The sequence below is a fragment of the Bufo bufo genome, chromosome 4 (genome assembly GCF_905171765.1).
Source record: "Bufo bufo chromosome 4, aBufBuf1.1, whole genome shotgun sequence".
NCBI classification, from domain to species: domain Eukaryota; kingdom Metazoa; phylum Chordata; class Amphibia; order Anura; family Bufonidae; genus Bufo; species Bufo bufo.
Window position 1 is genome coordinate 198,367,889 of NC_053392.1, and position 59,920 is coordinate 198,427,808.

General features: G+C 45.5%; 1 protein-coding gene and 1 non-coding gene across 2 annotated transcripts; both read left to right on the forward strand.

The window, feature by feature from the left end:
- The first annotated feature begins 9,891 nt into the window (after positions 1 to 9,891).
- Positions 9,892 to 9,964, forward strand: TRNAV-AAC. Its single transcript has one exon. It is a non-coding gene; the product is annotated as a tRNA-Val (tRNA).
- A 287-nt stretch (positions 9,965 to 10,251) lies between these two features.
- MYNN (myoneurin) lies at positions 10,252 to 57,707 on the forward strand. Its single transcript, XM_040428201.1, has 8 exons — positions 10,252 to 10,294; positions 16,134 to 16,418; positions 18,877 to 19,601; positions 35,351 to 35,510; positions 50,927 to 51,105; positions 51,347 to 51,430; positions 52,543 to 52,629; positions 55,543 to 57,707. The coding sequence occupies exons 2-8, from the start codon at positions 16,153 to 16,155 to the stop codon at positions 55,803 to 55,805; spliced, it is 1,764 nt and encodes a 587-aa protein (XP_040284135.1). The 5' UTR covers positions 10,252 to 10,294; positions 16,134 to 16,152; the 3' UTR covers positions 55,806 to 57,707.
- Positions 57,708 to 59,920: the final 2,213 nt, after the last annotated feature.

Below are 59,920 nucleotides of genomic sequence, written 5' to 3' on the forward strand. Positions count from 1 at the left end.
TGGGGGAGAATATAAAGGGAGGTAATGAGTCTGACTGCATGACAGCTGAGATAGCCTAACAAGGTGAGAAACAGAAACCAAAACAAAGAAACTCAAAGGGGAGGATCTGAACGACTCCTGTCAGAGCTTCTCAACTGTCTGGTTGTGACAGTACCCCTCCCTCTAGGAGTGGACTCCGGACACTCAGGGCCCACCTTCTCAGGATGGGACCTATGGAAAGCCCTGATGAGGCGAGAGGCCTTAATGTCCGTCACTGGGAGCCACATCCTCTCCTCAGGACCATAACCCTCCCAATGAACGAGGTACTGGAGGGAACCGCGGACAAGACGAGAATCCACAATCCTAGAGACCTGAAATTCAAGATTCCCATCAACCATAATCGGAGGAGGAGGCAAAGGTGAGGGTACAATAGGTTGAACATAAGGTTTCAATAAGGACTTATGGAAAACATTATGGATCTTCCAAGTCTGAGGAAGATCAAGACGGTAGGCAACAGGATTGATGACAGACAGGATCTTATAAGGCCCAATAAACCTAGGACCCAACTTCCAGGAGGGAACCTTCAATTTGATATTCTTGGTAGACAGCCACACCAAATCACCAACATTCAGGTCCGGACCAGGCATACGTCTCTTATCCGCCACACGCTTATATCTCTCACTCATATTCTTTAGATTATCCTGAATCTTTTGCCAAATAGATGACAAAGACGAGGAGAATCTGTCCTCATCAGGCAAACCAGAAGAGCCCTCTCCAGAGAAAGTCCCAAACTGCGGATGAAACCCATATGCACCAAAAAATGGTGACTTATCAGAGGACTCCTGACGACGGTTATTTAAAGCAAACTCAGCAAGGGACAAAAAAGAACACCAATCCTCCTGATTCTCCGCCACAAAACAGCGCAGATATGTCTCCAGATTCTGATTGACACGCTCTGTCTGGCCATTCGACTGCGGATGGAAAGCAGAAGAGAATGACAAGCGGACCCCCAAGCGAGAACAGAAAGCCTTCCAGAATCTGGAAACAAACTGTGTGCCCCTATCAGAGACTATGTCTGAAGGAATCCCATGCAATTTAACAATGTGGTCAACAAATGCCTGCGCCAGCGTCTTAGCATTGGGCAAACCGGGAAAAGGGATAAAGTGCACCATTTTGCTAAAACGGTCCACCACCACCAGAATCACAGACTTCCCCGAGGAACGAGGCAAGTCCGTTATGAAATCCATGGACAGATGTGTCCAAGGACGGGAAGGAATGGGCAAAGGAAGGAGAGGACCTGATGGCCGTGAGTGAGGGACCTTGGCACGAGCGCAAGTCTCGCAAGCTGCCACAAAACCCTCAACCGACTTACGAAGCGCAGGCCACCAGAATCTCCGAGCAATGAGATCCAGTGTGGCTCTTGTCCCCGGGTGCCCAGCAAGGACCGTATCATGGTGTTCTTTAAAAATCTTGTGTCTCAAAGCGAGAGGCACAAACAACCTCCCAGGAGGACAAAGATCAGGAGCTTCTGACTGGGCTGCCTGCACCTCTGCCTCCAATTCAGGAAAAAGAGCAGAGACCACCACACCTTCAGCTAAAATGGGACCCGGGTCTTCAAAATTCCCACCTCCCGGAAAACAACGTGACAGGGCATCTGCCTTCACATTCTTAACCCCAGGGCGGAACGTAACAACAAAGTTAAACCTTGAAAAGAACAAAGACCATCTGGCCTGTCTCGGGTTCAGACGCTTGGCTGACTCCAAGTAGGCCAGATTTTTATGGTCAGTAAACACGGTAATAGGGTGTCTGGCTCCCTCTAGCCAATGGCGCCATTCCTCAAAAGCCAACTTGATGGCCAACAATTCTCTATCTCCCACATCATAATTTCTCTCTGCGGAGGAGAGCTTCTTTGAGAAAAAGGCACACGGTTGCCACTTGGCAGGAGAGGAACCCTGAGACAAGACCGCACCCACCCCTACCTCAGAAGCATCAACCTCAACTATGAAGGGTAAGGAAACATCAGGTTGTACTAGGATGGGAGCGGAAGCAAAACTCTCCTTGATATTAGAAAAGGCCTTACGCGCCTCTACCGACCAGGAAGAAAAATCTACCCCCTTTCTGGTCATATCCGTGAGTGGTTTAACAACAGAGGAATAATTCAAAATTTCCTGTAATAATTAGCAAAGCCCAAAAAACGCATCAGCGCCTTCTGATTCTCAGGAAGCTCCCACTCAAGCACAGCGCGGACCTTCTCGGGGTCCATGCGAAAACCAGAAGCGGAGACAAGAAACCCCAGAAATTGGATCTCTGGAACCGCAAACACACATTTTTCCAGTTTCGCGTATAATTTATTCTCCCGCAGGATGAGTAAGACCTGACATAAGTGTTCCTTATGAGTCTTGAAATCAGGAGAAAAAATCAAAATGTCATCCAAATACACTAATACAAATTTTCCCATTAAATGATAAAAAATGCTGTTGACGAAATGTTGAAAAACGGCTGGGGCATTCATCAAACCAAAAGGCATAACTAAATTCTCAAAATGGCCCTCAGGGGTATTGAAAGCCGTCTTCCATTCGTCTCCTTCTCTGACCCTAACCAGGTTGTATGCCCCTCTTAGGTCTAATTTGGAAAAGACTTTAGCCCCAACAACCTGGTTAAACAAATCTGGGATTAAAGGAAGCGGATACGGATCACGAATAGTGATACTGTTCAGCTCCCTGAAATCCAGACAAGGTCTTAAAGAACCATCTTTTTTCTTAACAAAGAAAAAACCAGCGGCAACAGGTGACTTTGAGGGTCGTATGTGTCCTTTTCTCAGACTCTCAGAGATATAAGCACGCATCGCGACTCTCTCAGGTTGGGAAAGATTGTATAAACGAGATTTAGGCAGCTTGGCACCTGGGATGAGATCAATAGGGCAATCATACTCCCTGTGCGGAGGTAAATCCTGAACTCCACTCTCAGAGAAAACATCCAAAAATTCAGAGAGGAAAGGTGGTACGGTTTTAGTAGAAACCTCAGAAATAGATGTTATGAGGCAATTCTCTCTGCAAAAGTCATTTGCCTCGCTGGCCAATCAATGGTGGGGTTATGTTTAGTGAGCCAGGGTAGCCCCAACACTAGAGGAGTAGGCAAACCGCTAAGGACGAAACATGACACATCCTCAACATGAGTATCATTCACAATTAAACGGATATTGTGAACTATGCCCTTTAATGATTTCTGAGAAAGTGGAGCTGAATCAATAGAAAAAACAGGAATATTTTTTCGCAAAGTGCATACATGGAAACCATGAGTTATTGCAAATTGGTTATCAATGAGGTTGACAGCTGCTCCACTATCCACAAAAATCTCACAAAAAATGCTCTTGCTCTCTAGCGCCACCCTAGCAGGCAGGACAAAACGGGAACTACAAGCAAAAGACAATTCTTCAATTTCCGCCTCAACCCTGCCAATAGTAACAGACGGAATATTCTTAAAAGATTTCTTCCTTTTTGTCTCTTTATTACTCCCAGAAAACTGCCTGAATCTCCTAGAGGGACAAACATTTGCCAGATGATTTATACCTCCACAACAAAAGCAAACCCTGCCCTGCGGGCTGAATCCTCTATTATCAGAGGCAATCAACCCCAGCTGCATGGGCTCCTGCTCAGAAGGGGCTGACAGCGACTGAGACCCCTGTGCACAGAATGACACCGGTGCACTGTCCCGGGACTGAGCATGACAAGAAGGAGAAATCTCTCCTCTTTCTCTAAGACGCCTGTCAATACGAACAGCCTGAGACATAGCAGAATTCAAGGAGGTAGGTCTTTCATGAAAGGCAAATGCATCTTTTAATCCCTCAGAAAGACCATAGCAGAATTGACTTCGGAGTGCAGCATCATTCCAACCCGTATCTGCTGCCCATCTCCGAAATTCTGAGCAGTATATCTCTGCGGATTGTTTACCCTGGCATAACAGACGTAGTCTAGACTCAGCCAGAGCAATACGATCCGGATCATCATATATCTGACCCAGGGCTAAAAAGAATTCATCCACTGAACGGAGGAGTTGTGCCCCCTCCGGCAGCGAAAAGGCCCAGGACTGAGCATTACCCCTGAGCAGCGATATAATGATGCCCACCCTTCGTTCTTCATCACCGGAAGAATGGGGAAGAAGGCGAAAATGGAGTTTGCAAGCCTCCCTAAAACGTACAAAATTCTCACTACCCCCGGAAAACGTATCCGGGAGCGAAATCTTAGGCTCAGCACAAACTCCATGAACGCAAGCTGAACCGGTCACTTGAAACTGAGAAAAAGTCTTACGGAGATCAGCTACCTCCAATGAAAGACCCTGGAAGCGTTCAGCCAAAAGTGTAACCGGATCCATGCTTGAGACGGTTTTGGTGGCTGATAATGTCACGGATGGTGTACAGGAAACAATATGATACAAATAACAAACGATGACTAACTGGATCCACAACTAAGGAACAAAAAGGGAGACCCCTGCAATCGACCTGCCGCTCTCCCTTATTGCTCAGCCTATGCGACCACTCTAAAGGTGAATGGGCGCATATCCACGTACCTCGGCTATCTTAACCTGAAGGCCCTACAATAGTGAGGGGACACGACCACCGGCTCCCTACACAGACACGGAGGGAGTCAGGGTCACCTGGATCCAGACAACAGAAAATCATAAATACTAAAACAGCACTTATCTGCAGACGACTGTGAACTGCGAACTGGTAGCTGGAAGCTGGGAGCTGATCTGCAGACTACTATGAACTGAGAACTGGGAGCTGGGAGCAAAAGACAGCATGCACACTCAATCCAGGAAGTTGTATCAGCCACACCCAACTACCTTATGGGGGAGAATATAAAGGGAGGTAATGAGTCTGACTGCATGACAGCTGAGATAGCCTAACAAGGTGAGAAACAGAAACCAAAACAAAGAAACTCAAAGGGGAGGATCTGAACGACTCCTGTCAGAGCTTCTCAACTGTCTGGTTGTGACAGTAATATAAGAAATACTTTGCGCCCCATGGATCTCCTCCATTACCAGAATCTCAACGGAGGAACGTAGAAATCCGTGTCCGCCATCCATAAACAACGCCATTAGAGCATACAGGGAGTGCAAAATTATTAGGGAAGTTGTATTTTTGAGGATTAATTTTATTATTGAACAACAACCATGTTCTCAATGAACCCAAAAAACTCATTAATATCAAAGCTGAATATTTTTGGAAGTAGTTTTTAGTTTGTTTTTAGTTTTAGCTATTTTAGGGGGATATCTGTGTGTGTAGGTGACTATTACTGTGCATAATTATTAGGCAACTTAACAAAAAACAAATATATACCCATTTCAATTATTTATTTTTACCAGTGAAACCAATATAACATCTCAACATTCACAAATATACATTTCTGACATTCAAAAACAAAACAAACAAATCGGTGACCAATATAGCCACCTTTCTTTGCAAGGACACTCACTCAAAAGCCTGCCATCCATGGATTCTGTCAGTGTTTTGATCTGTTCACCATCAACATTGCGTGCAGCAGCAACCACAGCCTCCCAGACACTGTTCAGAGAGGTGTACTGTTTTCCCTCCTTGTAAATCTCACATTTGATGATGAACCACAGGTTCTCAATGGGGTTCAGATCAGGTGAACAAGGAGGCCATGTCATTAGATTTTCTTCTTTTATACCCTTTCTTGCCAGCCACGCTGTGGAGTACTTGGACGCGTGTGATGGAGCATTGTCCTGCATGAAAATCATGTTTTTCTTGAAGGATGCAGACTTCTTCCTGTACCACTGCTTGAAGAAGGTGTCTTCCAGAAACTGGCAGTAGGACTGGGAGTTGAGCTTAAATCCATCCTCAACCCGAAAAGGCCCCACAAGCTCATCTTTGATGATACCAGCCCAAACCAGTACTCCACCTCCACCTTGCTGGCGTCTGAGTCGGACTGGAGCTCTCTGCCCTTTACCAATCCAGCCACGGGCCCATCCATCTGGCCCATCAAGACTTACTCTCATTTCATCAGTCCATAAAACCTTAGAAAAATCAGTCTTGAGATATTTCTTGGCCCAGTCTTGATGTTTCAGCTTGTGTGTCTTGTTCAGTGGTGGTCGTCTTTCAGCCTTTCTTACCTTGGCCATGTCTCTGAGTATTGCACACCTTCTGCTTTTGGGCACTCCAGTGATGTTGCAGCTCTGAAATATGGCCAAACTGGTGGCAAGTGGCATCTTGGCAGCTGCACGCTTGACTTTTCTTAGTTCATGGGCAGTTATTTTGCGCCTTGGTTTTTCCACACGCTTCTTGCGACCCTGTTGACTATTTTGAATGAAACGCTTGATTGTTCGATGATCACGCTTCAGAAGCTTTGCAATTTTAAGAGTGCTGCATCCCTCTGCAAGATATCTCACTATTTTTGACTTTTCTGAGCCTGTCAAGTCCTTCTTTTGACCCATTTTGCCAAAGGAAAGGAAGTTGCCTAATAATTATGCACACCTAATATAGGGTGTTGATGTGATTAGACCACACCCCTTCTCATTACAGAGATGCACATCACCTAATATGCTTAATTGGTAGTAGGCTTTCGAGCCTATACAGCTTGGAGTAAGACAACATGCATAAAGAGGATGATGTGGTCAAAATACTCATTTGCCTAATAATTCTGCACTCCCTGTAGATAGATAGATGTTTGTTTCTCTGATTCTTTTTTTTATAATATTGTGCCCTGTGTTTCTCCCCCTCCCGTTCTATTCTGGCTGCGCCGGCCCTGTTTCTCTAGCTTGGGCCCGTCATTGCCTGCGGTGTTTGGCTTGTGGTTGCTGGGGCAACGACGCCAGTATTGCTGACGTCTGTGGCCGGGCGGCACTTGCCTCGACCCGCTGGCGTGACGGAGCACGACGCCTCCCCTGGACTGGTCACGTGATCGTCGCATCAGTCATGTGTTTGTTCGCATGTCCCTAGTGACGTCGCTGGGCTGCGTCTTTGTGGGTGACGTTGCTGGGATTCCGGGCATGCGCTTTCCGATTGTGAGGACGCGGACCTCTGGCGCCTCGGTCCATGCACCGCCATGTAAGCTTTTTAACTTAATTGGTTATGATTACTTTCAACACGGACACGCAGGTGATATCACATTGTAATGATGTGTCTTATTTTCACAAATGAATGCACAGTTATGTTTGAATTATGATTATTATCTTTGTACATGTATTATATTATGTAAATCACTATTGATGTAACTTCCACAATATTGAGACGCTTGATGTATTTTACACTGGTTTTTATCCAAATAATTTCTTTAATTGAATCATTGTCACTTGATTTGCTGCTATGTATTGTGGCTATATATACCCTTGTATGACACCATGTTGTATGCTTGAGAAAGACCGCATTGAGCGGTTGAAACGTTGCAGAGGGGAATAAAAGATCCACCATTTTTTCACTTTATGCTTGGAGTGCTGCCTCATCCTTTTGATGATATATATATATATATATATATATATATATATATAAATGCTCCCCTCCATAGTTCCAGTATGCTCATTCATCCCCTCTCTATAGTGCTAGTTCGATGATGTGATCACACGAGACCCAGCACAGGAGGTCACAGTTATGTCATCGCGACCTCTTGCACTGTTCTACTGCGGCTTAACAGCTGCAGATGTGACCCAGATTGGCCCCCCTCCCCTTGCAGGTAGCAAGGTGGCGCCCTTAGAGGGTACCTATACATCATCCCGGCCCTGCCCACCTTATAATAGTGTAGCCGCCTTACAGCACTAAAGCCTGTACTGTTAATAAAATTAAAAATTATGCTCACCTACTGCCGTTCCCCCTGCGAACGGAGCACATCATACTCTCTCCTGGGACCGTGGGACAGCTGTCAGATCCAAAACGATTTGGAGGTATTTTAGTGTGAGGGAGCACAAAGGGGACTGGGTGGGATTAGGTCTGTGTAAATAGGCATTGAGTGGAGTCAGAAGCCTGGTTTAGTGTAAAAAAAATAAAAAATAATTGCTATGGCGGGCTCTGCTCACTGCTGATATTGTATGCTACTGTAAAACCCTCACTTCACACAAATCCAAGGCTGCAAATCCATAGCACATGTGTCCTGTATGGACCTACCTATAATATGGCCATAGCACATGTGTCCTGTAGGGCAGCGGTCCCCAACCGCCGGGCCGCGGCGATCAGGGCAGTCTTTAACTCTGTACTAATGAAGCGCTTCCATTATGGAAGCGCTTCATTAGTACAGAAGGACCAGGAAGCGGTGAAGGATCTGTACTCACCACTTCCTGGTCCTCGGCTCGGCTATCGTCTGTGCATGGCTGCGCACAGCGTGAGGTCTCTCTGTGACCTCACGCTGTGCGCCGCTATACAAAGCCAGCCGACAGCAGAATGAAGAGGATTGCGATGGTGACCAGGAGCAGGAGAGGTAAGTGTTTTTTTTTATTTATTTGCACTGGGGGCTGATGACTGACATGAGGGACATGGGGCTGACATGAGGGGCTAATGGGGGCTTATGGCTGACATGAGGGGCTAATGGAGGGCTTATGGCTGACATGAGGGGCTAATGGGGGCTTATGGCTGACATGAGGGGCTAATGGGGGGGCTTATGGCTGACATGAGGGGCTAATGGGGGGCTTATGGCTGACATGAGGGGCTAATGGGGGCTTATGGCTGACATGAGGGGCTTATGGCTGACATGAGGGGCTAATGGGGGGCTTATGGCTGACATGAGGGGCTAATGGGGGCTTATGGCTGACATTGGGGGGGTTGTTCTGAGCCATTGGGGGTCTGATCTGAGGTCTGATTAACATTGGGGGTCTGATTGCTGGTCTGACCTGAGGTGTAATGAAAAATATCTTTTTCTTATTGTTCTCCTCTAAAACTAGGTGCATCTTATAGGGCGAAAAATACGGTACAGTGCAGCAGAGACCATAGTCAGTTTATATAGTCATTATATAGTGTTATATATTTTATAACCCCCGCCCAGAACCCCCGTCCCCTTCCCACCCCCCGGTCCCTGGGAAAATTGTCTTGCATGAAACCGGTCCTTGGTGCAAAAAAGGTTGGGGACCACTGCTGTAGGGACCTACCTATATTATGGCCATAGCACATGTCCTGTAGGGCCCTCCCTATATTATGGCCATAGCACATATATCCTGTGGGGACCTACCTATATTATGGCCTTAGCACATATGTCCTGTAGGGACCTCCCTATATTATGGCCATAGCACATGTCCTGAAGGGCCCTCCCTATATTATGGCCATAGCACATATGTCCTGTAGGGACCTACCTATATTATGGCCCTAGCACATATGTCCTGTGGGGACCTACCTATATTATGGCCCTAGCACATATGTCCTGTGGGGACCTACCTATATTATGGCCATAGCACATGTCCTGTAGGGCCCTCCCTATATTATGGCCATAGCACATATGTCCTGTGGGGACCTACCTATAGTATGGCCATAGCACATGTGTCCTGTAGGGACCTACCTATATTATGGCCATAGCACATATGTCCTGTAGGGACCTACCTATATTATGGCCCTAGCACATATGTCCTGTAGGGACCTACCTATATTATGGCCATAGCACATATGTCCTGTAGGGACCTACCTATATTATGGCCATAGCACATGTGTCCTGTAGGGACCTACCTATATTATGGCCATAGCACATATGTCCTGTAGGGACCTACCTATATTATGGCCATAGCACATATGTCCTGTAGGGACCTACCTATATTATGGCACTGTAGCCACCAGTGCACTGAACATGGTTGGGAAATGCTGTATGATTATGCTGAGAGGAAGCTGACATGACAGAGGCAGTTACAAATACATACCTGAAGAGGTCGCACTGGCGGTAGCTATGACTTGTCTACTATCTTGGAGCTTCCTCTGCTATGTGAGTTTCCGTAGTGTAGTGGTTATCACGTTCGCCTAACACGCGAAAGGTCCCCGGTTCGAAACCGGGCGGAAACACTTTTTTTTTCCTCTCTTCCATTTCTATAATTTATTCCTTTCCTGTTTATTTTTTCCCATTAACTATGTCCATAACCTGTCATTAAACCTCAGAGCACGGATATGACTGTATTCACAAAGTATAATGCTTATGCTGCCTCCTCCATACTCCCCGCGGCTCTGGCTAATGCGGCTCCTATTCCCATAAGTGGCCCTAAGAAATCCCGCACATATTGCCGAACAAGCGGCACCGTTCTCCTGCCGAGGACCCAAGGGTTAATGAGCTCTCGTGACGTCATCCCGGCCGCGGCTGACGACGTTCCGGCTACAACAATGGCTGAATAGAGAGAGGTGAGCGGTGTGGATGGTGGGGGTTATCCTGGCACTTATGCTGGATAGACGGGGGAAACAGAGTCTAATGTAGTGAGAAGTCTGCTCTGAGCCGGGGCTAACACATCCTTATTCCTTGTCACTCACTCCTGCAGTGTGTGAACACGTCTTACAGGGATGTGCTGTGCGATATTCAGTGTCTACATGACTGAGGGTGGCCATAGAGCGGTATACAGTGTGTACATGACTGAGGGTGGCCATAGAGCGATATTCAGTGTATACATGACTGAGGGTGGCCATAGAACGGTATACGGTGTATACATGACTGAGGGTGGCCATAGAACGGTATACGGTGTATACATGACTGAGGGTGGCCATAGAGCGGTATACAGTGTGTACATGACTGAGGGTGGCCATAGAGCGGTATACGGTGTATACATGACTGAGGGTGGCCATAGAGCGGTATACAGTGTGTACATGACTGAGGGTGGCCATAGAGCGGTATACAGCGTATACATGACTGAGGGTGGCCATAGAGCGGTATACAGCGTATACATGACTGAGGGTGGCCATAGAGCGGTATACGGTGTATACATGACTGAGGGTGGCCATAGAGCGGTATACAGTATATACATGACTGCGGGTGGCCATAGAGCGGTATACAGTATATACATGACTGCGGGTGGCCATAGAGCGGTATACAGTATATACATGACTGAGGGTGGCAATAGAGCAGTATAAGGTGTATACATGACTGAGGGTGGCCATAGAGCGGTATACAGTGTATACATGACTGAGGGTGGCCATAGAGCGGTATACAGTGTGTACATGACTGAGGGTGGCCATAGAGCGGTATACAGTGTGTACATGACTGAGGGTGGCCATAGAGTGGTATTCAGTGTATACATGACTGAGGGTGGCCATAGAGCGATATTCAGTGTATACATGACTGAGGGTGGCCATAGAGCGGTATACGGTGTATACATGACTGAGGGTGGCCATAGAGCGGTATACGGTGTATACATGACTGAGGGTGGCCATAGAGCGGTATACAGTGTGTACATGACTGAGGGTGGCCATAGAGCGGTATACAGCGTATACATGACTGAGGGTGGCCATAGAGCGGTATACAGCGTATACATGACTGAGGGTGGCCATAGAGCGGTATACAGCGTATACATGACTGAGGGTGGCCATAGAGCGGTATACAGCGTGTACATGACTGAGGGTGGCCATAGAGCGATATTCAGTGTATACATGACTGAGGGTGGCCATAGAACGGTATACGGTGTATACATGACTGAGGGTGGCCATAGAGCGGTATACAGTGTGTACATGACTGAGGGTGGCCATAGAGCGGTATACGGTGTATACATGACTGAGGGTGGCCATAGAGCGGTATACAGTGTGTACATGACTGAGGGTGGCCATAGAGCGGTATACAGCGTATACATGACTGAGGGTGGCCATAGAGCGGTATACAGCGTATACATGACTGAGGGTGGCCATAGAGCGGTATACAGCGTGTACATGACTGAGGGTGGCCATAGAGCGGTATACGGCAAGTACATGACTGAGGGTGGCCATAGAGCGGTATACAGCGTGTACATGACTGAGGGTGGCCATAGAGCGATATTCAGTGTATACATGACTGAGGGTGGCCATAGAACGGTATACGGTGTATACATGACTGAGGGTGGCCATAGAGCGGTATACAGTGTGTACATGACTGAGGGTGGCCATAGAGCGGTATACGGTGTATACATGACTGAGGGTGGCCATAGAGCGGTATACAGTGTGTACATGACTGAGGCTGGCCATAGAGCGGTATACGGCAAGTACATGACTGAGGGTGGCCATAGAGCGGTATACGGTGTATACATGACTGAGGGTGGCCATAGTGGGGTCAGTATTCGGATGTATACCACCACAGGTACCTTCACTTTACTGGGTCAGCTGGAATACCAAGGATCCGTGTCTGGCACTGCATGGAACTGGTTCAGCTTTACCTGACTTTACTCTGGTTTTGTTTTTTCCACCAGGCCAAAGTTGATCCGAGGAGGTTCCAAGTGAACCAAGTTGATTCCATGAAATCATGTGACCTCACTGCTGTCTAGTGATTGGTCCGAGACAATCTGCACTACACTGCCAGCTGCTACATTGAGGGGGCACCATAGCCACAGTGGGAAACAAACCACCTGGTACGTAGAGCTGGTACCATGGGAAGGTGGCAGCCCCCTGTCTGCTTCCAGTGTTTTCTCCATAGCACAATCTTCCAAGCTGTTCTGTCTGTGAAAAAGGCAGAAACCAATTGATAGAACGGAGTCCAGAGATGAATCCTTAGAACTCTATTTGAGGCATTCAAGTCAATGTGCCCATCACGGTGTATGCTGGATACCATGTGTTCAGACATATATCCCTGCTGAAAGCCCCGAGGTCAGCTAAAACGTAAGGTGAACCCGGCCTAATATTATCTGTCCTGGCATTATGCCCAGTAATAAAGACAACTTAGGCTACTTTCACACTGCCGTTTCTGGGTCCGCTTGTGAGATCCGTTTCATGGCTCTCACAAGCGTCCCAAAACGGATCAGTTCAGCCCCAATGCATTCTGAATGGATAAGGATCCGTTCAGAATGCATCAGTTTGCCTCCGTTCAGCCTCCATTCCGCTCTGGAGGCGGACACCAAAACGCTGCTTGCAGCATATTGATGTCCGCCTGACGATGCAGAGCCAAACGGATCCGTCCTGACACACAATGTAAGTCTATGGGGACGGATCCGTTTTCACTGACACAATATGGTGCAATTGAAAACGGATCCGCCTCCTATTGACTTTCAATGTAAGTCAAAACGGATCCGTTTGCATCATCATGTTCATGGTAATGCAAACGGATCCGTTCTGAACGGATACAAGCGTTTGCATTATAGGTCCGGATCTGTCTGTGCAGATACCAGATGGATCCGCACCTAACGCAGGTGTGAAAGTAGCTTTATAAATCTATGGAATTTGTTAGAATGGATCATAAAAGTTGTAAACTATTTGCCATAAGCGGGTATAATTAGGTGAAGGGCACTCAAATGTCTAGGTACATATATGAATGGATAAGTTGCATATAATAAATTATTTTTTAGAAATAAATATATATACCACAAAGGGTATATGCGAGTGGTTCCAGATGAGTGGCGTCAAGGTATTCTGATAAAGTATACCACAATACGCAATGTTCTCTTATAGAATAAAATGCAATATTCTGGTATATAGTAATAGATACTAGTACAGGTGATCAGTCAGTCTAGTATATCTCTCAAATATACGTCAGAGTGCACAGTGTGTGGTCCTGTGTGCACAACTGGCAATGACCTAGGTATCCGGATAGCCAATAAAATCAGATGGTATTAGAGTCCCTTGCTGTGTCCAAATAAATAAAGTCAGCTGTATATGGAGGCTGGAACAGTCTTACCCCATTCGTGGTGTGTCCCAAGTGGTGGCTATTGGCGTTGTATGCTGACGGTGGTCCGGTCCTGGGGAACGTTGGTGCTCGGCATCTCTCCGTTGCAGCGTCTCCTGCTTCCGGCGTCTCTGGTTGCGTCCCACCCCTTTGCCATAAGCGGCTGTTAAAGGGCTATTCCTGGGTATAGTCTGCAAGCTGTGCCCCAACCAGAACCCATACCTATACATATAACCAGAGCTTTAATTTACCCAGCACTCCATTTGTGTAGGTCTTGTGTGAGCCTGCAACTCACTGAGAGTATCATGGCGCCTGATCCTCTCTCACAAAACTTCAAAGACTACAATTCCCACAATTCCAGCCAATGTTTATTGATTGGCTGCCTGATATACCGTCCGGTCACACCCCCTCTACTCAGTAATCACAGCACACTAAGGCCCCTTTCACACGGGCGAGTATTCCGCGCGGATGCGATGCGTGAGGTGAACGCATTGCACCCGCACTGAATACCGACCCATTCATTTCTATGGGGCTGTTCAGATGAGCGGTGATTTTAACGCATCACTTATGCGTTGCATGAAAATCGAAGCATGCGCTATATTCTGCGTTTTTCACGTAACGCAGGCCCCATAGAAGTGAATGGGGTTGCGTGAAAATCGCAAGCAAGTGCGGATGCGATGCGATTTTCACGCATGGTTGCTACGCGACAGTCTATTTACTATATTATTTTCCCTTTATAACATGGTTATAAGGGAAAATAATAGCATTCTGAATACAGAATGCTTAGTAGGTGATAAATTGAGGGTTAAAAAAAAATAAAAAAATTAACTCACCTTCTCCTCTTGTTCGCGTAGTTCCCGGTCTCTTCTTTACTTCTTTAATGATGAACTACCGGCTAGGACCTGTGGTGACGTCAGATCACATGCTCCAATCACATGGTCCATCACCAACCCTCAATTGATCACCTACTAAGCATTCTGTATTCAGAATGCTATTATTTCCCCTTATAACCAGGTTATAAGGGAAAATAATACAATCTACAGAACACCGATCCCAAGCCCGAACTTCTGTGAAGAAGTTCGGGTTTAGGTACCAAACATGCGCGATTTTTCTCACACGAGTGCAAAACGCATTACAATGTTTTGCACTCGCGCAGAAAAATCGCGGGTGTTCCCGCAACGCCCGTGTGAAAGAGGCCTAAGGGTACTTTCACACTAGCCTGGACCCTGGGCCCTTCAGAAATATGGCCTGCCAGAATACTATATCTTAGCAGAATGCGCGCAGTGTGTCCCGGCCGGGTTCGCGCATGCGCATTAAGTGGGCACGCTTCTCCTGCTGCAGTGCTATAATTTTTACTTACAAGTTGACGTCTGCTTGCGCAGTGGTCACTTCCGGTGCTTCCGCCTCACTTCCGGGTATAGGAATCTGGCAGAACACCAGATCCGGCAAACCGCATGCAAACAGAAATCTGTTTTTTCCAGATCCGTTAGACGGATCCATTTAAATACCGGATCCGTCATCATCTGGAATAACTGATCCGGTTTAAAAAAAAATTCAAAGATCAAAAGTAAAAATAGCTCCTCCTAAGTCCCGGCACATGCGCAGACCAGAAAACCGGATCCGGCAACGCGGCAATTTCCGGAAAACTTGATACTGGATCCGGCATTAATGCATCTCTATGGAAATTAATACTGGCAAGTGGGGTAGCGTTCCGGGATTTTGGCCGGACAAAATACTGCATACTACCGTACAAGGGACGGAACAGAAAACATCCTGATGCATACTGAACGGATTGCTTCCCATTCAGAATGCATTAGAACAAAACTGATGCGTTTTTTTTCCGTTATTGAAACTCTTTACCGGATTTCAATACCAGAAAAGAATAACGCTAGTGTGACTGGACCCTAACACGCCCTTTGTTACACAAGACATTTAGCAGGAGAATTGATAGCAGCACACTGAGCATGCTCGACCTAACAAAGGCTCAGAACTACAGGTCGATGCCATGGGAATTCATGAGGAAACCCGGGGGGGGGGGGGGGGGGGCAGAGGAGGAAAACTACTTTTATAACTACTGAACGGTAAATATGTGACATTTACATCATATTAGGTAATTATTGATGATGAAGCAGTCTAGAACATAAGTTATTTATGTGTAGAGATGAGCAAATTGGCAAATAGTTTCAGACCTGATTCAGTTCAGGTTGAATGTATTCATTAAGTTCTGTGATTTGTCTGGAAAAAATCCTCCCCCCCCCCCCCCCCCCCACCTTGATTCTGCAGAATTTGGCACAAAATTTTTGTGTTCAGTAGGATCAGAACTTTTTGAAAAATTCAAGTAAAATTTCCAAATTTCCCAACTAGCAGATCTGTAGTTGTGTGTGGTCATCGTGGTCTGTGCTTTTCTTCTAGGTGAGACATCCCTGAGAACATGGCCCGTGTGGAGCACTGTAGACGCTTGCTGGACAAGTTACAGAGACAGCGAGAAGCGGCCTTCCTGTGTGACTGCGCTATTCTGATCGGCGACTTCCAGTACAAAGCTCATAGGAATGTGTTGGCTTCTTTCAGTGAATATTTTCGAGCCCTTTTCACGGACTCCTCGGACTGTAGTGTACTTCTTGACCAGACGCAAGTGACACCAGATGCATTCCACACAGTGCTGGATTTTATTTACAGCGGGGACTTGCATTTTGACAGGTGAGGTGCTTATATACTATGGGCATATTTGTTCACTCTGTCTGTGAGAGTGTAACAGTAAAACATATTAAAGGGTTATTCCCATCTATCCCACCAGGATATGCCCCCAATGGCTGATAGGTGCAGGTCCCACCTCTGGGAGCGGAGCCCACAAAGTCCCAGAGGGTGTACTGTGCATGCGCGGCCTCCTTCCATTCATTAATATGGGAGCGCCGAAAATAGCCAAGCAACACACTCTGCTATTTTTGGAAGTGCCATTGAAATAAATGGGAGGCACATCGCGCAAGCACGGCCACCTCTCCATTCGCTTCTATGGGGAGGATGGAAATATCCGAGCCAGCGCTCAGCTATTTTTAGCGCTATCATAGGAATGAATGGAGGGAGGCCAAGCATGCGCAGTGCGCCCTCTGGGACTTTGCGGGCTCTGTTCTAAGCAGAGGTGGGACCTGTACCTATCAAACATTGGAGGCATACCCTAACGATATGCCCCCAATGTCTGAGATGGGAATACCCCTTTAATTTATGTTTCACTTTTGGCTGCGCAGGAACAGTAAACAAGTGGATCTCTTTAAAGGGTATGTCCGAGTGTTCATACTGATGACCTATCTAATGGAAGTCAGTCCTCCTCCTGGCACCCCTGCTGAGCTGCAATAGCAAGCACAGTGCAGCTTGGTAAGCTGCGAGGAGGCTGCGATGCTCCAGTGAGCGCCACAGCCTCTTCAAACTGGTGATTGGCGGGGGTGCCAGAGTCAGACCCCTATTGATAGTCTGATCAGAGGGTAGGTCATCCGTATTAAACACTCATAAAACTCCTTTAAAACCCCTTTACTTGGGCCAATGACCAGTGGACTGAGCGATCACTCAACTGCTCATTCCTGATCATTGCGCCAGCACTCAGCTGACAAATGAGTAGACGCGGTCAGAACAAACGGTGGCCCATTGCAGATCTTCCCGTATAAACAGGATGTGCTGCCAAAATAAAGTGCAGTGTGAGAGAGGTGGGGGGTACGATTTAATGATCGCTCATTCACACCCCTCCAATCATTGTGGGGATGAGAGTACCATTTGACTTATATATATGTTAGTCAGCACTTGTTATGGCCAAAAAATCTGCCTGTGTAAAAGGGCAAGTGTGGTAGTTATTTTACAAATAGTGAAAATGTTAAAGGGCCAATTTTCAAAGAATACATAGAAGAATGGTGGCAGGAAAAGACCCCATGGTCCATGTGCCCATGTAATTTTCTCTTAGGGTAGATCTGTTATCCCAGGCAGGCTTCACTTCACTTACTGTAGATTTTCCAACCACATCTGATGGAAGTTTGTTCCAAGCATCTACTACTCTTTCCACAAAATAGTATTTTCTGACATTACTTCCGATTGTTCCTCCTTGTTCTTGTATTCAGTTTCTTATCAAAACACTTCCACCCTGAACCTTCTTTAACCCTTTAAGGTATTTAAAGGTTTAGATCATGCCCCTCCTTTCCAATATAGAGTAAGGATACAGCCACACGCGACGGGTCCACTGCAGACGGTTTGACAGGACGTTTTAGTATCATTCCAAATATGTACCTGTATGCACAAAGAGCGCGACTGTGTTACAATTCTGACACTGTACCAGGTCTGGTCTACCAAGCACCATGATTCATTCTAGGGTTAGGGCACGTTCAAACAGATGCCGCCCGCGTGCCTTCCGCAATTTGCGGCCCCTTTGAAATGAATGGTTCCGTATGCCGAACGCAGAAAATGGCCCGTATACGGAACGCAAAATACGTTCATGTAAACGAGCCCTTAAAGGGAGTTTTCCGAGATTATACCCCTTCCACTGATGATTGGAAAATGTGCTATGATGGCCACTACTAGAGAACTATGTTTTTGGGTGGTTTTCTGCTTTCACCAGTTAAAAATGTTATCTGGGAATTTGATATTGATAGCCTATCCTCAGGTAGGTCATCAATATCAGATCAACAGTGGCTGGACTTCCAGCACCCTCGGCGATCCACCATTTAAAGAGGTCTCTGTGCTCACCAGAGCGCCGGTGAACGGCTCAGCGCCGTACATTGTATAGCAGCTGCACCGAGGCCATTTGACCGATGTACGGTGACGTCCCTGGCCTAGGAAAAGGCCTAAGTGCTCACAGAATGCCAGGGCCTCTTCTAACAGCTGATCGGTGAGGGTGGCAGGAGTCAGAACCCTGCTGATCAAATATTGATGACCTGTCCTAAGGATAGGCCATCAGTATCAAATTCCCGGATAACCCCTCTAAACTCCTCTTGGTTGCTACGTAGTCATATGCAGTTTCTGTAGTGTGTCTTGTTCATAGTATTCGCATGCAAGTTCTCAGGATCCCGTGACGCCACCCTACAGTCTGCCTGCAGTGGATGGAGTCCATCTGCTGCCATTGGGGTGACAAGTTAGCATGAGGTTATTGGAGAAACTCATCGCTCTGTACTTCCCACAGGTGTCACTTACAAGAAGTCCTTACGGCCGCAGAATACTTGAGGCTAGAAGAGGTAGTTCTGACGTGTAGGACTAAACTGGACTGTGCTGCCACGGAGAGAGCCTGTAGTACAGAGCTGCCTCCTGCAGAGGATTCTCCTGATACCAAGAAATCACCAAAACGTCCAGAAAACATAAGACAAGATGTATGTCTGGCCAAGAGGGTTAAAGCCAGAAAAACTGCTCGGAGCAAAAGATGGAAAAGGAAACTACCCTGTACCCCAGAAACTTCAAGGAAGGGGGGAGATCAGCAGAAAACAGCGTCGGACCCCCACCTGCCTGTCAATAAACTGGAAGAATCTGTAGCAGAGCAGCTGACTCAGGTTAAAGATAGCGGTCTGCCACCAGTGTGTTCTGCGCTGAACCCTGGAAGCTTTTCACCAGACACTAACGTTGCATCAGTGAAGCAAAAACAAGTCAAGTCTCCACAAACCGGAGCCCTGAAGGAACACTGTATGGCCAGTATCACAAGTGCATCTAACATGTGCAAGATGGGGAAAGACGTGGATCAGAAATACTTGAAGAATAAACCTACGTGCAATACTTGTGGGAAGGTTTTCTCAGAAGCCAGCAGTCTTCGGCGACACATGCGGATCCACAAAGGTGTCAAACCTTATGTGTGTCATTTATGTGGAAAAGCTTTCACTCAGTGTAACCAGCTAAAAACGCATGTAAGGACCCATACAGGTACGACACGTTATCTTGCTTAACTGATTATTGACTGGAGTATTTTGGGCCTTAAAGCGGTTATACTGGGAAATATAATGATGACTTATCCTCAGGATAGGTCGTCATTATCACATTGGTGAGGGTATAATTCCGGCACCCCTGCCAATCAGCTGTTTCAGCTGCCCACCAGCTTTCCAAGGCCAGCGCCATACATAGCGGCAGTGCTTGGTATTACAGCTCGGCCCCATTGACTTGAATGAGGCTGAGCAGCTACTAGTCCATGTGACTCATGTATGGTGATCTCACTGGCCTGGGAAGAAGTGCCTGGCCTCTTCTAACAGCTGATCGGCAGGGGTCCCGGGTGTTGGACCCCCCACGGATCTTATATTAATGACCTATTCTGAGGATATTTTACTAGGTCTGATGGTTATGCAGCTATAATTCTTAAAGTTCACCTCTTGGCAAGCTGTGTTAAAGGGAGTCTGTCTTCAGGAATTTCACTGATAAACCAGGCACAATGCCTTGTAGGACTGATAACTTTCCCTTAGAGATTTGTTGCTTTATTCAGTTGAAAAGGTACTATTAATCAATATGCAAATGAGTAGTTCAGTGCACTGAGGGCGGGCACAAGTCACTCTGTGCACCCTTGATCCTCTCCTTCTTCTGCCAGCCCCTCCCTCTCCTTGATTGACAGGGCCAGGTTTCTAATCCTTGTCAATCAAGAAAGAGAAGCAGGAGGAGCAAGGCCCCTTTCACGCGGGCGAGTATTCCGCGCGATGCGTGAGTTGAACGCATTGCACCCGGACTGAATACCGACCCATTTATTTCTATGGGGCTGTACACATGAGCGGTGATTTTCACGCATCATTTGTGCGTGGCGTGAAAATCGCAGCATGCTCTATATTCTGCGTTTTTCACGCAACACAGGCCCCATAGAAGTGAATGGGGTTGCGTGAAAATCGCAAGCATCCGCAAGCAAGTGCGGATGCGGTGCGATTTTCACGCACGGTTGCTAGGAGACGATCGGGATGGAGACCCGATCATTATTATTTTCCCTTAACATGGTTATAAGGGAAAATAATAGCATTCTGAATACAGAATGCATAGTAAAATAGCGCTGGAGGGGTTAAAAAAATTAAAATAAAAAAATGTAACTCACCTTAGTCCACTTGATCGCGATGCCGGCATCTCCTTCTGTCTCCTTTGCTGAACAGGACCTGTGGTGAGCATTCATTACAGGTAAAGGACCTGTGGTGACGTCACTCCGGTCATCACATGATCTTTTACCATGGTGATGGATCATGTGATGACCGGAGTGACGTCACCACAGGTCCTTTACCTGTAATGAATGCTCACCACAGGTCCTGTTCAGCAAAGGAGACAGAACGAGATGCCAAGCAGCACGATCAAGTGGACTAAGGTGAGTTAAATTATTATTTATTTATTTTTTAACCCCTCCAGCGCTATTTTACTATGCATTCTGTATTCAGAATGTATTATTTTCCCTTATAACATGGTTTATAAGGGAAAATAATAGCAATCTATACAACCCCGATCCCAAGCCCGAACTTCTGTGAAGAAGTTTGGGTTTGGGTACCAAACATGCGCGATTTTTCTCACGCGAGTGCAAAACGCATTACAATCTTTTGCACTCGCGCGGAAAAATCGCGGGTGTTCCCGTAACGCACCCGCACCTTTTCCCGCAACGCCCGTCTGAAAGAGGCCCAAGAGTGTACAGAATGTCTTGTTCCGCCGTGTTTCTTGTATTAAAATTACTCTTTCTCCAGAATGCAGTAACGGATCTTAGTGAAAGTTATCATTAAAGTCAGCTAGTGAGCTAGTACAAGGCATTGTGCCTGGTTTATCAGTCAATTTCATGGTGACTCCCTTTAAATTTATATATTTACAAGAACCCTGTTGTGGAGGGGCAGCGTTGGAGATTACAATTGTAGCTTAGGCTGTATTTCAACAGCTAGATTACGCTGTTTCCCCCCCCCCCCCCACATTAATTGTTAAAATGTAACATTTATTATTAATCATTAATATCTAAACCATTATTCAATGAGAACCTATACTTTAAAACTTCCAGGGTGAGCGGTAGTCTGTCAGAGATTCTATACACTCTTAGATATCGTCTGTGGCTGCGCGCCCTCACAGACGCAGAATGGAGCGCAGTAAGTGAAATATCTTGAGTTCGGGCGCATGCGCGGGACTGTGCAGGAGAAAATGTGAAGTAAGCATCACTAAGGATTAACCAATAAGGTAGAAGAATAGAGAGATAATGGGAGAACGGCTAAGATATAGCCATGATTATTGGCCCACTATGAATGACCTCATAAACAGAGGGATTAAAAGACCTAGTCCTCACCAACTTAGACTCATAGACTGCCCAGACCCTGAAGACGCCGGTTATTCCGGCGAAACATGTCGGGGGGAGATTCTAAGTTATATTTTTAGCTCAGGTAGTAAGCGCTAGAGAATGAATATAGTCAACAGAGTTGAATAAGAGAAGCGTCTGTGAGGGCGCGCAGCCACAGACGATATCTAAGAGTGTATAGAATCTCTGACAGACTACCGCTCACCCTGGAAGTTTTAAAGTATAGGTTCTCATTGAATAATGGTTTAGATCAGTGGTTCTCAACCTTTCTAAAGCCGTGACCCCTTAACCACCTCAGCCCCCATAGCTTAAACACCCTGAAAGACCAGGCCACTTTTTACACTTCTGACCTACACTACTTTCACCGTTTATTGCTCGGTCATGCAACTTACCACCCAAATGAATTTTACCTCCTTTTCTTCTCACTAATAGAGCTTTCATTTGGTGGTATTTCATTGCTGCTGACATTTTTACTTTTTTTGTTATTAATCTAAATTTAACGATTTTTTTGCAAAAAAATGACATTTTTCACTTTCAGTTGTAAAATTTTGCAAAAAAAACGAGATCCATATAGAAATTTTGCTCTAAATTTATAGTTCTACATGTCTTTGATAAAAAAAAAATGTTTGGGTAAAAAAAAAATGGTTTGGGTAAAAGTTATAGCGTTTACAATGGTACAAAAATGTGAATTTCCGCTTTTTGAAGCAGCTCTGACTTTCTGAGCACCTGTCATGTTTCCTGAGGTTCTACAATGCCCAGACAGTACAAACACCCCACAAATGACCCCATTTCTGAAAGTAGACACCCTAAGGTATTCACTGATGGGCATAGTGAGTTCATAGAACTTTTTATTTTTTGTCACAAGTTAGCGGAAAATGATGATTTTTTTTTTTTTTTTTTTTTTTACAAAGTCTCATATTCCACTAACTTGTGACAAAAAATAAAAAGTTCTATGAACTCACTATGCCCATCAGCGAATACCTTGGGGTCTCTTCTTTCCAAAATGGGGTCACTTGTGGGGTAGTTATACTGCCCTGGCATTCTAGGGGCCCAAATGTGTGGTAAGGAGTTTGAAATCAAATTCTTGGTCAAATGACAACTTTGTATAAAAAAATGGGAAAAGTTGTCTTTTGCCAAGATATTTCTCTCACCCAGCATGGGTATATATAAAATGACACCCCAAAACACATTCCCCACCTTCTCCTGAGTACGGAGATACCAGATGTGTGACACTTTTTTGCAGCCTAGGTGGGCAAAGGGGCCCATATTCCAAAGAGCACCTTTCGGATTTCACAGGTCATTTTTTACAGAATTTGATTTCAAACTCCTTACCACACATTTGGGCCCCTAGAATGCCAGGGCAGTATAACTACCCCACAAGTGACCCCATTTTGGAAAGAAGAGACCCCAAGGTATTCGCTGATGGGCATAGTGAGTTCATGGAAATTTTTTTTTTTTGTCACAAGTTAGTGGAATAGGAGACTTTGTATGAAAAAAAAAAATCATCATTTTCCACTAACTTGTGACAAAAAATAAAAAATTCTAGGAACTTGCCATGCCCCTCACGGAATACCTTGGGGTGTCTTCTTTCCAAAATGGGGTCACTTGTGGGGTAGTTATACTGCCCTGGCATTTTCCAGGGGCCCTAATGTGTGGTAAGTAGGTAAATGACCTGTGAAATCCGAAAGGTGCTCTTTGGAATGTGGGCCCCTTTGCCCACCTAGGCTGCAAAAAAGTGTCACACATCTGGTATCTCCGTACTCAGGAGAAGGTGGGGAATGTGTTTTGGGGTGTCATTTTACATATACCCATGCTGGGTGAGAGAAATATCTTGGCAAAAGACAACTTTTCCCATTTTTTTTATACAAAGTTGGCATTTGACCAAGATATTTATCTCACCCAGCATGGGTATATGTAAAATGACACCCCAAAACATATTCCCCAACTTCTGCTGAATACGGAGATACCACATGTGTGACACTTTTTTGCAGCCTAGGTGGGCAAAGGGGCCCAAATTCCTTTTAGGAGGGCATTTTTAGACATTTGGATACCAGACTTCTTCTCACGCTTTGGGGCCCCTAAAATGCCAGGGCAGTATAAATACCCCACATGTGACCCCATTTTGGAAAGAAGACACCCCAAGGTATTTAATGAGGGGCATGGCGAGTTCATTGAAAAAAAAAAAATTTTGGCACAAGTTAGCGGAAATTGATTTTTTGGATTTTGTTCTCACAAAGTCTCCCTTTCCGCTAACTTGGGACAAAAATTTCAATCTTTCATGGACTCAATATGCCCCTCAGCGAATACCTTGGGTTGTCTTCTTTCCAAAATGGTGTTATTTGTGGGGTGTTTGTACTGCCCTGGCATTTGAGGGTCTCCGCAATCATTACATGTATGCCCAGCATTAGGAGTTTCTGCTATTCTCCTTATATTGAGCATACAGGTAATAAGATTTTTTTTTTCCGTTCAGCCTCTGGGCTGAAAGAAAAAAATGAACGGCACAGATTTCTTCATTCGCATCGATCAATGTGGATGAAAAAATCTCTGCCAAAAAAAGAAAAAGGAGGGGAAAGGCGTCTGCCAGGACATAGGAGCTCCGCCCAACATCCATACCCACTTCAGCTCGTATGCCCTGGCAAACCAGATTTCTCCATTCACATCAATCGATGTGGATGAATAAATCATTGCCGGGATTTTTTTTTTTATATATACAAAGTGTTTGCCAAAGTATATGAACACCGCCACCTCCTCAGCTCATATGCCTCGGCAAACATATCTTTTACTGCAGAGGAGAAATCTCGTCTTGCAGCGCCGCATACACCGACTTGCGTGTAATCTGACAGCAGCGCAATGCTTCTGTCCGAATGCACATCAGTGCTGCAGCTGGTCGATCGGTTGGTCCACCTGGAAGGTAAAAAAAACAAAACAAAAAAGAAAAAACCAGGCCGCAAAGCAATAACTTTATTAACTTTAGAACAGAACATATTAACTTTTTTAAACTTTTTTACTTACCGGTAATTTTTTTTTTGTTTAGTTTTTTTTACCTTTATAGAACAAACCTCTCCTTCCCCATGGGACAATGTGCAAAGCGCAAATCGCCCAAAGATGTGGCGAAGTACGTTATGCACTTTATCCCAGGTGAAAGGAGAGGTTTGCAGCAGCTGAGAGTAAAAGGGCCCTAATAGCCCTGTGTGCCTGTCCTGTGAGATGCAATCCCTATGCTAGGTGTACCTGTGTGTGGTACTTCCGGAAACACTCTCCATAGCATAGGGCAGGGTGGTCCGGACAGTCAGGACAGAAATAGCGGGTGTCACGCCTTATTCCACTCCTGCTACAGACACGACATCTTTTTCGGGGTGACGGTTGGGTTGAGGTACCAGGAACGACACTGGGGAAATGTCGCTCGTGTAGACGGCTAACTACACTGGTGGATGGGGCCACGGAACCTCCTGGGTAAAGGAGGTTCTCGATGATCTCTTCCTGGAATTTGAGGAAAGATCGTGTTCTCCCAGCCTTACTGTAGAGAACAAAACTATTGTAGAGCGCCAATTGAATTAAATATACAGACACCTTCTTATACCAGCGTCTGGTTCTGCGGGAAACTAAATACGGAGACAACATCTGGTCATTGAAGTCCACCCCTCCCATGAGCGCATTATAGTCGTGGACACAGAGGGGCTTTTCAATGACACGGGTTGCTCGCTCAATTTGGATTGTCGTGTCTGCGTGAATGGAGGAGAGCATGTAAACGTCACGCTTGTCTCTCCATTTCACCGCGAGCAGTTCTTCGTTACACAAGGCAGCCCTCTCCCCCCTTGCAAGACGGGTGGTTACAAGCCGTTGGGGGAAGCCCACGCGACTAGTTCGCGCGGTGCCACAGGCGCAAATCCGTTCTAGAAACAAATGCCTAAAGAGGGCCACACTTGTGTAAAAATTGTCTACATAAAGATGGTACCCCTTGCCGAATAAGGGTGACACCAAGTCCCAGACTGTCTTCCCACTGATCCCCAGGTAGTCAGGGCAACCGACCGGCTCCAGGGTCTGATCTTTTCCCTCATAGATCCGAAATTCGTGGGTATAGCCTGTGGCCCTTTCACAGAGCTTATACAATTTGACCCCATACCGGGCACGCTTGCTTGGGATGTACTGTTTGAAGCCAAGGCGCCCGGTAAAATGTATTAGGGACTCGTCTACGCAGATGTTTTGCTCGGGGGTATACAAATCTGCAAATTTCTGGTTGAAATGGTCTATGAGGGGCCGAATTTTGTGGAGCCGGTCAAAAGCTGGGTGGCCTCTGGGACGGGAGGTGGTGTTGTCGCTAAAATGCAGGAAACGGAGGATGGCCTCAAATCGTGCCCTGGACATAGCAGCAGAGAACATGGGCATGTGATGAATCGGGTGCGTTGACCAATATGACCGCAATTCATGCTTTTTTGTCAGGCCCATGTTGAGGAGAAGGCCCAAAAAAAATTTAATTTCGGAAACTTGGACTGGTTTCCACCGGAAAGGCTGGGCATAAAAGCTTCCCGGGTTGGCGGATATAAATTGTGTGGCATACTGGTTGGTCTCTGCCACGACTAAGTCCAAGAGCTCCGCAGTCAAGAACAGCTCAAAAAAATCCCAGGGCCGAACCGATTTGAGCCGTCTCAACCCGAACTCCAGACTGGGCGGTGAAAGGGGGAACTACAGGTGCGGCTGAAGTTGGTGACTGCCAATCAGGGTTTGCCAGCACCTCAGGGATTCTAGGGGCTCTACGGGCCTGTCTGCGCGGTGGCTGCGACGGGGTAACTACTGCACGTGCCACCGTACCAGCTTCAACTGCCCTTCTGGTGCTCGCCACGTCACCATGTTGTACGGCAGTGCTGGTACTAGGTCGAGGGAGGGCTGCGCTGCTGGTGTATGCCTCACCACGTGATCCGGCAGCGACAGCCCCACTCTGCTGCTCTTGCGGATCCTGCATAACCTGTGGTCTAGCGACACGGGGCCGGGTACGCCTGGTGCTGCCAGGGACCTCCACCTCCTCGTCCGAACTTTGGGTCAGAGAGCCACTGCTTTCCACAGGTTCATATTCTGACCCGCTAGATTCATCAGATGAGGGTTCCCACTCCTCATCCGACTGGGTCAGAATCCTGTAGGCCTCTTCAGAAGAATACCCCCTGTTTGACATTTTGGACTACTAAATTTAGGGGTATTCCCTGAGACTACCCAAGAAAAAAAGCAAGCCTGTCTTACAAAGGGGAGGCTAGCGAAGTACCGGAGGCCGCTGCGGTTGATAAAAAATATCAAAACTGATTTTTTTATCGCCGCAGTGCGTGTAAAATGAATGTGCAGTGATCAAAAAATATATATTTTTTGTCACTGCGGTGGGGCGGGCGTGGGTGAACGCACGTGTGGGCGACCGATCAGGCCTGATCGGGCAAACACTGCGTTTTGGGTGGAGGGCGAACTAAAGTGACACTAATACTATTATAGATCTGACCGTGATCAGTTTTGATCACTTACAGATACTATAAAAGTACAAATGCTGATTAGCGATACGCTATTCAGCGAATATAAGTGACTGCGGTGCGGTGGGGTGGGCGCTAACTGACGCTAACTACCTAACCAAGGGGCCTAAACTATCCCTAAAACCTAACAGCCAATACTAGTGAAAAAAAAAAAGTGACAGTTTACACTGATCACTTTTTTTCCTTTCACTGGTGATTGACAGGGGCGATCAAAGGGGTGATCAAAGGGTTAATTGGGGTGCAGGGGGGTGATCTGGGGCTACAGTGAAGTGTTTGGTGTACTCACAGTGATGTCTGCTTCTCTGCTGGATCCAACCGACGAAAAGGACCAGCAGAGGAGCAGAGAAGCCATATAACAGATCATATTTACTAATATGATCTGTTATATGGCTTGTGATTGGATTTTTTAAAAATCGCCAGCCTGCCAGCCAATGATCATTGCTGGCAGGCTGGTGACGAACTTGTTCTTTAACTTTTGCCGGCCCGCGATGCGCGTGCGCGGGCCGGCTTGGAGCGAAATCTCGCGTCTCGCGAGATGACGCGTATATGCGTGACTGTGCGCAGCGCTGCCACCTCCGGAACGCGAATCTGCGTACAGCGGTCCGGAGGTGGTTAATACAGTTCCTCATGTTGTGGTGACCCCCAACCATTACATTTTTTTCCTTGCTACGTCATAACTAATTTTGCTACTGTTATGAATTGTAATGTAAATATCTGATATGCAGGATGTATTTTTATTGCTACAAATTGAACATAATTAAAGCAGAGTAATTAATCACAAAGACATCCACAGATCCCCCCCCTAAACAGTGCCATCCACAGATCCCCCTCCCCTAAACAGTGCCATCCACAGATCCCCCTCCTCTAAACAGTGCCATCCACAGATCCCTCTCCCCTAAACAGTGCCATCCACAGATCTCCCCCCTAAACAGTGCCATCCACAGATCCCTCTCCCCTAAACAGTGCCATCCACAGATCCCTCTCCCTTTAACAGTGCCATCCACAGATCCCTCTCCCCTAAACAGTGCCATCCACAGATCCCTCTCCCCTAAACAGTGCCATCCACAGATCCCTCTCCCCTAAACAGTGCCATCCACAGATCCCCCTCCCCTAAACAGTGCCATCCACAGATCCCCTCTCCCCTAAACAGTGCCATCCACAGATCCCTCTCCCCTAAACAGTGCCATCCACAGATCCCCCTCCCCTAAACAGTGCCATCCACAGATCCCCCCTCCCCTAAACAGTGCCATCCACAGATCTCCCCCCTAAACAGTGCCATCCACAGATCCCCCCCCTAAACAGTGCCATCCACAGATCTCCCCCCTAAACAGTGCCATCCACAGATACCTCTCCCCTAAACAGTGCCATCCACAGATCCCCCTCCCCTAAACAGTGCCATCCACAGATCCCCCTCCTCTAAACAGTGCCATCCACAGATCCCTCTCCCCTAAACAGTGCCATCCACAGATCTCCCCCCTAAACAGTGCCATCCACAGATCCCTCTCCCCTAAACAGTGCCATCCACAGATCCCTCTCCCCTAAACAGTGCCATCCACAGATCCCTCTCCCCTAAACAGTGCCATCCACAGATCCCTCTCCCCTAAACAGTGCCATCCACAGATCCCCCTCCCCTAAACAGTGCCATCCACAGATCCCCCCTCCCCTAAACAGTGCCATCCACAGATCCCTCTCCCCTAAACAGTGCCATCCACAGATCCCCCTCCCCTAAACAGTGCCATCCACAGATCCCCCCTCCCCTAAACAGTGCCATCCACAGATCTCCCCCCTAAACAGTGCCATCCACAGATCCCCCCCCTAAACAGTGCCATCCACAGATCTCCCCCCTAAACAGTGCCATCCACAGATACCTCTCCCCTAAACAGTGCCATCCACAGATCCCCCTCCCCTAAACAGTGCCATCCACAGATCCCCCTCCTCTAAACAGTGCCATCCACAGATCCCTCTCCCCTAAACAGTGCCATCCACAGATCTCCCCCCTAAACAGTGCCATCCACAGATCCCCCCCCTAAACAGTGCCATCCACAGATCCCCCTCCTCTAAACAGTGCCATCCACAGATCCCCCCTCCCCTAAACAGTGCCATCCACAGATCTCCCCCCTAAACAGTGCCATCCACAGATCCCCCCCCTAAACAGTGCCATCCACAGATCTCCCCCCTAAACAGTGCCATCCACAGATACCTCTCCCCTAAACAGTGCCATCCACAGATCTCCCCCCCCCCCGACGCTCACAGCAGTATATTTATAAACTAATCAGTAACTACTTTAACTTTAATCATTGCTCATTGCTGAGCTCTTTACTTGGATTATAATTTATTTGGATATGGGATATCTTACTTTGTCTTAGCTCCGGTAATAGCAGGCAGTGCGGGGGGTGGCGCTCACTCACTGACGTCATGCGCCTACGCCGCCTAGTGGGAGGAGCAGGCGCGTGACGTCAGTGAGTGAGCGCCGCCCCCCGCACTGCCTGCTATTACCGGAGCTAAGACAAAGTAAGATATCCCATATCCAAATAAATTATAATCCAAGTAAAGAGCTCAGCAATGAGCAATGATTAAAGTTAAAGTAGTTACTGATTAGTTTAAAAATATACTGCTGTGAGCGGCGTGGCCCTGTATATTCTAACCCCCAGGCAAGCGTCCCTGTCACCATGGGAACGCCTGGGGGTTAGAATATACCATCGGATTTGAGTTTTTACGATCTCACTGAGCTCGTAAAACTCAGATCCGATGGTATATTCTAACCCCCAGGCAAGCGTCCCCGTCACCATGGGAACGCCTGGGGGTTAGAATATACCATTGGATCTTCTGAGTTACTCAGCCGCAAAACAAGCACCGGCTCTGCTTGGCCCCGGGCCAACCAGCTCGGGGCCCCAAGCAATTGTTTGTTTTGCCTGTCTGTTAGCGACGGGCCTGGACCCACAATAGGAAGCCTCAGGCGACCCCCCGGAAAGGGTCGATCGACCCCTAGGTTGAGAACCGCTGGTTTAGATATTAATGATTAATAATAAAGGTTACATTTTAACAATTAATGTGGGGGGGGGGAACAGTGTAATCTAGCTGTTGAAATACAGCCTAAGCTACAATTGTAATCTCCAACGCTGCCCCTCCACAACAGGGATCTTGGAAATATATAGTGTTAATAGGGACAATATCCCAATCTCAACCCACACTGTTACTGTGGTATATAGGGCATAATATTACAGCAAGATCATAAGTTGCTTGAGATATGGCAGGATTCCGGTCTAATCAACTATCCATACAAACACTTCTAGCGGAGGCTGGCAAGGTTTTCTCTACAGGGAGTCTTCCACAATCAATAAATTTGATATTGATCAGGCCTTTAGGGATATAGGTAGAACTTATAAACAGTATATCAGGTGTATTTGGGAGATCTCTAGCCTTGAGACATATTTACAACAAAAGATAGTCTATCGGGGGATAGCCTAAGCTACAATTGTAATCCCTTTAAATTTACCACAGTTTCATCACATCAATGCATTGCAGTTTCAGGGGAATAGGAGAGTTAAAGGGGTTGTGCAGGGACATAATATTGATGACCTATCCTCAGGATAGGTCATCAATATCAGCTCATCGGGGGTTTGACTCCCGGCACCCCTACTGATCAGTTGTTCGAAGGGTTTGTGGTGCTTGTCCAAGCACTGCATTCTCTTTACTGCTTACCTGCACACTGTCTTCCTTATAATGGCGGTGCTGTGTAATTACACCTTCCTCTCCCATTCAAATTCACTTGGTACAACTAAAAAGATTGGTACAGCGGTGTTAGGATCCTTGGAATAGTCAAGCAATAGACCATTTAAAATCCATAGTGGTTTTCCAATTTAAATCCTCAAAAGACAAGACATGATACAGATAGGAATTTCCCGCAGGATGCTTAAAAATGTGTCTGGGAGTCCTCCACTACCGCATCTGAAAAAGCATGCTAAGTATGTTAATTCACATAGTTTTACCACAATTAGTATGAAAGCGGGAAAAAACATCACAGTGATGACGGATCCCCATGTACAGTACTGATGTGGAGCTCAGCCTGTGGTGTCCCTACCTAATTAACAAACATTAGCTTGTTATCATTGCCTGCAATGGAACAGATACAGTAGAGCTGCATGCCGTCCCAGTCACTGTTTCTACAAGCCTTACCAGTTCACATTATACTGGATACAGTAGAGCTGCATGCTGCTCCCAGTCACTGTTTCTACAAACCTTACCAGTTCACATTATACTGGATACAGTAGAGCTGCATGCCGCTCCCAGTCACTGTTTCTACAAGCCTTACCAGTTCACATTATACTGGATACAGTAGAGCTGCATGCCGCTCCCAGTCACTGTTTCTACAAGCCTTACCAGTTCACATTATACTGGATACAGTAGAGCTGCATGCTGCTCCCAGTCACTGTTTCTACAAGCCTTACCAGTTCACATTATACTGGATACAGTAGAGCTGCATGCTGCTCCCAGTCACTGTTTCTACAAACCTTACCAGTTCACATTATACTGGATACAGTAGAGCTGCATGCCGCTCCCAGTCACTGTTTCTACAAGCCTTACCAGTTCACATTATACTGGATACAGTAGAGCTGCATGCCGCTCCCAGTCACTGTTTCTACAAGCATTACCAGTTCACATTATACTGGATACAGTAGAGCTGCATGCCGCTCCCAGTCACTGTTTCTACAAGCCTTACCAGTTCACATTATACTGGATACAGTAGAGCTGCATGCCGCTCCCAGTCACTGTTTCTACAAGCCTTACCAGTTCACATTATACTGGATACAGTAGAGCTGCATGCTGCTCCCAGTCACTGTTTCTACAAGCCTTACCAGTTCACATTATACTGGATACAGTAGAGCTGCATGCCGCTCCCAGTCACTGTTTCTACAAGCATTACCAGTTCACATTATACTGGATACAGTAGAGCTGCACGCCGCTCCCAGTCACTGTTTCTACAAGCCTTACCAGTTCACATTATACCGGATACAGTAGAGCTGCATGCCGCTCCCAGTCACTGTTTCTACAAGCCTTACCAGTTCACATTATACTGGATACAGTAGAGCTTCATGCTGGTCCCCGTCACTGTTTCTACAAGCTTTACCAGTTCACATTATACTGGATACAGTAGAGCTGCATGCCGGTCCCCGTCACTGTTTCTACAAGCCTTACCAGTTCACATTATACTGGATACAGTAGAGCTGCATGCCGCTCCCAGTCACTGTTTCTACAAGCCTTACCAGTTCACATTATACTGGATACAGTAGAGCTGCATGCTGCTCCCAGTCACTGTTTCTACAAGCCTTACCAGTTCACATTATACTGGATACAGTAGAGCTGCATGCCGCTCCCAGTCACTGTTTCTACAAACCTTACCAGTTCACATTATACTGGATACAGTAGAGCTGCATGCCGCTCCCAGTCACTGTTTCTACAAGCCTTACCAGTTCACATTATACTGGATACAGTAGAGCTGCATGCCGCTCCCAGTCACTGTTTCTACAAGCCTTACCAGTTCACATTATACTGGATACAGTAGAGCTGCATGCTGCTCCCAGTCACTGTTTCTACAAGCCTTACCAGTTCACATTATACTGGATACAGTAGAGCTGCATGCTGCTCCCAGTCACTGTTTCTACAAACCTTACCAGTTCACATTATACTGGATACAGTAGAGCTGCATGCCGCTCCCAGTCACTGTTTCTACAAGCCTTACCAGTTCACATTATACTGGATACAGTAGAGCTGCATGCCGCTCCCAGTCACTGTTTCTACAAGCATTACCAGTTCACATTATACTGGATACAGTAGAGCTGCATGCCGCTCCCAGTCACTGTTTCTACAAGCCTTACCAGTTCACATTATACTGGATACAGTAGAGCTGCATGCCGCTCCCAGTCACTGTTTCTACAAGCATTACCAGTTCACATTATACTGGATACAGTAGAGCTGCACGCCGCTCCCAGTCACTGTTTCTACAAGCCTTACCAGTTCACATTATACCGGATACAGTAGAGCTGCATGCCGCTCCCAGTCACTGTTTCTACAAGCCTTACCAGTTCACATTATACTGGATACAGTAGAGCTTCATGCTGGTCCCCGTCACTGTTTCTACAAGCTTTACCAGTTCACATTATACTGGATACAGTAGAGCTGCATGCCGGTCCCCGTCACTGTTTCTACAAGCCTTACCAGTTCACATTATACTGGATACAGTAGAGCTGCATGCCGCTCCCAGTCACTGTTTCTACAAGCCTTACCAGTTCACATTATACTGGATACAGTAGAGCTGCATGCTGCTCCCAGTCACTGTTTCTACAAGCCTTACCAGTTCACATTATACTGGATACAGTAGAGCTGCATGCTGCTCCCAGTCACTGTTTCTACAAACCTTACCAGTTCACATTATACTGGATACAGTAGAGCTGCATGCCGCTCCCAGTCACTGTTTCTACAAGCCTTACCAGTTCACATTATACTGGATACAGTAGAGCTGCATGCCGCTCCCAGTCACTGTTTCTACAAGCCTTACCAGTTCACATTATACCGGATACAGTAGAGCTGCATGCCGTCCCAGTCACGGTTTCTACAAGCATTACCAGTTCACATTATACTGGATACAGTAGAGCTGCATGCTGGTCCCAGTCACTGTTTCTACAAGCCTTACCAGTTCACATTATACTGGATACAGTAGAGCTGCATGCCGCTCCCAGTCACTGTTTCTACAAGCCTTACCAGTTCACATTATACTGGATACAGTAGAGCTGCATGCCGCTCCCAGTCACTGTTTCTACAAACCTTACCAGTTCACATTATACTGGATACAGTAGAGCTGCATGCTGCTCCCAGTCACTGTTTCTACAAGCCTTACCAGTTCACATTATACTGGATACAGTAGAGCTGCACGCCGCTCCCAGTCACTGTTTCTACAAGCCTTACCAGTTCACATTATACCGGATACAGTAGAGCTGCATGCCGCTCCCAGTCACTGTTTCTACAAGCCTTACCAGTTCACATTATACTGGATACAGTAGAGCTGCATGCTGGTCCCAGTCACTGTTTCTACAAGCATTACCAGTTCACATTATACTGGATACAGTAGAGCTGCATGCTGGTCCCAGTCACTGTTTCTACAAGCCTACCAGTTCACATTATACTGGATACAGTAGAGCTGCATGCCGCTCCCAGTCACTGTTTCTACAAGCATTACCAGTTCACATTATACTGGATACAGTAGAGCTGCATGCCGCTCCCAGTCACTGTTTCTACAAGCATTACCAGTTCACATTATACTGGATACAGTAGAGCTGCATGCTGGTCCCAGTCACTGTTTCTACAAGCCTTACCAGTTCACATTATACTGGATACAGTAGAGCTGCATGCCGCTCCCAGTCACTGTTTCTACAAGCCTTACCAGTTCACATTATACTGGATACAGTAGAGCTGCATGCCGCTCCCAGTCACTGTTTCTACAAGCTTTACCAGTTCACATTATACTGGATACAGTAGAGCTGCATGCTGGTCCCAGTCACTGTTTCTACAAGCCTTACCAGTTCACATTATACTGGATACAGTAGAGCTGCATGCCGTCCCAGTCACTGTTTCTACAAGCCTTACCAGTTCACATTATACTGGATACAGTAGAGCTGCATGCCGCTCCCAGTCACTGTTTCTACAAACCTTACCAGTTCACATTATACTGGACAGCTCTCCTCTGACTCTCCCTACACGTCATGTTTTAGTGACAGTGCTGCCATCATCACAGGTCTAAAAAAAAAATTGTTGTAACTGTAGATGCAAGTACAGCTTACACAAAACCCAGCAATGTGCATTCAGTCACCTTTTGTCTGATTTTTCAGGAGAAAAGCCATATCAGTGCAAGCTTTGTGATAAAGGTTTTGCTCAGAAATGCCAATTGGTCTTTCACAGTCGAATGCATCATGGAGAAGAGAAACCCTATAAATGTGATATGTGTAATTTACAGTTTGCCACTTCCAGCAATTTAAAGATTCATGTCAGGTTAGTAATGTAACAATATATCTACACACATATTTCCCTAATTTTCCCGACTTATATTTTTTTTCCACCAAAAAAAAAAGTTTTCTTCATTTCTAACAATCCCTGTTTTTGTATTTTGTCACTTTTTGTACAAGCTTTATTTGCACTTGTGCTGCTGGGAATACTGGTTATTGTATCTTTATCAATTTTGTTGTCTTTCCATGACGTGATCATAACACACATTCAGTTGTCAGCTGTGGGCAATGGAATCCTTAAAGAGGTTGTGCAAACAGGGGGCATACTTAAAAGGGGCTGTCACTTCAGCAAATGGCATTTATTATGTAGAGAAAGCTAATACAAGCCACCAGTGATGGCCAGTTCGCCTCGTTGGCCCCCGAACACATGCGGGCTGCCATCTTAAATCACAAGTCCGGCGATGCATCGGTAAGTCCTTATCTGTGCCTGTGCCGCGAGCCGGTCTGAAACAAATGCGGTCACCGGGAGCAGGCAGTTCCGAGAACAGCCCGATGAAGGCCCCCGGCTGCTGTTCTCGGAACTGCCTGCTCCCGGTGACCGCATTTGTTTCAGACCGGCTCGTGGTGCAGGCACAGGTAAGGACTTACCTGTGCATCGCCGGACTTGTGATTTAAGATGGCAGCCCGCATGTGTTCGCGGGCGAACTGGCCATCACTGCAAGCCACTTACTAATGTATTGTGAGTCTCCATGTTGCTTCCTTTGCTGGCTGGATTCATTTTTCCATCACATTGTACACTGCTCGTTTCCATGGTTACGACCACCCTGTAATCCATCAGCAGTGGCCGTACTTGCACATTTTCTGAAAAAGCACCAGTCACTGTGCGCTTGCACGGTCTAAGCCAACAAAGAGGCCGGCACATTTTCCTTTAGTGTGCAAGCACTACCACCACTGCTGGATTGTAGGCTGGTTGTAACCATGGAAACGAGCAGTGTATATAGCAGCCAGCGCAGGAGGCAATATGGACAATCACAATACATTACTAAGCGCCTTGTAATAACTTCCTCTACAATGTAAATGCCACTTGCTGAAGTGACACAACCCCTTTAACAATCCTCCCAGCGCCAGCTCCCCGCTCCTTACTCCCTGTCCTCGGCTGCTCCGCTGCACTTCTGGGATCTTAACTTCCATTTTAACACAGCTGCAGCCAGTCGCTAGTCGCAGCGGTGACCTGCTCCCCTTGCATTACATGACTATTTGACATAACACATGGAGAGCAGGTTACTGCTGCGGCCAGAGATTTCCTGAAGCTGAGTCAACAGATGTTTACACCCTGGGAGTGCAGCAGAGTAGCCTAGGACGGGGAGAGGAGTGGGGAGCCAGTGCCGGGAAGCAGGTAAGTATGCTTCCCTTTGCAGTTCTGCCCAAGAAGGGGTGTATACCAAACCTCCCCCTAAGGGCTCAAGCACATGACTGTATGCCCTCCGAGACATACGGTCCGTGAGCAGGCCATATGTCCCGGAGGGGCATACATCATGCGCACGGGAGTGCACAGCATCATAGGTTACTATGATGCTGTGCACATCGGGCCGCCCAGGGGGCTATTGTCCCGCACTCAAAATATATGAGTGTGGGACAAATACCTTTCATTAGTTATAATGGCTCGTTTTGTCTAAGGAGCAATCATTAGGAGAAATAAAATGGGCGCTGTCCTATTAGTGCACACAGAACCTGTCCTAATCATACAGCAGGACAAGTTACTTCACAACACTGAGGTAAAGAGCTGCCTTATCCTCCTCTCCTAATTGTCAGGGATTATGATCGTGAATACAGATGATGAGAATTCAGCTGAATCTCTGTAGGAAAGGAGTTCATGAGGAGACATGAAGTACAGAGAGGAGGGTGGGGCTAATGAACAGCAGCACTTGTATACAGTCTCCATTACAACAGCCCCACATTACCATAGACCGTCTTGTCCATCCTCTCTGTACTTCATGTTTTCTCATGAAAGGCATTCCTACAGAGATTCAGTTGAAGATCTTATCAGCTGTATCACGTTTAAATATTGGACGTGGCAGTGCCAAACACAGCCTGCGCACTGCCTGTCCTACTGGTGGCATCAGCCTTAACTCTACAACTGGACATGCGCTGAGCCAAGTGATGTATTCAGCTTATGCTGGAAAGAAAGGAAAAGAAGCATGTCACTTATATGACTGGGCTCGCCATATACCCAGTTGTAGAATTGAGGCTGATGCCCTCAGTGGTACAGGCAGTGCGCAGGCTGTGTTCCGCACTTCCATGCGCAAGATTTAAACGCCATATAGCAGAGAAAGGGGGGGGGAGTTATGGCTTAAATGTGATGTAGGAGGGGGTGGGTGGAGTGGGGACACATTGTGACAGGGTGCGTCATGTCAGAGCATAGGCAGACTTGGGCACTAGCAGGAGGCATGCCTGGGCTCCTTCGTGTGAGAATAGCGCCCCTTTGAGCACTTTACCGGCTCACTTGCATACCAAATAAAATGGTTTTTCAGAAAATAGAAAACCTCTATTGCTGAAACAAAGGCACATCTGGAAATAAGGTACTAAGTGCTATTAGGCTATCACTTTACTTCAATAGCGATTATTCTGGTGGCAGATTTCCTTTAACCCCTTACCGACTGCCATACGTGCTATTTTCACATGCCCAGTGCAGCTAGCACATATATACACGTGCTGGCAGTGCTTTAATCCCAGTGTTGATCAGTGCTGGGATTAAAGCTCCTGCAATCATGCAAGAGCAGTTCGGATCCCGACTGACAGACGCAGCAGGGACCCTGAGGAGAAGACAGCAGCGGTTTATTACCGATTCTGTCTTCTCCTGTGTCGGCGGGAGGACAGCACTGCACGAGCGCAGGGGGGAGGAAGTGGCGGAGCTTCCTCTGTTAGTCCCGGGACTCCCGGCGGTCACGTGACCGCCGGGGGTGTCTAAAGCAGGAGCAGAGCTGCAGGGTCTAAGGAGACACTGATCAGCTCTGTGTCATTTCCCATCAGAGGGGTTTTTTCCCCTGTAACTGGGGATCCTGTGGATGCCCCAGTTACAGTGAGTGGAAACGGTGAAAAAATAAAAAAGTTGGTGTCCTCCAGTGGTCTTTTTTAATGACCTACTAGGGGACAGATTATGTGTCAATTTTATTTTTTTTTAAATAGAAGTTAAAAAATAAATCAAAAATACTAATAAAAAAAAAATATTAAAAATGCAGTCGCTAACAGAAACCGTCACAATACTCGCACCGTTCTATCAAATCTATACATGTTATATATGAAAACGATCATCACAAAATAGGTAACCCATTGCAATAATTAATTGTCAGTTTTAATATTTAAGAAATAAAAAGCTATAATAAAAAAATATATATAATAATTAGCAGTTTTCCTCTAAATGAAACCTAAAAAAATATTCTAATAAAAAGTCCTAAGTGTCAAATGCAAAAAATATTTTTGTAGTCAAACAAATAAAAAAGCTACGGTCACTAAACCACCAGGTGCACAAAATCACAAAACGCTGCCTGGACATTCAAGCCTTTTTGGGCATGGTCATGAAAGGGTTAAATAAGTCTTTCCACAGTGCAGGGGGATATCAAGACTGGCGTAGTACACGCTGGTCTTTGATAAATGACCCCCGTAGACTTGAGAATGTTAAGAAATACCATATTTATGGACTATAAGATGCACTTTTTAGCAGGAAATCTTTTTTGCTAATAAGTGCCTGCGTCTTGAGTGATCCAGCAGTGCCAGACCTCACTGACTGCTTCCCTAAAGGACATCTATCAGCAGATTTATACCAATGACACTGGCTGACCTTTTGCATGTGCACTTGGCAGCTGAAGGCATCTGTGTTGGTCCCATGTTCATATGTGCCCGCATTGCTCATAATAATTTATGTTTTATTATGCAAATGAGCCTCTAGCAGCAATGGGAGCATTGCTGTAATGCCTTTTTCCCACAGACGTTTTTTGTGTGGACCGTATACGGAAACCATTAATTTCAATGGATCCGCTAAAAAAACGGAAGGTACTCCGTAGGCCATCAGTAGAAGGAGCTAGACCAGGAAGAGCAGAAATGTGAGGTTTTTATTGAAGATAAATGTGTGCATGTGCAGCAGGGCAGTTGGTGTTTATATAATGTGTGTATGTATAATGTGTGTGCTTCAGAGCTGTGTGTATAATGTGTGTGTGTGTGTGTGTGTGTGTGCTTTAGAGCTGTGTGTATAATGTGTGTGTGTGCTTTAGACCTGTGTGTGTGTGTGTGCTTTAGAGCTGTGTGTATAATGTGTGTGTGCTTTAGAGCTGTGTGTATAATGTGTGTGTGCTTTAGAGCTGTGTGTATAATGTGTGTGTGCTTCAGAGCGGTGTGTATAATGTGTGTGTGCTTTAGAGCTGTGTGTATAATGTGTGTGTGCTTTAGAGCTGTGTGTATAATGTGTGTGTGTGTGTGTGTGTGTGCTTTAGAGCTGTGTGTATAATGTGTGTGTGTGCTTTAGAGCTGTGTGTATAATGTGTGTGTGTGCTTTAGAGCTGTGTGTATAATGTGTGTGTGTGCTTTAGAGCTGTGTGTATAATGTGTGTGTGTGCTTTAGAGCTGTGTGTGTGTATAATGTGTGTGTGCTTTAGAGCTGTGTGTGTGTATAATGTGTGTGTGCTTTAGAGCTGTGTGTGTGTATAATGTGTGTGTGCTTTAGAGCTGTGTGTGTGTATAATGTGTGTGTGCTTTAGAGCTGTGTGTGTGTATAATGTGTGTACTACACTGCTGTGTTTGTGTAGTTGTATAATGTTATGCTCATGGAGAGTAAGAAATAATTACCTAAAAAAATAGTCTAGCAAAACACGCATGGTGGGACAATACAGAGCAGGAGACACATTTAATTGGACAGGTACATTTAACAAGGTGACCACATGCACCTTTGCTGTTTGTTACAAATGGTCAACAGATCACACTAAGTTTAACAGGAGCTGACTAAAACTAGTAACTCTCTCTATGCTAGACCCCAAAGTTAATGATTTTAACCCCTCCACTTCAATAAACTACCTGGGATGGTTGAATAAGTACAAAATATCTAAAATATATACAGTTGCAAGAAAAAGTATGTGAACCCTTTGGAATGATATGGATTTCTGCACAAATTGGTCATAAAATGTGATCTGATCTTCATCTAAGTCACAACAATAGACAATCACAGTCTGCTTAACCACCTCAGCCCCCAGTGCTTAAACACCCTGAAAGACCAGGCCACTTTTTACACTTCTGACCTACACTACTTTCACCATTTATTGCTCGGTCATGCAACTTACCACCCAAATGAATTTTACCTCCTTTTCTTCTCACTGATAGAGCTTTCATTTGGTGGTATTTCATTGCTGCTGACATTTTTACTTTTTTTGTTATTAATCGAAATTTAACGATTTTTTTGCAAAAAAATGACATTTTTCACTTTCAGTTGTAAAATTTTGCAAAAAAAACGACATCCATATAGAAATTTTGCTCTAAATTTATAGTTCTACATGTCTTTGATAAAAAAAAAATGTTTGGGTAAAAAAAAAATGGTTTGGGTAAAAGTTATAGCGTTTACAAACTATGGTACAAAAATGTGAATTTCCGCTTTTTGAAGCAGCTCTGACTTTCTGAGCACCTGTCATGTTTCCTGAGGTTCTACAATGCCCAGACAGTACAAACACCCCACAAATGACCCCATTTCTGAAAGTACACACCCTAAGGTATTCGCTGATGGGCATAGTGAGTTCATAGAACTTTTTATTTTTTGTCACAAGTTAGCGGAAAATTATGATTTTTTTTTTTTTTTTTTTTTCTTACAAAGTCTCATATTCCACTAACTTGTGACAAAAAATAAAAAGTTCTATGAACTCACTATGCCCATCAGCGAATACCTTGGGGTCTCTTCTTTCCAAAATGGGGTCACTTGTGGGGTAGTTCTACTGCCCTGGCATTCTAGGGGCCCAAATGTGTGGTAAGGAGTTTGAAATCAAATTCAGTAAAAAATGACGAGTGAAATCCGAAAGGTGCTCTTTGGAATATGGGCCCCTTTGCCCACCTAGGCTGCAAAAAAGTGTCACACATCTGGTATCCCCGTACTCAGGAGAAGTTGAGGAATGTGTTTTGGGGTGTCTTTTTACATATACCCATGCTGGGTGAGATAAATATCTTGGTCAAATGACAACTTTGTATAAAAAAATGGGAAAAGTTGTCTTTTGCCAAGATATTTCTCTCACCCAGCATGGGTATATATAAAATGACACCCCAAAACACATTCCCCACCTTCTCCTGAGTACGGAGATACCAGATGTGTGACACTTTTTTGCAGCCTAGGTGGGCAAAGGGGCCCATATTCCAAAGAGCACCTTTCGGATTTCACTCATCATTTTTTACAGAATTTGATTTCTAACTCCTTACCACACATTTGGGCCCCTAGAATGCCAGGGCAGTATAACTACCCCACAAGTGACCCCATTTTGGAAAGAAGACACCCCAAGCTATTCCGTGAGGGGCATGGCGAGTTCCTAGAATTTTTTATTTTTTGTCACAAGTTAGTGGAAAATGATGATTTTTTTTTTTTTTTTTTTTTTTTTCATACAAAGTCTCATATTCCACTAACTTGTGACAAAAAATAAAAACTTCCATGAACTCACTATGCCCATCAGCGAATACCTTGGGGTCTCTTCTTTCCAAAATGGGGTCACTTGTGGGGTAGTTATACTGCCCTGGCATTCTAGGGGCCCAAATGTGTGGTAAGGAGTTTGAAATCAAATTCTGTAAAAAATGACGAGTGAAATCCGAAAGGTGCTCTTTGGAATATGGGCCCCTTTGCCCACCTAGGCTGCAAAAAAGTGTCACACATCTGGTATCCCCGTACTCAGGAGAAGTTGAGGAATGTGTTTTGGGGTGTCTTTTTACATATACCCATGCTGGGTGAGATAAATATCTTGGTCAAATGACAACTTTGTATAAAAAAATGGGAAAAGTTGTCTTTTGCCAAGATATTTCTCTCACCCAGCATGGGTATATGTAAAATGACACCCCAAAACACATTCCCCACCTTCTCCTGAGTACGGAGATACCAGATGTGTGACACTTTTTTGCAGCCTAGGTGGGCAAAGGGGCCCATATTCCAAAGAGCACCTTTCGGATTTCACTCGTCATTTTTTACAGAATTTGATTTCTAACTCCTTACCACACATTTGGGCCCCTAGAATGCCAGGGCAGTATAACTACCCCACAAGTGACCCCATTTTGGAAAGAAGACACCCCAAGCTATTCCGTGAGGGGCATGGCGAGTTCCTAGAATTTTTTATTTTTTGTCACAAGTTAGTGGAAAATGATGATTTTTTTTTTTTTTTTTTTTTTTTTCATACAAAGTCTCATATTCCACTAACTTGTGACAAAAAATAAAAACTTCCATGAACTCACTATGCCCATCAGCGAATACCTTGGGGTCTCTTCTTTCCAAAATGGGGTCACTTGTGGGGTAGTTATACTGCCCTGGCATTCTAGGGGCCCAAATGTGTGGTAAGGAGTTTGAAATCAAATTCAGTAAAAAATGACGAGTGAAATCCGAAAGGTGCTCTTTGGAATATGGGCCCCTTTGCCCACCTAGGCTGCAAAAAAGTGTCACACATGTGGTATTGCCGTACTCAGGAGAAGTTGAGGAATGTGTTTTGGGGTGTCTTTTTACATATACCCATGCTGGGTGAGATAAATATCTTGGTCAAATGACAACTTTGTATAAAAAAATGGGAAAAGTTGTCTTTTGCCAAGATATTTCTCTCACCCAGCATGGGTATATATAAAATGACACCCCAAAACACATTCCCCACCTTCTCCTGAGTACGGAGATACCAGATGTGTGACACTTTTTTGCAGCCTAGGTGGGCAAAGGGGCCCATATTCCAAAGAGCACCTTTTGGATTTCACAGGTCATTTTTTACTGAATTTGATTTCAAACTCCTTACCACACATTTGGGCCCCTAGAATGCCAGGGCAGTATAACTACCCCACAAGTGACCCCATTTTGGAAAGAAGAGACCCCAAGGTATTCGCTGATGGGCATAGTGAGTTCATGGAAATTTTTTTTTTTTGTCACAAGTTAGTGGAATATGAGACTTTGTATGAAAAAAAAAAAAAAAAAAAAAAAACCATCATTTTCCACTAACTTGTGACAAAAAATAAAAAATTCTAGGAACTTGCCATGCCGCTCACGGAATACCTTGGGGTGTCTTCTTTCCAAAATGGGGTCACTTGTGGGGCAGTTATACTGCCCTGGCATTTTCCAGGGGCCCTAATGTCTGGTAAGTAGGTAAATGACCTGTGAAATCTGAAAGGTGCTCTTTGGAATGTGGGCCCCTTTGCCCAGCTAGGCTGCAAAAAAGTGTCACACATCTGGTATCTCCGTACTCAGGAGAAGGTAAGGAATGTGTTTTGGGGTGTCATTTTACATATACCCATGCTGGGTGAGAGAAATATCTTGGCAAAAGACAACTTTTCCCATTTTTTTTATACAAAGTTGGCATTTGACCAAGATATTTATCTCACCCAGCATGGGTATATGTAAAATGACACCCCAAAACATATTCCCCAACTTCTGCTGAATACGGAGATACCACATGTGTGACACTTTTTTGCAGCCTAGGTGGGCAAAGGGGCCCAAATTCCTTTTAGGAGGGCATTTTTAGACATTTGGATACCAGACTTCTTCTCACGCTTTGGGGCCCCTAAAATGCCAGGGCAGTATAAATACCCCACATGTGACCCCATTTTGGAAAGAAGACACCCCAAGGTATTCAATGAGGGGCATGGCGAGTTCATTGAAAAAAAAAAATTTTGGCACAAGTTAGCGGAAATTGATTTTTTGGATTTTGTTCTCACAAAGTCTCCCTTTCCGCTAACTTGGGACAAAAATTTCAATCTTTCATGGACTCAATATGCCCCTCAGCAAATACCTTGGGGTGTCTTCTTTCCAAAATGGTGTTATTTGTGGGGTGTTTGTACTGCCCTGGCATTTGAGGGTCTCCGCAATCATTACATGTATGCCCAGCATTAGGAGTTTCTGCTATTCTCCTTATATTGAGCATACGGGTAATGAGATTTTTTTTTTCCGTTCAGCCTCTGGGCTGAAAGAAAAAAATGAACGGCACAGATTTCTTCATTCGCATCGATCAATGTGGATGAAAAAATCTCTGCCAAAAAAAGAAAAAGGAGGGGAAAGGCGTCTGCCAGGACATAGGAGCTCCGCCCAACATCCATACCCACTTCAGCTCGTATGCCCTGGCAAACCAGATTTCTCCATTCACATCAATCGATGTGGATGAATAAATCATTGCCGGGATTTTTTTTTTTATATATACAAAGTGTTTGCCAAAGTATATGAACACCGCCACCTCCTCAGCTCATATGCCTCGGCAAACATATCTTTTACTGCAGAGGAGAAATCTCGTCTTGCAGCGCCGCATACACCGACTTGCGTGTAATCTGACAGCAGCACAATGCTTCTGTCCGAATGCACATCAGTGCTGCAGCTGGTCGATCGGTTGGTCCACCTGGAAGGTAAAAAAAACAAAACAAAAAAGAAAAAACCAGGCCGCAAAGCAATAACTTTATTAACTTTAGAACAGAACATATTAACTTTTTTAAACTTTTTTAACTTTTTTACTTACCGGTAATTTTTTTTTTGTTTAGTTTTTTTTACCTTTATAGAACAAACCTCTCCTTCCCCATGGGACAATGTGCAAAGCGCAAATCGCCCAAAGATGTGGCGAAGTACGTTATGCACTTTATCCCAGGTGAAAGGAGAGGTTTGCAGCAGCTGAGAGTAAAAGGGCCCTAATAGCCCTGTGTGCCTGTCCTGTGAGATGCAATCCCTATGCTAGGTGTACCTGTGTGTGGTACTTCCGGAAACACTCTCCATAGCATAGGGCAGGGTGGTCAGCACAGTCAGGACAGAAATAGCGGGTGTCACGCCTTATTCCACTCCTGCTACAGACACGACATCTTTTTCGGGGTGACGGTTGGGTTGAGGTACCAGGAACGACACTGGGGAAATGTCGCTCGTGTAGACGGCTAACTACACTGGGGGATGGGGCCACGGAACCTCCTGGGTAAAGGAGGTTCTCGATGATCTCTTCCTGGAATTTGAGGAAAGATCGTGTTCTCCCAGCCTTACTGTAGAGAACAAAACTATTGTACAGCGCCAATTGAATTAAATATACAGACACCTTCTTATACCAGCGTCTGGTTCTGCGGGAAACTAAATACGGAGACAACATCTGGTCATTGAAGTCCACCCCTCCCATGAGCGCATTATAGTCGTGGACACAGAGGGGCTTTTCAATGACACGGGTTGCTCGCTCAATTTGGATTGTCGTGTCTGCGTGAATGGAGGAGAGCATGTAAACGTCACGCTTGTCTCTCCATTTCACCGCGAGCAGTTCTTCGTTACACAAGGCAGCCCTCTGCCCCCTTGCAAGACGGGTGGTTACAAGCCGTTGGGGGAAGCCCACGCGACTAGTTCGCGCGGTGCCACAGGCGCAAATCCGTTCTAGAAACAAATGCCTAAAGAGGGCCACACTTGTGTAAAAATTGTCCACATAAAGATGGTACCCCTTGCCGAATAAGGGTGACACCAAGTCCCAGACTGTCTTCCCACTGCTCCCCAGGTAGTCAGGGCAACCGACCGGCTCCAGGGTCTGATCTTTTCCCTCATAGACACGAAATTTGTGGGTATAGCCTGTGGCCCTTTCACAGAGCTTATACAATTTGACCCCATACCGGGCACGCTTGCTTGGGATGTACTGTTTGAAGCCAAGGCGCCCGGTAAAATGTATTAGGGACTCGTCTACGCAGATGTTTTGCTCGGGGGTATACAAATCTGCAAATTTCTGGTTGAAATGGTCTATGAGGGGCCGAATTTTGTGGAGCCGGTCAAAAGCTGGGTGGCCTCTGGGACGGGAGGTGGTGTTGTCGCTAAAATGCAGGAAACGGAGGATGGCCTCAAATCGTGCCCTGGACATAGCAGCAGAGAACATGGGCATGTGATGAATCGGGTGCGTTGACCAATATTAGGGTTGTCCCGATACCACTTTTTTAGGACCGAGTACAAGTACCGATACTTTTTTTCAAGTAGTCACCGATACCGAATACCGATACTTTTTTTAAATGTCATGTGACCGTTTTGGGGGATCTGTGGATGACGCACTGTCATGTGGGGGATCTGTGGATGGCACTGTTATGGGGATCTGTGGATGGTACTGCTATGGGGTGGGATATCTGTGGATGGCATTGTTATGGGGTGGGGGGATCTGAGGATGGCATTGTTATTTGGTGGGGGATCTGTGGATGGTTCTGTTATAGGGGATCTGTGGATGGAACTGTTATGGGGAGGATCTGTGGATGACACTGCTATATGTCATCCACAGATCCCCCTCATAACAGTGTCCCCCAATACACCGGGCCCCGCCGCTCACCGAAGTATTTATAAACGTGAATCCTTATCCTGTTGTTAAGTTGAACTAACGCTGCGCTCTCCCATGTTCCCCTGTATCCCCCTGTATCCCCACAGCACTTACTTAAGCTTCCATAGCAGGCAGAGCGGACGGCACCAGTAACGTCACTCACTGACGTCGCGCGCCTGCTCCGCCTGCTTCACTCATAAAGTGGGCGGAGCAGGCGCTCTACGTCAGTGAGTGACGTTACTGCTGCCGTCCGCTCTGCCTGCTATGGAAGCTTAAGTAAGTGCTGTGGGGATACAGGGGAACATGGGAGAGCGCAGCGTTAGTTCAACTTAACAACAGGATAAGGATTCACGTTTATAAATACTTCGGTGAGCGGCGGGGCCCGGTGTAAGAGTACAGTGACTGCACCGGGCCCCGCCCATAGTTACGCCCTTAGTATTCTATTTATGTATCGGGGCGGGGTATCGGCGGCTGAGTACCGCCGAGAAAACTCGGAATCGGTCCCGATACCGATACTAGTATCGGTATCGGGACAACCCTAACCAATATGACCGCAATTCATGCTTTTTTGTCAGGCCCATGTTGAGGAGAAGGCCCAAAAAAAATTTAATTTCGGAAACTTGGACTGGTTTCCACCGGAAAGGCTGGGCATAAAAGCTTCCCGGGTTGGCGGATATAAATTGTGTGGCATACTGGTTGGTCTCTGCCACGACTAAGTCCAAGAGCTCCGCAGTCAAGAACAGCTCAAAAAATCCCAGGGCCGAACCGATTTGAGCCGTCTCAACCCGAACTCCAGACTGGGCGGTGAAAGGGGGAACTACAGGTGCGGCTGAAGTTGGTGACTGCCAATCAGGGTTTGCCAGCACCTCAGGGATTCTAGGGGCTCTACGGGCCTGTCTTTGCGGTGGCTGCGACGGGGTAACTAGTGCACGTGCCACCGTACCAGCTTCAACTGCCCTTCTGGTGCTCGCCACGTCACCATGTTGTACGGCAGTGCTGGTACTAGGTCCAGGGAGGGCTGCGCTGCTGGTGTATGCCTCACCACGTGATCCGGCAGCGACAGCCCCACTCTGCTGCTCTTGAAGCGGATCCTGCATAACCTGTGGTCTAGCGACATGGGGCCGGGTACGCCTGGTGCTGCCAGGGACCTCCACCTCCTCGTCCGAACTTTGGGTCAGAGAGCCACTGCTTTCCACAGGTTCATATTCTGACCCGCTAGATTCATCAGATGAGGGTTCCCACTCCTCATCCGACTGGGTCAGAATCCTGTAGGCCTCTTCAGAAGAATACCCCCTGTTTGACATTTTGGACTACTAAATTTAGGGGTATTCCCTGAGACTACCCAAGAAAAAAAGCAAACCTGTCTTACAAAGGGGAGGCTAGCGAAGTACCGGAGGCCGCTGCGGTTGATAAAAAATATCAAAACTGATTTTTTTATCGCCGCAGTGCGTGTAAAATGAATGTGCAGTGATCAAAAAATATATATTTTTTGTCACTGCGGTGGGGCGGGCGTGGGTGAACGCACGTGTGGGCGACCGATCAGGCCTGATCGGGCAAACACTGCGTTTTGGGTGGAGGGCGAACTAAAGTGACACTAATACTATTATAGATCTGACCGTGATCAGTTTTGATCACTTACAGATACTATAAAAGTACAAATGCTGATTAGCGATACGCTATTCAGCGAATATAAGTGACTGCGGTGCGGTGGGGTGGGCGCTAACTGACGCTAACTACCTAACCAAGGGGCCTAAACTATCCCTAAAACCTAACAGCCAATACTAGTGAAAAAAAAAAAGTGACAGTTTACACTGATCACTTTTTTTCCTTTCACTGGTGATTGACAGGGGCGATCAAAGGGGTGATCAAAGGGTTAATTGGGGTGCAGGGGGGTGATCTGGGGCTAAGGTGTAGTGTTGGTGCTACTCACAGTTCAGTCTGCTCCTGTGCTGGATCCAACCGACGAAAAGGACCAGCACAGGAGCAGAGAAGCCATATAACAGATCATATTTACTAATATGATCTGTTATATGGCTTGTGATTGGATTTTTTAAAAATCGCCAGCCTGCCAGCCAATGATCGTTGCTGGCAGGCTGGTGACTAACTTGTTCTTTAACTTTTGCCGGCCCGCGATGCGCATGCGCGGGCCGGCTTGGAGCGAAATCTCGCGTCTCGCGAGATGACGCGTATATGCGTGACTGTGCGCAGCGCTGCCACCTCCGGAACGCGAATCTGCGTTAGGCGGTCCGGAGGTGGTTAAACTAATAACACACAAAGAATTAAATGTTACCATGTTTTTATTGAACACACCATGTAAACATTCACAGTGCAGGTGGAAAAAGGATGTGAACCCTCGGATTTAATAACTGGTTGAACCTCCTTTGGCAGCAATAACTTCAACCAAACGTTTCCTGTAGTTGCAGATCAGACGTGCACAACGGTCAGGAGTAATTCTTGACCATTCCTCTTTACAGAACTGTTTCAGTTCAGCAATATTCTTGGGATGTCTGGTGTGAATCGCTTTCTTGAGGTTGAGTTCAGGACTCTGACTGGGCCACTCCAGAAGGCGTATTTTCTTTTGTTTAAGCCATTCTGTTGTTGATTTACTTCTATTCTTTGGGTCGTTGTCCTGTTGCAACACCTATCTTCTGTTGAGCTTCAGCTGGTGGACAGATGGCCTTAAGTTCTCCTGCAAAATGTCTTGATAAACTTGGGAATTCATTTTTCCTTCGATGATAGCAATCCGTCCAGGCCCTGACTCAGCAAAGCAGCCCCAAACCATGATGCCCCCACCACCATACTTCACAGTTGGGATGAGGTTTTGATGTTGGTGTGCTGTGCCTCTTTTTCTCCACACATAGTGTTGTGTGTTTCTTCCAAACAACTCAACTTTAGTTTCATCTGTCCACAGAATATTTTGCCAGTACTGCTGTGGAACATCCAGGTGCTCTTGTGCAAACTGTAAACGTGCAGCAATGTTTTTTTTTAGGTAGCAGTGGCTTCCTCTGTGGTATCCTCCCATGAAATCCATTCTTGTTTAGTGTATTACGTATCGTAGATTCACTAACAGGGGTGTTAGCATATGCCAGAGACTTTTGTAAGTCTTTAGCTGACTCTCTAGGATTCTTCTTCACCTCATTGAGCAGTCTGCGCTGTGCTCTTGCAGTCATCTTTACAGGACGGCCACTCCTAGGGAGAGTAGCAGCAGTGCTGAACTTTCTCCATTTATAGACAATTTGTCTTACCGTGGACTGATGAACAGCAAGGCTTTTGGAGATACTTTTATAACCCTTTCCAGCTTTATGCAAGTCAACAATTCTTAATCGTAGGTCTTCTGAGAGCTCTTTTGTGCGAGGCATCATTCACATCAGCCAATGCTTCTTGTGAAAAGCAAACCCAGAACCGGTGTGTGTTTTTTATAGGGCAGAGAAGCTGTAACCAACACCTCCAATCTCCTCTCATTGATTGGGCTCCAGTTGGATGACACCTCAGTATAAATTAGCTCTTGGAGATGTCATTAGTCTAGGGGTTCACATACTTTTTCCACCTGCACTGTGAATGTTTACATGGTGTGTTCAATAAAAACATGGTAACATTTAAATCTTTGTGTGTTATTAGTTTAAGCAGACTGTGATTGTCTATTGTTGTGACTTAGATGAAGATCAGATCACATTTTATGACCAATTTGTGCAGAAATCCATATCATTCCAAAGGGTTCACATACTTTTTCTTGCAACTGTATATTTTTTCTTTTTCTGTTATCTATACCTCTGGTGCAGCTTATAGTCCGAACAATACGGTATTCTGTGCTATGATGTGATAATACTGTCACTATGGCTGAATTAGGACCATAACACTTTCCTCTTTCGAGGTGTATATGTGTGTGTGTGTGTATATGTGTATATATATATATATATATATATATATTATTGTCTTTTATAGCAAAGTTTTGCTTTCTTCTTGTTAGAAAACACAGTGGAGAAAAGCCATATGTCTGTGACAGGTGTGGTCAGCGATTTGCACAGGCTAGCACACTGACCTACCATGTCCGGCGACACACCGGTGAGAAACCGTATGTCTGTGACACCTGTGGAAAAGCATTTGCGGTCTCCAGTTCTCTGATTACTCATGCAAGGAAACATACAGGTAATCAAAGTAGTCTTAATGTGTACTAGATCTTACAGGGCTGCATACAAGTGCAAGATGGGGGGTTAGGCCATATAAGTTTTCAGATTTCTAGACCTCCCGATAGCAGGATATTCATAAGATATATGTATGATAGAGTATAATTATAGTGTAAGAGGTGTCACCCTGACTACTGCATTACATACATCTGCATGCTTCATGAGTCCTTTTTGTATTATCCTCAATGTGTACTTATTTCTAGGGGAGAAACCTTACATTTGTGGAGTTTGTGGAAAGAGTTTCATTTCTTCTGGAGAACTTAATAAGCACTTTCGGTCTCATACAGGTAGGTCACTGGTGACAATAGCTTATTTTTTCATAAGAATATAAGTACAGATGTCAGTCTGTTATGCAATGTGCCACTTATGCAAGGGGGTAGAGGACTAGGGGTCCACCATGCTCAGGGGCCCACTGGTGGACTCCCCTGTTTCCCTGTGGGCCAGTCCAAGCTGGGTTTGCCAAGATTTCAGGATAGGTCATAAGTATCTGATTGCTGGCAGTTCGACACCTGGGACCCTACTGATCAGCTGTATGAGAAGGCACTGGTGCTTGCAGTAGAGCCATGGCCTTCTTGCAGCTTTTCCTAGGCTATGAGAAGTCACGTTCATCGGTCACATGGCCTTGGTGCAACACAGCCCTACTGAAGTGAATGTGGCTGAACTGCGATGCCAAGCCCAGCCGCTATACAATGTGTGCTTGGTGAGCAGAGAGAAGGCCTCTGCGCTACTGCGAGCTCCGGTGCCTTCTCAAACAGCTGATCAGTGGGGGTCCCGGTGTCAAACCCCCAATTCTCAGTTTAAAAAAATCCTGGAAAAACCTTTTAAAGAATCATTATCATTTTATAAAACTTTTGACATGTCAGAAGTTTTGATTGGTGGGAGCCTTGGTGCTAAGACCCGCAACAATCGCTAAAATGGAGGGGCACAGGTGCTCCTCTCAGTGCTGTGCCTCTTCGGCTTTAACCACCAATCCTTACAGAGCTGAGCATGTAGTGTATGGGCACCCACCCCACACTCAGCTCTCTGAGGAGAGCCAATCAAATCTCAAGGGGTATGGCGCTCAGTTGACCGATTCTGCCCCTTAATATAGAGATTGTTGGGGGGTCTCAGCACCCTGACACCCCATTATGACATGTGAAACGTTTTATGAAATGATAGTTACATTTTAAGCTGTAGAATTCTGAGCTTTTACTTGAATCCTTGTATGGGTTTCAGTAACTCCTTAGTAGAGAACGAACATGTAAAGGTACAGCTACAAGTTTGTTTGTGATTAGACAATTGTGCAAGCTATGTGCCCTAAAATTCATGGTGACAACAGAGTGCTTTAAAAGATAATATAATAAATGGCATAGTTACAGGCTGTTGTGTGTGGAGCATGACATTATACTTCTGAATACAGGAGAAAGGCCGTTTGTCTGTGACGTTTGTGGAAACTCCTATACTGATGTGAAAAATTTGAAGAAGCACAAGCTGAAAATGCACAATGGTAAGTAGAGATGTTCTGTTATTCACCCACACACACAGAGCCAGGAGCTGTGTGCTGTATATTTATGTCAGAAGCAGCAGCGCATCCAGCTATGTACAGGAGTTGTACGGACTCTGCAACAACAAAATGGTAGGAACAGGTTTACTGGAGACTATATCAAAAGCTTTTTAATTTGCATTTAGGAAACAAATGAACAATAAAAAAAAAAGTTCAATGCAAAGGTATTTGTGTAGAACGAAGTGGCACATACACATAACGATTTTCTACCCAGAAATGTGCCGATAAGGACAGATCTCATTACATACACTTTTGGGTGGTAACATGAACCTCGACATAATTGGCAATAAATAACGAATGATTTATGTCCACTCTTATATACCGGAAGACTGATTATTTCTGCCTTGGTGTTTGCCACAGTTGGATTCTTCCATAGATGTGAAACTGAAAGTTGTTGCGATTTTTAACCTATAGCAGCCATATTATTTGCTGCTTATGAATTCATAATGTGACAGCCATGGCCATTTTTTACGGTTTGTCTTGAGTTGCTGAGGCGCTATTGTAAAAGTCACAACTGATATTGTTTTCCAAAAATAGTAGTGTCAGAAATTTTGAAAATGCTAATGTATCTGTTTAAAGTTTAACTGAATGCCATTTTTATTTTTCTAATCACATACCTTCCCCCACAGTTACCCAGCAAAGGGTCCATGTACTGAAGCACTTAGGAGTCCTCTCCAGTATATCGCTGAGCTTAGGAGTCCTCTTCAGTATATCGCTGAGCTTAGGAGTCCTCAATATGCATTAGTACATAACGCACAGACCAATTACAGGATTGCTGTGGGGGAATGCAGCTGAGAAATAGTCTGAATCTGGGTCTTTTGAGATATCCAGCCATTACAGCACGTTATGGTAAATGATTTCTTTTAATAAGAAGGGGTAGCTTTAGACGTGCATGTGCTGAGTAGAAAAAAAGGTTATTGCAGGTATAAAGAGACAAAGGAAATCTGGCATTTCGGCTCAATAGTGTAAATTATGATTAACTTTTTGGTAAATCCTTTTTTTGCTAGAGTGATTTCCCCAATGACTAGGTTTTCTTCTCTTGAACAGCTCCAAGGCTACTGCCATTGCCTGGTGCTGTTCAAGACAACATATACGAGGAGGCCAGGAAGGTAGATACTGTGCATGTGCGGTTATGCACGCTCCCCCAATCCGGCCACCCAAGAGGCCGGCTCTTAAATATGCAGTGAGCAGACGTAGCAACCCCTGACAATGAGCATTCTTTGAGGGACTACAAAAGGAAGCTTAGCCAGAAGAGGCACTATTGAAACAAAGAGTGTATTAGTAAGTGGTTTATTCTGGCCTTATTTTCAACAATAAATATCAATGTTGGAAGTGAGACAACATTTTTAAAGGGAACCTGTCGCCTGGATTTTGTGTATAGAGCGGAGGACACGGGCTGCTAGCACATCCGCAATACCCAGTCCCCATAGCTCTGTGTGCTTTTATTGTATAAAAAAAAAACTACGATTTTATAGATATGTAAATGAACCTTAGATGAGTCCTGTCTCCTCCATGGTTCAGAGATGAGCCCAGCCACGCCTACTGTGAAGGAGCCCAGCATCGCCCCGCATCCTCCGAATTTCCTTCCTGCTCCCCGACGTCACAAAGCTAGAGCGCCTTAATCTCGCGATGCGCGAGCTAGTGCATGCGCAGTTCGTTCCCTGAGGCTGATGCCAGCACAGGGAAGGAACACTATGCCGACACTGCGCATACGCTAGCTCGCGCATCGCGAGATTACGGCGCTCTAGCTTTGTGACGTCGGAGAGCAAGGAGGAGATTCGGAGGATGCGGGAAGGTGCTGGGCTCCTTCACAGTGGGCGTGGCTGGGCTCCGGGAAACGTTAGTAGCCTCATTTACATATATATATATATATATATATATATATATATATATATATATATATATAATATTTTTTTTTTTGGTTTTTTTTTGCCACAATAAAAGCACAGAGAGCTATGGGGACTGCATATTGCGGATCTGCTAGCGACGATCTAGCAACCCATGTACTCAGCTCTATACCCAAAATCCAGGTGACAGGTTCCCTTTAAAGGGTGTCCTCTGCTTTGACCTCCCCATTGATCAGCTGTTATATGTTAGGGAACCAAAAACGTGTTCATTTCTACATCAACACTACCAGTCATTACATGGAGTCCATTGAACTAGTCCTCTAGTGACTCGGTGAGTCACTCTTCCTATCCATTCTGGCTAATAGACTAGCATCCTGAACAGAAGAACCTCTTTTAGGCTATGTTCACATCTGCTTCGGAGGCTCCATTAGCCTCCGTAACATTTGATGGGAAGACTAGGGCCAAAGACAGAGCCACTCTTCCTTTAAAAAAAAACGGGCACCATGACAGACCCTACTGTAAGTCAAAAGGGTCTGCTGGGTACTGTTGGTGTCCGTCATATGCCAAATGCAGCACTGCATCATGGTTTCCATTTAGAACAGAAACCACAACACAGATATGGATAAGATTTTCTTAACTTGGTGAGGAACATTTATCAGTAATGGCGTGTTTTGCAGCAGAAAAGTACTAACATTACAAATCAAAAGTAGCGATATGTTTCACCTTATTTTTAAACTGCTGCTACAATTTGCGACTTTTAAGCAGAACATAAGTTGATAAATGAGGCATAATATACACCAATTTGTCCACTTTGGCATTCAAAATTTTCTTTTGCCGTTTCATTCTTTCTGGCGAAAAGGAGAAAACATTTGATATATTTGGCGGAAATCAAAAGGCCATTATTTTTAGCGTATTTTACACCATAATTCTGGCACAACATGATCAGTAAATGTCCCCTAGTATCTGATAATGGCGTTTTAAACCAGACAGACCCTTTAATGCATTGCAGGAAATGAAGAAACAGATGAAGCAGAACCTACTGACAGAAGCCTCAGTGAGGAAGACACGGCAAAGAACAGTTCAGCTCCAGACTGTCTGGACTTGAAACCGTCTGAGTTGTTCTTACCTCTCACTCTCCATATTGGCCCAGAAGACCATCAGATGTTGCTGCCTGTATCAGATAGTCAGTGTCTCTCTTCTGACTCTTTGTTGAGGACGTCGGCCAACAGCTATTCAGAGCCACAATTTATATTTTTACAGCAAATGTACTGACAGAGAACTGTCTAAAATCAGACAAAATACTCTTTCTGTAGGCTGAGCCTAAGCTGGAGTTTTAGAGCTGCACTTTTCTGCTTTCTAGAGGAACACTTTGTTTGATGTGATATACCGTCCTACATGTTCTTGTATTGTTTTACCAGCACATTTGCCAGTCCTATTTCTTGATAAATAATTAATGTGGTAGAATGTTTACAGAACTGTATTTAGCTTAAAGGGGTCCTCTGGGCTTTTACTAATATCTCTCTGCCCCCTGTGGAAGACTGCAGTACATACCCTTCTGTTGCCCCGCCATCTCCGCTGTGCTCACGTGAACCTTTGGACTGGCTGCAGTCTCTTCCGCCAAGGTCCCGTCTGGATATGCTCCTGAGTTGTCCTGTTCAGCTACATAATGTAAATGCAGCAGAACAGGAAGACTCTGGTTGGGACCTCAGCGGAAGAGCCTGTAGCCAGTCTAGGAGGTTACATGAGCACAGCAGAGATGGCAGAATCGGCTGTGCAACAGGGGGGAGTACTGCTGAAATGACCTTGCTTCCACAGGTTAGAAGGCAGAGGGATTTTAGTAAAAGCCAGAGGACATAAAGACATTAGACATATATCTGAACCTTTGCCCTAGGTATCATGTATAGTAAAACTCTGGAAATAAAAGCAGCAGTTTCCCAGGCTGCCTACCACCAAGGACATGGTGACGGGTTAAAATAAAATGCAAGGTTCCAGCACCAGTCCAGCATAAAACTTCCTTTATTAAATCATGGAAGATGAAAAAGTAAGACTAGTAAAGTGACAACCTTTAAAGAGAACCTCCCACCATGAAATGCAGTGCAATGTTAGAGAGCAGAAGGAGCTGAGCAGATTGATATGTAGTTTTATGGGAAACTATTCAGTAAAACTTGTAATTTATACATTTAAACCTCTGCTCTTTCTGAGCTCAATTGTACATGGGACCGTCTTATCGGTGACTGACAGCTATCTCTGTATACACACCTATACAGAGAATAATATCAATCACTGATTAGACAGCTCCCATGTACAACTGAGCTCATAGAGAGCAGAGATTTAAATGTATAAATAACAAGTTTTACTGACTCTCTTCCCACAGATTTGTCGTTTGGTACAGTGTATCAGTGAAGTCACAAGCTCTTGGCACAGGAGAGAGATGTGCTTACCGTCTGCTGTAAGAAACTGCATAAGTTCCCATTCACTGACAGAGTGCAAAGATCTTAACTGGCAAGGAATTGAACTACAAATTCTATTAGTAAGTTGCAGAACTATTCAGTCATTATAAGACTCACAAACTCAGAGCCATTTTAAAAAGATGTGGAGGAAATCATGTCTGCCTGTACATATGCAAAATGACATACCGTCCACTCACATCAATGTGTAATGGGAGCTCTATGATGTCATACGCCATGTTGTCAATTTTAGGACAATCACTTTCAGCTTTTTGAAATATGTCATTAGTTTACAAGCACTCAAACCCAACCACATGTCTTATTTAGATCATCCAGTTCCAGAGATTGGGGGTTGTTGTTCTGCTCAGCTTTGACAGCAGGTGAATCATCTGATGTGCTGCTGTCTCAGCCCTGTAGCCTGTATAAGGAATACAAATGTAGGCACTGTTCTGGACATCCACTGGTTGGATCACAGGCTGATTCCCAGCATTGGCTGCTTCCTCAGGCATGTAGCTTGTATAAAAATACTCATGCATTTTTTTTTTCTTTCATGTTAATTAATGTTGCTTTACTATATGTAAATAGATGCTGGAGAAATTCTGAGGATAATGGGACTTCATGAAAACAGGGTCTTTTATGATTAGGTCATCTTGGTTCTTCTGGCCCACTTTTAGCACACTCTTTTGCACTATTATGTCAGTTGGGTGGTGGGTCTATACCCTCTGCACGCAATCTGAAAAAAAGTCCTATCAGACAGTGGACATGCCAGCGTGCATACTTGCATTAAATTGAAGACATCTTCCCATATATGTTTAGAAGCTGGTCATGAGTTAAGATGCTCATATTGGCTGACAGCTATCTATCTCAACTCCTCCATTCACATGCATGCTTGGTTCAGCCGAGTATGGATCTGTTTTCTGTAGGGAAAGAGGAGAAAGCCCATGTCAAACACCTCTAGTGGCAGCGGCTTCTTTCGCTGCAGAATGAAAGGATGGGGCATTATAATTCAAAGCGCCCGAACCTTCTCTCCCTCGGCTCCTCATACATGTTAGACTATCAGCTGGTCCCACTGAAAATGGTGTGTTCAATAGTATAATCTGTACGGGGGCCTTTATCTCCAGATCCAGGTTATTTTACTAGCATGTGCTGTTAATCCTAAATGTATGACCACATCTGTAGCCAGCTTAACGTAAAGGGAATCCGTCAACTCCAAAACTCAGCGTCACCTGCACCATACACCGCTTACTCTAGTTTGGGGGTGTTTCAGAACTGACAGATTTCCCTTTAAGCTAGCCATACATCTGAGAAAGCTGTCACCTGTACTCTCATTTTGACGGCCGCTATTTCTCCCGATCCTCGTATGTATGTATGCATGCTTGGCTTGGGAGAAGAATTGGAGAGGAGGAACCAGGGGCGGACTGGGAACTTAAAGGGTCCCTGGAAAAATGCTAAAAATGGCCCCATTTTTTTAGTTGGGTCTAAATTAATGGAAGGCAGTACCAGCAATACCATATCACCCTAATAGAGCCAAATACCACAGTGCATCACAAAATGCTGCCAGCAGCACAAAATACATCCCCAAAAACTTCCACCGGCTGGCTGTGAGGAGGGCCCAGACGGCCCCCTGGGTATCGGCCCGCCAGGAAATTTTCCTGTAAGGTCTATGGCCAATCCGCCCCTGGTAGAAACTTAACTCCTCTGGCAACATTGAAATCCAACATGCCCAATCCTTATCTCCGCTGAGAGCAGCTATCAGGGGAGAGTGGGAGGCAGAGGGTTGAAATTGGGGTGGTGTATATGGCCAACTTTAGGTTTGAAACCATGTATGAGAAAATAGTAGATAAAGTTGACTTCATTTTAGGATTTCCTCCTGGCTAGGCACCAGAATTACATTAAAGCAGTGGTAGCAGTAGAGTTAACACTGATCACCTATACTTGAGATGCTCCCCTACCTCTTGGAGCTCTATAGGTAGTTGGTATTTAGCCTAATTTTCACTGTATATGTAGATGTCATCTAGTATGCATTCACACTCCACTTTCCATTCAGGTAGTAGACCCAGAAGTTTTAAGTCATGGGTATAGGTTGCCCTGTATACAAAGCAAGCAGCATATAACGAGGGATCTGCGGTCAGGTATACATGGATTTACCCATTTTAAATACAATAAAGGGAGAAATGTATCATTCCCTCTGCAGCAGAAAACTGACGCCAAAAAGTCTCAAAGTGTGGTGCCATGTAGTTAGGTATTTTGGGCACATTACTCACTTTTCAAAGCAGCGAGTGGTGTGGGGCCGGTGTACGCGGCCTGTCACGTTTATTATAATCTGACATAGATTATAGTGCAAATGTACACTGGCTCCCTTTCTGGTGTAGATCCCTGCTTTGGCGCACAGACCATGCACTTCTTAATTGTGGAAGCAGGGGAGAGATTAGGTCCGGTGTATAAAAAGTTGGTCTTGATAAATCTCCCCGTGTCTGTTTAATTACTGACGATAGCAAACTCTCTCCAGATATAGTAGTCAGCACAGTTTTCCCTGAGATCATTCTAGTGCCTTATTCTGTTTGATAATCCTATTAGGGCTGTACTATAAGACCGCATAACTGTACAGATCCTTGTCTGCGCATTGTCATCTTCTCATGATTTAGTGTTTTCTTTTTAGTAAATTCTGTGCAATACATTCTAAAAGGAATGATTCCCAAGTCCACCAGACCTGCTTATATTAGTTGCATTTTTATTGTTTTAAATAAAGGTGCATTTTTTTTAATCATGTAATGTTCCCTGTTTCTGTACCATCTAGTGATATATTCTAGAAATACTTTAGCATAAAATATGGCATCAAGCTTGCCTGAATTCTAATATTTTCTTTCATCGGCGACACCATTGAGTTTCTACGTACTTAGGGTCCATTCACACATCCACAAATGGGTCCGCATACGTTCC

Bases quoted from the DNA above. Each gene is read 5' to 3' on its own strand.
- MYNN (XM_040428201.1), top strand. From the start codon at position 16,153: ATGGCCCGTGTGGAGCACTGTAGACGCTTGCTGGACAAGTTACAGAGA. The intron at 16,419-18,876 runs GTGAGGTGCTTA...TACTTCCCACAG, and splicing joins GGGGACTTGCATTTTGACAG to GTGTCACTTACAAGAAGTCC. The intron at 51,106-51,346 runs GTAATCAAAGTA...ACTTATTTCTAG, and splicing joins TCATGCAAGGAAACATACAG to GGGAGAAACCTTACATTTGT.